The 71018-nt window shown below is 31.9% G+C and overlaps 2 protein-coding genes across 2 annotated transcripts; both read left to right on the top strand.

Moving 5' to 3' along the window:
- The first annotated feature begins 2900 nt into the window (after nt 1-2900).
- LOC145324569 (uncharacterized) lies at nt 2901-7360 on the top strand. The gene is made up of 6 exons (XM_080167151.1): nt 2901-2916; nt 3508-3590; nt 4201-4304; nt 4762-4876; nt 5554-5616; nt 6611-7360. The coding sequence occupies exons 1-6, from the start codon at nt 2901-2903 to the stop codon at nt 6725-6727; spliced, it is 498 nt and encodes a 165-aa protein (XP_080023277.1). The 3' UTR covers nt 6728-7360.
- Nucleotides 7361-26113: 18753 nt separating this feature from the next.
- LOC145323834 (uncharacterized) lies at nt 26114-28913 on the top strand. Its single transcript, XM_080166393.1, has 2 exons — nt 26114-26939; nt 28205-28913. The coding sequence occupies exons 1-2, from the start codon at nt 26295-26297 to the stop codon at nt 28439-28441; spliced, it is 882 nt and encodes a 293-aa protein (XP_080022519.1). The 5' UTR covers nt 26114-26294; the 3' UTR covers nt 28442-28913.
- The last annotated feature ends 42105 nt before the right edge of the window (nt 28914-71018 follow it).

The raw sequence follows: 71018 nt of genomic DNA, 5'->3' as shown, positions 1-71018 counted from the left end.
CCAGACTGGACAATTTCAAATCGTTCCATCGAATTGATTACTAATAAAATACATTAATATGATATTTAAGAAGTTTTAGACATATTTTCTTTACTCTGTATGGATATGTTAGTGTATGAATTTTAAGTTAGATTTTTCTAACATTTAAGACAAAGCGTATGTGTCGTTTTATATCTTAATTTTATTGAAATTTGAAATTGCCTTAATAGCATGCTGCTAACTGATGTATTACATGTTTGTTTAAATATTTTATACCAGTAAATGTTGGTTTCCTCAGTTTTCCACCAGGATTTTAGAAAAACAGAAGGTAACCCGAATTTTTTGAGAGATTCCGACTTGCTGCAGTCTTTTTTTTTTTTTTTTGGTGCTGAAGACGTACATAATCATGAGATAATTCGACTTTTCAGAAACTATGTCAGCTTCTCAAAAAGAAGAATCTAACCCTAGTATTGGGAGAGATTTGAAGCCTGTTGGGAATAAAATGTTCCTTAATAAAGAAGCAGGGGTGTATATTTTGCCAAGATTTTTATCCCCTGCTGCAAAATACCTACTTTATTTCTTTTCACCCCTCTAGTTTTTTCCCAAAAAAAATGGAAAAATGTTTTCCGTACTCCTCATATAATTCAATTTTTTAATCCCTTTCACATATTTTTCTAGTTTTATTGCCAAAAGGGGGGAAAATATGGAAAACATTTTTTCATTTCTCAATATTTTTTCCCCTCCCAACACATTTTTTATTCTCCCCCCCCCCTTCCCTTTAGCAGGGAATCCCAAGCAGAATATATAACCCTGTCAAGAAGTTAAGAATAATAAGGGTGCGACTCCCAACGGTGATGATGCTAACAAAATTCATTTTGCTGATTCAACAACAGATGAACAAACAACATCAGGCTAGAGTCAAAAGTATATTTCTTGGATGTTACACAATATTTTCATGTTCTCTAATAAAGTGAATCTCGCAGCTGACTAAAATAACAATACCTACCATTAACACCATTCAATCCCCTTCTTCTGAATGACCAATAAATGCTAAAGGAAAACTTTTAAATCTGCAAAAAGATTTCGCTAAACTTCAATTCATGTGTGTCGATATAAACCTGAAATTTATCAAACAAAACTGGGGCCATCTCAATTATAACATATGAAGGTGTAGCAAGTAATCTTCCCAAGTCAAAATTGTCAAATTGCATACATAAATAATAGGGTTTGGCCGGATACGGATATCTGGCTGATTTATAATGCCGGACATCTGGTTATTCAGCCGGATGTCCATATGTTAAAATTGAGATGGTCCCCATAATGTTTGGTAAGTTTCATGTTTATATCGACACACTAGAAATGAAATTTTGTAATAGTTATTTCTCGCATTATTATAAACGGCTTTCCGCGGATATAGAATGTACAATTATGAGATTAAAGCTAGGTAGTTTTTTTTAGCCCCGAGGTGCCAAAGGCACGGGCTAAAAAAACTGGTTTTAATCTTATGATTGTACATTTTTATATTCGTAGAAAGCTGGTTATAATACGATGCTAGACATAGTTTTTTCGTATGGATGAGAACCGGTTCCTATCCACCGGATTCGAATGAATACGAGAAAAATGGTTAAAATTGAGATGGTACAAAAGCTTTCAAAACAGGTTTTCTTGCTGATTTTAAAAACCTTGCAGTGCTTGCACCATTACCAATTTTTGCATTACAGAACAAAATATTTTGCATGGCTCATTTTTTGCATTAATCAACCATAATTTGTCTGGTGCCAAATTTAAAAAAAAATTTCTGAGACTGGACACTCTTTTATTCATCCATTTTTATCACCTGAATATCCTCCTCAAGAATATCCTGATGACTCTTTAGGAGCGCATCAACGCGAGTTGATAATCATTGAAGCAGAAGATTATAACATCTGCATAGACAAGGTACAAATTGGGGGCTGTGATTCAGCAATTTAATTCCATTCGAAATTGTTGAAAATTTGATAGTGTGTGGTTCGCCACTTGGCACAAGACATGTTTTGTTCTGTAACTAAAGGGAAGTGACTAATGCCTTTTTGATAGGGGCATATAGTTTTCACTTTTTCTACCAATCCAAATGAATTCTAGTGCTTGCTCATCATTCGTATGTTCCTTTTTATTAATTATATGGTCATTTTAGAGAGAAAGGTTGCTGTACATTAATACTAGCGGCTTCGCCCCTAGCCTCTAGGGGCTTTGCCCCAAGAGGTTTAATCAACCTATTTTTGTGTTATTTAGATTTAAAAAGAAAAAAAAAATTTGGGGGGGGGGTTTCATTTTATGGGAGGTTTGGGGGTGTCCCACCCCCCAAGAAAATAGCTTAAAACCATCCCAGGACCAGTAGGTATATTCCCTGAAGAGTAGAGCCCAACATACATTTTACACGATGGTACAGTAACATTTTTAAAAGGCATCAGTTTTTATGAAAAACTATTTTTGTTTTTATTTCAAAAAGGTATCAGTTTTCATGGAAAATAGTCTTGTTTATATTAGGCGCTGCTGATGCGTAAGTCTCCGGCCATTTGCAAGATTCTGTCAGATGTAGATACGAATTACAAGACTATAGGAATAGATTTAGAGAAAAACTTGTACAAGTTTATGAGGATTATTGTCTTTTTGTTCAATAAAATCAACTAGTTTAATTTATAGGAATCTGTTTACCTATAGTGCCTAGAAAAAAATTGCGTCAATCTCAATCCAAAGCTGCGTCAAAACTGAAAGATCATAGTTTTTAGTTTCTTTGTGTCCCCTATGTGAGTAGAAATAAATGCCAGGGCCCAAAAAAGACGAAAATTTCCTATATCAGTTTCGTGTCAGTAGTTATCTGATGAGGCATATGGTTACCTTTTTCTAGTCAAGGACGTCAAAGCTTTTTTGAGTTTGCAATAATGAGTGATTTTAAAGGTTGGAGGATGGGGAAATCTAATATATTTTTTTTAAAATTTTAATGTGGGTGAAATGAGAGGTTTCTAAATGCGAGGAAGTACATGTCTATCTATGGATCTAGTTCTTCCTTAAAAAGAAATTTAAATGGTTCTCCTAATCTGTGGTTCACAGTCAGAGGTTACAGGCCAAGTTCTTCAGCTTTCAATTCACAGGAAAAGTAATGTGGATTGGTTTTATCAAGCAAAGAATGTCCCGTAGATGTTAATTATTAATACTTTTGTATGCTTCATTATTTGTTTGTGTAAAAGTGTATGTCATATATTTTGAATTGTTGTTTAAAACTCGTGTCCAAGTTTCCTGTCTTTACTATTAGTGTCCACAAACGGCGGTTTAAATGTGAAATCTAATATCAACCTTATAAATAAAAATTGATGAAATCAATTAAATGGCTTTTGTTACTTGAACTAACCAATCAAAATTCATTAAAAGTCTCTGAGGTTGTGGAGCCAACGAATAAGAAAAGGTTTTTATGATACTTTGGGGACAAGTGTCATTAAAACAGCCCATTGTCCTCTCCATCTCCTTAATTTTTCACAATTATTTTGAAAGGACAGGTCTCCAGCAGCAGATGTACTCCCGGTCAGCTTGTATCTGTACAACAAGTTCTCAAACTACCTATCCATGGATTTAAGGTTTCATATATAATATTATCTCTAAATATGGCTATATTTTGAAGAAAAAATATCTGTATTGCAAGAGAGGAAAAGGGGTTTAATAACTGTATGTCCCTGTGCCGACTTTCAGTTGGTGTTTTAATAGTGAGGGAATATTAACACAGCCTAGTCGCTACAAAAATAAATCCGAGCAATCTGCCAGCAGACGAAAAGGCCCCCAACACTGGATCAAGGTAGTTCTGTGGGTTACACCTCTATTTTCAAAGATTTTTTTCTACTGCAATGCAAATGTCTGGACGATATTTGGAATTTCTTGAATTTTTAACAGGCGGTAGATCTTTAACAAAAAAAAAAACAATATATCTATTATACTACTGAAATCAAACTCGTTTAAAATACCATTTTCTCTGAAAACGACATTTGTCAAATTCGGTAGAGTGATATATTTTTGCCTGAAATTGTCGTGTATATTACAAAGTACTTATTTGAAAAATTGAAATATTTCTTCACATTCTGGGATAAGACAATTGGCGATACATTGATGTACACACCGAATGATGTTGAACAAAACTATTACTACTATTAACTGTTAAAGAGAAAAAAAACTAAACATCTTCCTCAATTGCAGGGATTAGCTGTTAAGAAGGTATTTGAGAAGCTGGAAAATGCACAACTGCAAACCATCTCTACTGATCCCGTGGTTATACTGGATACTTTTTTATTGAACCACAGGTGAGTGTCTCATTTTTTATTATCAAAGCCACTATATAACTAAGATTGTTCGTTTGTCTGATACGGATCTTAAAGATAATGAATTGTTGTAGAAATTTTCTGCGTTCTCCCCCCCCCCCCCTTAACTTCTATACGTATCACCTAAATGCCAGGGATGCAGCCGCTTATTGGATATTGTTTGTCTATAAGCTAGTTGTAAGTTCTAATTTATGATTTAACATATTATTTAAGAAATTAATATAAAATATAGGTACGAGGTTATTATGACAGGAAAAATTTTTCGTCAATTTAGGTTGCTAACATGGGAGTCAATTATTCGTCAGTTCGTTCATCCAGAAGGAGGAGAGAGGGTGGGGTACAAGGGTTTTATTATTTTAGCCCGCTGCGAGTTACTCTTTATTAGAGAGTATGAAAATCTGGTGAAAGATCCCATTTATTAATGTAATCATTCTTCCAGATATTTTCCATCTGAGATAGAGGCAGACAAGAAATTAATAGAAAACCTGGGTTCATTTTTTGTGAATGTTCTGGCCAGCAACAGTTTTAAGTTTGAATCTGCCAGCTTATTTGAGGTTAATTGTTTTCAAATTTTGCATGATGATTCCTATTACAGTTAGGTACGACTTAGGATTTTTATCGTTACCAGAAATTCCATATGTCCATTTAAAACATGTTGTTTTTTAACAACAATTTTTTGATAAAATTATTCTATTCATTGATTTTTGGAATTCTGATTCCTATTACAACCAGGTACAATGTTAAAAGTGAAGCATCTCTGTAATTAAGTCCTATTCTGTTTTTTCAGTTCTGAACTTCTGACACTCTACAAGTTTAAGTCGTTTGTCCTACTGTTTTAGAGCTTCGCTTTTATGGATGTTGTCCTCCTTGTTCCATATTAAACTGGAAGCTTTCATGAAGACATAACATTGGTTATGATAAAACCTTTTACAAGAAATAATTTGCTATATGTATAGAAAAGTCGATATTTTATCAAACCAAAATTTATATTTAAGACTCAAATCTTTTGATTACCTAGGTACTTTGATGTCATACAAGACATCAAATATTTTTGTAATTGAGTTCTTTATCATTTTTTCCTCAAATATATGATGTTCCATCGTTACGATTAAAATGCAGTATTAACAATCAAGTCCAGCGAGGGAATAGACAATGGCCGAAAAATTAATGAACATTCCCAATGATGATATGCAAAATACTTATTCTCAAAAACATTATTTATTTTTTCAAGATCTTGGAAAGATGCGAGAAGCTTGAGAAAATCTATCCGCAGTACAGTAAAGTTTGGAAAAAGGTAGAATAAGATATAATATAATAAATGATAATAATAAGGTTCTTAGGTTAGGTTAAGTCTATTGTTAGGTGGTCTACCTCATTTAAGACCAACGCATTTATTTCTTAATGTTTTTCAGATCGAAGTTTTTTTCTCTGTGTTTTTCTTAACGTTGAAAAACATGGGAATCGCTAAAAATTTCCAGTGCTTATTAAAATGTCAATGTTTCCACATAAAACATTAAAGTATTGATAATACAGTGTGTTTTTTTTATGAGCACTTTTTTGAAAGCAATTTTACCCCACTTATAGTTATCAGAATTTAATGATTAATGGCTTATTTTCTTCGTTTTTTAAGGGAAATTATGAAACAACAAAAAAAATTACAGTTTTTGTTGAAAAAAAGTACAGTAAAGTTGAAAATTAAAAACTTAGGTGTCAACATCTAAAAATGGTTTTAGCGCATTTTTCTTATGCTCAAATAATCAACCTTTTGCAAGAATGGCTGCTAAACACTTCAAAGTTGAGATATAGAGCTATAAATGTATACAGATACTATAAAGGACATGTACTAGAACATATCAAAGTTTGAAGGTCATATCTCAACCAGGGAGGGAGTACTGGCCCCCCAAAGTTGACTACAGAAAATCCATTTTTTAAGAAAAATGCGCTAAAACCATTTTTATATGTTGACACCTAAGTTTTTAATTTTCAACTTTACTGTACTTTTTCAACAAAAACTGTAATTTTTTTTGTTGTTTTATAATTTCCCTTAAAAAACGAAGAAAATAAGCCATTAATCATTAAATTCTGATAACTATAAGTGGGGTAAAATTGCTTTCAAAAAAGTGCTCATAAAAAAAAACACACTGTATTAAACACAGCTACGTAGCCATTATCTAAATCGGCCACGGCTACTTATGTTGCTGCGATATTTTTAACCTTGTGTTAAACATTATCAATGCTTTTTGTTAGCAGTGGAAACATTACCTGGCCTCATTCGTAAAATTATTTAGGTGAGAAAGAATGCAGTGGGCAGTGTGTCAGACAAGGAGAACTTGAGACAAGCTATCATGGCTAATAAACATGATTTCGACATTATCATCAAACACCTTTGTCATATCAAGTTTTAATTGATTAATCTCATTCCAAATGGAATTTCCTAAAACGTGATAAAAAGTTCGCCGTGTTAAAATGCTTCTCTTTAAGTATTTTCTATTTTTTTTTATTTATTTCAAACTTCTGCCAAGTGTGAAAAATCTTCTAAAACTATTTCGAAGAAGACTCTAGTATGTTTATCGACATTCAATGTAGGATGAATTGGGTAACAAGAACATTTTGTTAAAGTAATCATAAGTTTTGACCGGTATTTATTTGTATTTCTTGACTTCAACAAAACATTTGACTATGTAACGATGTAAATTCTTTAACCAATTTTAAAATTTAATGTAAATACGTTGCATTTGTCAACTTCAAGTATTGAGACTGAAATAATTTGCTGATTAAGTATCTGTTTATCTGCCTTACCTCTTGTTGGTTAAAACTCGTCATAACAAAGTTACTTTTTACACGGAGTCTTTCAAAAAAAAATTCTGACGTCATAAAAATGAGGGAGGAGGAGTGGGAAAGAAAACCCCTAAAAAAGAGATGGATAATCCCTCATTTTTATGACGTCACATTGAGCGACTTTCAGCGTCTTCATCTATTTTAATGGCCTTATTATTGTTTGACAATTATATAATATGCGTTTGTCTGTTATTTATACCTAAAAAGTAGGTATCTAATTCTTGATTGGAAAAATATCTAGAATTTAGAGAGATAAAGATAAACTTTATAAAGGAATTAAAATATTACGAATCATTTCAACAGCTTGTTTAAAGTGTTATATTCAGACTTTATTTTTATATCGTTATTTAGCTTTATTTTGATAAAGTTCGTTTTGTTTATGTAATATAAGGATTAAACCTTTGTATAAAAAGAAATATATATTATATAGTTAAGTATGAATTTATATTTAAGTTATTTGCAGCAAAGCTTCTCTTACAATATATGTGATTGTGCAGTAACAGGATGTTTGTCTGTATGTGTATGGCGTAAGATCTACCTAACCGCTTAACTGATATGGTTCTCATTTACAGTTAAGCTTCTCATAGTTTCAGGGAAGGGTTATAACTATTGTTGTGAAGGATACTACACCATTCCAAGAGAAATCTTCCCTAGAAAAATTTAGAATATCCCCCACTCAATAAAAAAAATTTGCAACTTCTTTACCTACCAAATTTTGCATAGCTATTTATTTTATTTTATTTTAATTTGTAGAGATTTCTACTGTTAGTAAAGGAACTTATTTAGGGCTTGTTTAATTTACGAAAAGAAATTTTTTTTACATTTGATAAAGGCATCAGTTTGTCAAAGTAAAGATCATATGTTCAATAGGGTTTATAAGTCGCTTTATATCTGGGTAGTATGACTTTTAGAAGCAAAGCTACTCAATAATTCCCCAAACGTCTGTTATACACGAAGTGGTGGAAACGTGATTTTCTCGAAAGAGGGCTGAAACGTATTATCAACATTCCCACGTACCCCAGTTTTGAGCTTATTAAATATAAAGCATCCTTAGCGGTCAGACTGCTTTTTAGCAGGTTATTGGCTATTTTTATATTTCCCTCCATAATTTGGTCTTATTTTTAAAAGAAGGTGTATCAACTATTTTTTTTATAGCTAGCCGGTTCTTTTAGTAAGTAGTAGATGTAAAATTTTTCATAGAATTCAGATATGCAATCGGTTTTTTTGTAGACCTCTTATTTTTTAAGTAATTTAAGTTTAAAAAAAAAAAAATTAAGTCGATTTTAAGGTACTAAAATGCAACAAAAAAAAGAAAGAAAATGGTCATTATGAACAAAAATAGTAAGATCTTTAATTTGACACCTTACTTTTTCAATTCTGTCAGGTAATTATTGAAAAAATCGATTTTTTTAAACCCACGAGAATAAAAACTTTGAACTTAATTTTATTATTTCACAAATAAAAAAATATGGGTTCATATATACCATTAGAATCAGAAAAATATTACGAATCCATTGTAAGCAAAATTGAAAAAAAAAGTTTACAATATAGTATATAAACTACAATAAAAGGAATTATATGAAAATATCATATTATGTTGTACAGGCAACGTCTTAATTCTTCAATTGAGTATAAAAATGGGAAGGGGGTAAAGAGGGGGTAAAAAAGGGAAGACAATAGTGTTGTCTGAACAAAAAAAATAATTGGCCATTTCTGTAATTTTTTAATTTTTTAATTTTTTTCAATTTTGCTTACAATGGATTCGTAATATTTTTCTGATTCTAATGGTATATATGAACCCATGTTTTTTATGTCTGTTTGAGAAAATATTTAGGTCTAAAGTTTTTATTATACCGAGGTTAAAAAAATAGATTTTTTCAATAATTACCTGACAGAATTGAAAAAGTAAGGTGTCAAATTAAAGATCTTACTATTTTTGTTCTTACTGACCATTTTCTTCTTTTATTTTGTTGCGTTTTAGTACCTTAAAACCGACTTAATTATTTTTTTTAAAAACTTAAATTACTTAAAAAATAAGAGGTCTACAAAAAAACCGATTGCATATTTGAATTCTATGAAAAATTTTACATCTACTACTTACTAAAAGAACCGGCTAGCTATAAAAAAAAAAGTTGATACAACTTCTTTTGCAGATAATGGTATTAAAATTAAATTTCCCGTTCTGAGCATCCAGTGTGATTTTTATGTACGTCGCTACTTGTGGATGTTGTTTTCACATCAAAAAGAAATCTAATTCACAATCTTCGATTTCGAGATAATAAGATTTAACTCCTTTTATCTGGAAATCTTTTGATTGATTTACAAATTCCCTTTTCCCCTGTCATTAATTTGATCCCTAATTTATATTTGATTTTTGATTCATGGACAATTAGACACCATGGGAAGTTATTTACAACAATGGATATAGAATACATGGACAATGTGAGAGATTCTTGCATACCCTGGTAAAATGTTTTCCCTACTGTCTAATGATACTACCATCCCCTTTAATGAATTTACCACATCCCTTCCCATAGCGGGAAGGAGTGACCAATACCTAAGGACTATACATTAGAAACATAAATTTACGATAAATATTTCTCTTGTCCCAATATCCACGTATTATATATCCATTTGTACAACCAACAGTTAGGCATTTCAACAAGGTTTCAGATTATTTAGTTGTAAAGTTCGTCCAATCTTTTTATTGAGGGGGTTAAATGTTTGAGTGGGGTTATCTAATGTTTTCTTTTAAATTTAGGTTGTAAAATGAAGCGTTTCAAAGTTTGAGGGGGACAATCAACCTCCCCTCGGACGTCTCTTTAATTACATTTATGTAGGTCCGTTTTAGAAATGATTTTATTTATCTGACATTTCGAATTAAAGAGTAGCTGAGCTACTTAAAAAGCAAAGACAATTTGTTAAACAATTTGAACTTGCTGTGAAAAGTACTTAGTATTGAAGTTCTCAACTGATAAAAGTAAAAATACTATATTTAATTGTCTCGTCAAAATTTAAGATTTTCTTCATTATGTTTATATGATTAAGCAAATTTTTCTAGACGAAGATCTTCTAAAAGAGATTAATGAAACAATTTGATTTGTGCAGTTGAAATAGCCTTAAACCTGCCCATTATCTGTAATATCTCCCTTTGAATAAATTGTAAAGAATTTTTATGTGATTGGGGGGGGGGGGGGAGGGCTAAGTTTTATCTAGGAGTCATTTCTCTAAAAGGGTTTTATATACCCTTACCACTTCAATTTCTTAAAATAACCTTAATCCTGCCCTGGACCATTAAAAAGAATACATCATCAAAAAGTTGTTATTAGTTCGACTTTGCCGTTTACTAGATAATATTGAATCCAGCTATTTTGTACATATTTAGGAATGTCAGATTTATTCGAAGTTCTGATGAAAGGGGGAAAGCTTTGATGGGAAATAAAATTTGACTTCATTGATTCTCTTACAAGCTTCAATGCATTTTATTGCAATTAAATCGAAGGAGGTTTTTATATGTGTAGCTGCATTATAAATAGGAATGTCCGTACGTCTTGTAACTCTACGTACCCAATCTTTTGCCATTGTTGGAAATTTCAGCAGTTTATCCACTTTTAATTCTTCTGTTACAAAAATGTTTTGTACTATATTATTACTAGCGTAAGCGCCTCTAGTATCTAGGGACTCCGTATTCAAAGTAAAATAGCCTAAAACCATCCCAAGGCTTAAATTCACAAATAAGATAGACTAAAACAATTTTGTGACCTATGTGAAGAAGATTTAGGTAGTTTTTTTGCAGTTATGTAAAGGAATGATACAGCATAAGGTGTCAGGGATCTAAGGGATAAGACAATGGCCGATAATTTGATGTAAATCCCCAATGATGATACACAAAATTACACCTTCTGTAGATTTCAATTAGTGGTTCGAATGTTTAGACACTTAACTATATGAACCAACCAATCAAAACTCAATAAAAGTGCCCAATACTGACCCCTGGAAATCCTAATAATGAAAACCAAGCTCCTTACATTGGGAAAATATCGTTCTTGTTTGATTAAATTTCTAGGCTTACTTTTATGAAGTGTTTAGTGTACCGTTTCCTATTCTATGTAAAAAAATGTCATCGCCTCTAGTTTCTCGGGCTAAGGTACTGCATTTAATTTTTTTGTCTTATTGAATATTTGGTCCATGTAAGTAATTTTTAAATACTATCTTTGGTAGCTGATATAGAATACAGAGGGATGAAAGGTGGTAGATTAATTTAACTTTAATAGTCCCCTTCCTTTCTGTGTATAATATTGAATGTATTTGAGTAGCAAAAATTACTTTTTGTCAAAATGTGTTTTTTTAACTGTTTTTAAAGGAAAGATGTCATAATTATTTGCTTTATACTTTTTATCAGGTTGAATGGGAGGGGGAGGAATCTTCCCTCCTGGCAAAACAAAAGCGAAGATTAATAAACAAATATGATCTTAAACTGTTTTTAACCTATTTTTTAATTGGGGGTCAAAAATATACTAGGACAACTATAGAATCAGACTGCAGAGCCCAAATTTGAATTAAGTCCCCAATAAACTTTTTTGGGGGGAATTAAAAATTAATCTTTAGTGTTGCTGTAATCATATTGACTGGAGCAAAAGCTCTTTTTTACTTCAGGTAATATTGTGGCTTACAGAACATTTTTATATAATTCACTTTATATTGATACAATAAAAAAAACATTACTCTGTTCATTGGAAATAATTTTTTTTCCAAAACAATTAATTTCATTGAAAAATCTAACATTTACAATAAAACAAATAATTCTGAAATCTAACCAATAAGAAGTCTTGTTTTATTTCAATTCCTAACAATTCAAAAAAAGAGTGTTTTCACAAAGTGACTTATTTCCAATGTAGTTAAATAATTTTTATTTAATTAAAATGAAAAGAATGAAAACCATACACATAAAAGATACATTCTTTTTAAAATTATTTTAAAAAATAAGTTTGAATAATCTTATTTTATAACGCATTTGTATATGTGACAAAAATAAATTTGTTGTATTGCATAAACATTTGTTGTCATTTAACCCTTTACAGCCATTTTTTATGTTTTTAAAATAAGTGAGAGAACACAAACATGTTAATGTTAATTCGTTGATATATTATAAAGAATTAACTTTTTAGTGAATTTTTATAGTAAAATCATAAGGCCCAATTTTACTCTATACCAGAATACAATATTTATGAAGCAAAACACTCTAAAAGCTACGAATTTTACCCAAATAAAAAAAAAAACCTTTTGCTTCGGTCAAAATGATCACGGCAACAGTAAAAATTAATATTTAAATCCCCCCAAAAAAGTTTATTGGGGATTTTATTCAAATTTAGGCTCTGCAGTCTGATTCTACTGGTGTCATAGTATATTTTTTATATACGTTTTAAAAATAGGTTAAAAACAGTTTAAGTCTGTCTTACTTCGTCAAACTTTTTTGTTATCCAATAATTAAGTAGAACAACATTATAAAAGTGAAGCTCTAAAATCACAGTTGGGACGGACGAACGAACATTAACAATTGCAGAGTGTCAGAACTGAATAATCAGAATATAAATGTATAAGATGTAAAGCAAAATTGTAAGTAAATTTGTTGAAAAACAGCTTGATACAGGATAATGTTTATGGACATACTTACATTTTTAGGACTTGATTATAGAGTTGCTTCGCTTATTATATTATACTTTGTTGTCCCAGGAATCAATATACCAAAAATCAGATCAATCGGATGATTAGATCACATAAAAATTTGTTGTTAAAAAAGTAAAAAAAATCAACATGTTTAACGTTGTTAAACCATAGACGTTAATAATAGATATTTATAGAAAAGGTTTGGATAATAGTCATTATAAAAACAGTATGTCAGACATTCATATTGGATTACTTTTATTGATATTTTAAGCATAATATATTATTAAAACATGCAAAGAAATGCCTCTTTATAAATTCTATTTGTGACAAAATAGTTTTATTTGAGGATTAAATTGTTGTTTACCGTAATTTATATCCCTAATTCCTAGATTGGTAAAATTACGTGTTTCTAAGTTGTAGTTATTATCTGAAGTGTTTTTTTATGATATAATAAATGAAGTTTACTTTTTAGATGGTAAGGGGAAGATGCACTGTTAAAAATCATATATCCTATTAAAAGAAATATACTATAGATGTGTATACAGACTACCTACGTCTATTTTCAAGACCTTTTTCGTCGGCTACCATATTGTTTTCTGCTACTTGGCTGTGTTAATACACACCACACCATTTTGGTTGATTTTCATGAGTCGGCACAAGGACAGAGCGATGGGGAGATACAGTTATTTAACCCTTTTTTCCTCAAGTGTTTTACTGTATACCTTTTCTACACTGAAATAACTGAGATCTCCTTTTTAGGGAAGATTCACAGAAGTTGTGAGATGGCTTTCAGCTTATTGATTATTTCACCTAAATCATGGGCTGGTTTTACGCTATCTTCTGGAATTCCCTGTCCTTTTGAATGAATACAAAGCCCCTTTATTATATGTAGGGTATCTTTCAGTTTCTTTGTCCACTAAGATCTCGTGAACGGCTTGATCAATCATGCCATAAATTTAAAAAAAAAGATTTAATTTAACACATGAAAGTCCAAGGGGGGAGGGGTAAAAGGGTAATTACATTAACACATGGACGTCCAAGGGGGGGGAGAGGTAATTACCCCCCCTCCAAAAAAAAAGGTAAAAAAGCTCGGACGCCCTTGTATTTACAAAAGTTCGGTTGTGTTAAATTGGTTTTGTACCAAACCTGCAATTTCAAATATGGCCTCTAGTAAAAACTACACCCCTCCCCTAAAAACAAGGGGAGTGGATAGGGGAAAAAACCTCAACACTCCCTTGGTTATAGAGGAGCTTCAATATCTATTTTCTCGTAAATTCTAAAATACTTTTTACAGTGACCGGGGTTATATGGGAACTTTTTTTACACTTTCTTCATTCTGTTTTATTTTATAGCTTTTTCTTGCTGTTTTTATTGTAAATAATTGTATGTGTTTATTTGTTTGCAGGAAGGGAGTAGACATTGGACTGTTTATTACACTAGTCCCCAAAGTATTATATATTTATTTGTTTGCAGGAAGAGAGTGGACATTGGACTGTTTATTACACTAGTCCCCAAAGTATTATATATTTATTTGTTTGCAGGAAGAGAGTGGACATTGGACTGTTCATTACACTAGTCCCCAAAGTATTATATATTTATTTGTTTGCAGGGAGGGAGACGATAATGCCAAATAAATTCATCTACATCCCTTTCTTCATCCAATATTTACACAAAAACTTAAATGCCGTACAAGAATTTTTAATGGAAGGTTAATTTCATCTTTTTTTGCCCTTTCCTCTAAAATATTTGTTATAATCAAGAATTGCAATCCAAAATCAGTTAAAATTTGGATACTTGGCTCGCGGAATGAATGCGCTTAAGAGATCTGAATCTTAACTTGATTTGCTGATTGCCATCCCTTATGATAACAAATATGTTCTGTGGTCAGGGATATAGGGACATTGAACTAGCTAATATACAGTATACTCAAGGTGTTATAAACTATTATTTCCATACGCTGCACAGTGGGCCAGAATTGGCCAAAACGGTTCAAAATTCAATAACTCAAAAACTATTGGTTTTAGAGAAAAAATTGTAAAACATGAAAAGTATATCTATGCAAAAACTAAAAGTTTGCTTATTTGTGTATACTCAGTTTTGGGGGAATTTTCGCGGATTTTTTTTTCAATTACTACTAAACTTCATTTTACAGTTTCAACACCAAAAGAACAATTTCATATTTTTAAATATTAAGCAACTTTGCTTTTATGTACAATTAACCTCTGACCACTCCTTCATGTGGTTTTGGTGTATTTTTCGCGGATTTTTTTAGAATTACTTCTAAACTTCATTTTACAGTTTCAACAACAAAAAAACAATTTCATATTATTAAATTTTAAGCAACTTTGCTCTTATGTACAATTCACCTCTAACCCCTCCTTCATCTGGTTTTGGTGTATTTTTTGCGGATTTTTTTTAAAAATTACTTCTAAACTTCATTTTAAAGTTTAACACCAAAAGAACAATTTCATATTTTTAAATTTTAAGCAACTTTACTCTTATGTACAATTCACCTCTGACCACTCCTTCATGTGGTTTTGGTGTATTTTTCGCATTTTTTTAGACTGAGGAACATTAATAACAAGGATGACAAAATCCATAAGAATCAATATAAATATCTCCACAACTTATATTATTAATTTTTTATCCAGGGATCATAGGGGATAAGACAATCGACGGTAATTGATAATGATAATAAATTAACAAAGTTCGGGGGGAGGGAATAGGAATGTTAAATACACAAATACCAAAAGTTTTAAACTTATTCTTATTTATTCGCTGGATTAAAACTTTGGGTACCTTTATTAAATTTGAGTTCTATAAAAGCTTTCTAATATTTCAACTAATAGGTAATTTTTATCTACAGAAATATTAATCTTGATTGTCTTATCCATTAAGATCCCTGACAAATTTACCCAGGTTGAATAACATTATTGATAAGGTATTTGGGATCAAGCAACAAAATTCAATGAATGGTTTTGAGCCAACAAATAATATCACGGGGTTATAAAACTTTGGGTACAAGTGTAATTTGTGGTTTAATGGTCCCTTCCTCCCTGTGTTTGCTTAAAAACGTTTAAGTAATGATGCCCAACAAACAGCAACCCATTCCAACTATACCTAGTATGAATGCACCAACTTTGTCTGCAAGTTCCAACTATGCATTGAACTAAGTTGCGCCTATTTATGGACCAAGGCATTCACCCTACTCTCACTATTAGTGTCATGTATCAGACATAGCAGCAGAAGGTAATATTTTTAATGTCATTAGTATAACAAGGTGTAACAAGAATCGAACACACAGGCACGCTATCATATACGACGGGTTTTTAATATAAAGTTTTACAAATGGTAATATTCGTTTGTCCAACCGTTTCAGAGAGCTTCGGTTTATGGATGTTGTTATTCTTGTTAACATAAAATTAGTTATTTCTGCGAGAGAGAGAGAGAGAGAGAGGGAGAGAGAGAGAGAGAGAGAGAGAGAGAGAGAGAGAGAGAGAGAGAGAGAGAGAGAGAGAGAGAGAGAGAGAGGAAGAAAGAGAGAGAGGACGAAAGAGAGAGAGGACGAAAGAGAGAGAGTAAGAAAGAGAGAGAGAGAAAGAGAGAGAGAGAGGAAGAAAGAGAGAGAGAGGGAGAAAGAGAGAGAGAGCGAGAAAAAGAGAGAGAGAGAGAGAGTAAAAAAGAGAGAGAGTATACGAAATTGTCACATTTATACATATAATATTAGGTTTATTCAAAAAAAAATGCGCCATGCAAATAATTAACATACGTAAGAAATTGTAGGTTTCTAAATTCAACCAGCAAATTTTAAAACTTTCTAGAATGCACGGCTGCAAACGGCTGCAGCTAAAATCTTTTCTCCTGGCCTATAAATGAGCTAAATTTTATGAGAGTTAAGATCCCAGACTGTCCAAGTCCGTCCAAAATTTTCTACAAGCTTTGAAAGTTGACCTATGCTTAAAAATAAGCAAGATTTTAGGAATATTTTTTTATATAATTGATTGTTTAAATACCATTTTATTTATTTATTTCTAGTTTTACTTTCATTATCGGATGACAATTGTTATAACGTTTATCTGAAGCTTGATTTTTTGAAAATCGGCCATCATTAGCCTGAGTAATCAATGTTTGAAGATGGGTTGGTAGTGGTCAAAAATTGCCTTAAAAAATGCGACCCTACTCTACTTTGTTAGGCACTGGACGCACTCAGAAATACACCTGGACCTTGAAAATGTCATTTTTAAAAGCCCTAATGTATGTAATTTAGTCATATAAAGAAAAAAATATAAATACCAAGAAACCAAATACCCCCCCAATTTTTGTATTTTGACACCTGCTGGCCCACTGTGCGCTGGATTAAATCTTAGGTTTCTTATAATAAATCGTGATTTGGTTGAACAAAAGATCTATAATGTAGATGTATATATAATAGACAACTACCTCCCTTCCTTTATCAAAGACCTCTTTCGTCGGCTTCTAAATTATTTTCTGCTACTTTGCTGTGTTAATATACGCGACACAATTGGTTGATTTCCAATGACCCAATAGAAAGGTTGCACAAGGCGGTTGCGATTGGGAGACACAATTATTTAACCTTTTCTCCTTTAGTGTTTTACTCTTATGGTTGTACAAACTAGTTGTTTTCAAACTTTTCAACCAATAATGTAATATTTATCGGAGATGTTTATCAACACGACTGACGGACATTACTAAGTTTAACTGTAGTGTAACTGTAGTTATAATCACAAGTTTATTTTTAAACAAACAAATCAATACTGATTTATATTTTTAAAAATTAGGATGGGTCAAACAGGATAACAATAGGTTTCTTCCTTTTGTATATTTTGGCATAGAGTGATCAACACATTTTATCTAAATAAACATGTTCTTGTTATTTGAAAAGTCCAATGCATGGTCAGGGGCGTCCAAGCTTTTTTTTTTTGGGGGGGGGGGTAAATTTTTTTAAGGCGGAGGTAATTTTTTTTTTCTTGGGGGGGGGGGGGTAAAATGGGGCTCGAAGTGCGCCGCAAATTTTTTGTACCCCCCCAAAATTTTTACCCTGGGGGTAAAATTTGCTTGGGGGCGGGGTAATTACCTCCACTGAAAACTGTTGGCAGGGGTAAATTTATTTTACCCCCCCCCCAAAAAAAAAAAAATTACCCCCGGGGTAATATTTTTTTTTTTTTTTTTGGGGGGGGGGGGGGGGTAATTTAAATTTTGTTAAATATTTAGTATTAAAAATTTTTTTTGTTATGGATTTTTTTTTTTGGGGGGGGGGTATTTATTGTTTGGGGGGTTAAATCCCCACTTTACCCACCCCCCTTTGGACGTATTTGTGCACGGTGTTTCATTATATAATTATATACAAAGAATAGAATAGAATAGAATTTATTAACTAATGCAATACATTTAAATTATTAAATATACATATAAAATCATATTTTAAAAATTGCATAGCAAGGAGTAATTAAGCCTTGGAGTAGGCCGTAAATTTACCCCTTTAATTGATTTCATTTATTATTTTATTTATAGCGAAAATTACAAAAATTACTTATTATATAATAGTTATTTCTCGCATCGTATTATAAACGGCTTTCCGCGGATATAGAATGTACAATTATGATTGTACATTTCTGTATTCGTAGAAAGCTGGATATAATACGATGCTAGACATAGTTTTTTCGTATGGATGAGAACCGGTTCCTATCCACCGGATTCGAATGAATACGAGAAAGATATTTACACAAATTTAATATATCAATAATTAAGTGGGTTGACTAAATAACTATTTACAGTTATAGAAATTGGTACAGATTTTATTTCTTACAAAAGCATTTTCTTTTGTTGCAATTAAATGATTTCTAATTTGTAAAATAATCTTTTTAAATCATGAACAATGATTTCTTTACAGAGTCTGAAAGCCTTATTTCATTTCTCAAGTTATTCCAAAGTTTTGGAAATGACACTGCTGGAAAATATTCAAGATGTTTTGTTTTAGGTATACTTATCAGTAACTTTTTTGATATCTGAGAAGAAAGAACTTTAAACATGTTATCAAAGCTTTCTGGGAGTTTCTTATGAAAAAATTTACTTATAAAATTTAAAATGTTTAAATTTACCATATCATCAAATTTTAAGATTTTAGATTGTCCAAACAAAATTTCAGTGTGTGCATTATAATTAGCACCTACAATAATCCTTATTGCCCTTTTTGTTGTTTTCTTATTTGATCAATATCTTTACTTTTAAAGATACCCCGTGTGATATTAGAATAATTTAAGTGAGGCAAAATCATTGAGGAATAAATCGTTTTCAAAGTTTTTGATGGGAGAACATCTTTTATTTGATTTAATGCATATAGAGAACTAGAAACTTTGTTTTTTACCATTTTTGTATGCTCATTCCAATTGAGAAATTCATCAAGATGTACCCCAATAAATGTAAAAGACTTGGTTTCATTTTCATTGCTGATTCTCTCAACTTCCTCCCCATTAATGAAGATTCTAAAGTTATTATTGACAGGTTGCATACTGCTAAGTCTGAAGACCATGTATTTTGTTTTAGATACATTTAAAGAAAGTTTATTTGCCCTAAACCATACTGATGCCTTATCTAATTCTTCATTTAATGATGTTTTTTTTTATGGTTTCTAAATTACTTGAGGTTTTACAAAAGATTGTGTCATCTGCAAAAAGGCTACAAAATAACGTTGTTGAATTTGGAAGGTCGTTTATATACAACAAGAACAAAATTGGTCCAATGACAGAGCCCTGTGGTACTCCATGAGTTAATACTTTTTCTTCGGACTTTACACCATTTATTTCAACATACTGTTTTCTATTAGTTAGATAATTTTCAAACCATTTTGCAGATACACCTTTAAAACCATAGTGTTTTAGTTTGGATAGTAAAATTGTTATATCACACGTGTCTAATCATTTGAAAAGCAACAATTTTCTCAAGTAATTTAGAAAGGGCTGGAAGAATGGAGATAGGACGATAATTGTCAAATCTATCTTTTTCACCAGCTTTGTAGATAGGTATAATTTTTGCACATTTATAGTTATCAGGAATGTAGCCAGTGTTTACAGAGAGGTTAAACAGGTGAATGATAGGCTTTACAATTATTGGCATTATTTCTTTTAAAAGTTTCATAGAGATATTATCATTACATACACTTGATTTTGATTTTGATTTGGACAAAGTTATATTGATAATAAAAGAGTTTACTTCCTGAAAGTTAAATTCTTCATCATATTGATCCCCCAAGAAATCCCTGAAAGATTTAGAAGATTGAGGTATTGATTCAGAAAGTCTTGGCCCAACATCAACAAAAAAGTCATTAAAGCCATTGGCTATCTCAGAGAAAGTATTTTAGGATTTTTGTGCATCTGTAAAAACACAAGGCACGTCATTTTTACAATTTTTTTTGACTATTAAGTTAATTAGCGACCAAGTCTTTCTGATATCAGTAACACAATCTTCAAATCTTTCATGGTAATATTTTTTCTTCTCTTTTCTAGCAAGCTTTCTGAATTTATTATTTAGGCATTTAAATTTATTTTCAGCAGATTCAGTCCTATGTTTAAGTTTGTTTTTAAAGGCCCTATTTTTGGCTTTTCTGATTTTTAATAACTCCTGTGACATCCACGGGTTAATAGGAACTTTTCCTTTGTTTACACATTTTTCTTTTAAAGGGAAACTCTCTTCGAAGTACTTTTCTAATATGTTACCAATACCTTCAAAGGTAGTTTTCGGAATATTTTTATTATTTACACCTTCCCAATTTTGTGAAGAGAGTTTCTCTTTAAAGTTTTCTTCATTATTTGGACTCATATCATAATAATATTGTTTTTGGTTTGAAGTATTTTTTTCACAAGTTACATTTAAGTAAAAAATTGGGAGATGATCAGAAATAGAAGACATAATTAGGCTGCTTTCATAAAATTCTTGCTTTTTATTGCTAAAAATCTTTGTCTTATCACTTAGGATCCCTGACTGTGTTATTTAGCAAAGCTTTTATGAAAGTAGACCATGTATTGTTCGAACAATCAAGTTTATTCAAGGCAAAATTATTTCTGTGAAAAATCTTCCAAAATCACATAAAAAATCTACAAAAAATAAATAAAATCATAAAAGGGTTATTAACATAAGATTTGCCTTACTAAGCGACCCTATTTTAAAAAAAGAATCCACCTATACGGTTGATAAAACTTTGGGTACTATCATAGAATAAGGAGGAATAAAAATGAAAACCTCAAATATTTTAGGGAATATTGAAGAAAAGTTGCGCTTGCGCAATAAAAACATAATATGAAACTTGAATAGTACACATGTCAAGTTGGGACAAAACTGAAATAATCTTTTTAATGAAAATATATTGAAAAATATTAGATTTTTCCTCTAACCTTATGTCTCTACTGCATAGAAATTAAATTTATGTTGATCTAATATTGTTTACATTTCACCACTGTCAATGTACTTTATGATGCAACTTGCGTAATCACTCAATTACGAAATGTAAACGTAACTTGCGTATAACTCAACAATTAATAAAATAATTTATGATAATAATTGAAATTAAAATACTTAAAAATATATAATTGGATAAAAACATCTTTTTCTCTCAGACCTTGAAAGAATTAAAAATCAGCTGCTAAGGGTTTTTTGTAAACAAATTCACACGCAACCCTAATACAAATGCCGTGATCATTATTTCTTAACCAAATATTTTTAAAGTAATTTTTTTATTAAATTCATGTTGAAATGAATTTTTGTTTAAAGTTTTGCTCATACTATAAGGTTTTAATCCATTGTGAATAGGACAAATGTGGCTGGACGATTGGCTGTATGGCTTTTAGTATACTATTAAAAAAGGCATTTATTTTTTATATCATTTCTCGATAATATCTGAAATCATGTGATTTTACTACAAGCCTTGTAGCCATTTAGGGCTTTCAAAAGTTCCAATTTTATTTCAGGCTAGCCAGGCAGAATCTTCTACCTGGATTCTATTCTATACTTTATCTTCTTTGGGTACTATTTACAATTAAGTTAATGTCCCCTAGGGACAAGGGAAGGTTTCTCTGACCAAAAAGTCTATTAAAATCACGCAATCTAATCACGAAACCTTTATGAGTGTGTAATATTATCGATGATTCAACTATTATTAAAAGGGGCTTGTAGTAATTATGTCTGAGTATAAATTCGCTAATCTAAATTCACTAAATTTCATCAAAAGTTTGTAGATTATTAACAGGGATCGGCAGCCGCACGTAAGCCGCGTGTAAGCCTCAGTGATATCGTCAGTTTATTACTATAATATTCAGCTGGATGTATAAAACTGCTCTTTAGCAGACAATCCTTCTTTCTGAAATTTCTTTTCCTGCTCACAAGCAGGTTTAAAAGTGAGGCTGAGGCGCGGCTGCCGAACCCTGATTATTTATGTTATTAGCAGACTGATTTAAAAGAAATAACACAGTAGGGAGATTAAAAAACATTTTTAAATACTTCCTAAAAATAAAATCTTTAAATATTTTTCCTACCCATAAAATTTGCAACTGTTTAAAGACGAAAAACAAAATATTTTGACAAATTTTTACTTCGGCTCATTTTCAAACACTTCCTAATTAACCCTTTAGAGCAAGTTAAAGTAAAAGTTTCAAATTGATTCAATAACTTAAAAGCATCTGACTTTAAAAGTTAAAGTAAAAGTTTCAAATTGATTCAATAACTTAAAAGCATCTGACTTTAAAGCTCAAAAATAAAATCCTTTGCTCATTACTTATTAAAACAAGGATGACAACATCTATAAAAGCGAAGCTCTGAATTGGAAGGAAATCGAACATTAACACTCATAGAGTGACAGAACTGAATAAACTGAACATATGTCTATGCAAAATTGTAAGTAAATTTGTTGCAAAACTTATTAAATACATGTTACTGTTTAAGGACATACTAACGTTTTTAAGACTAGTTATAGAGAAGCATCGCTTATAACACTATACCTTGTTGTAATAGGAATCAGTATTAAAAAAATCAGATGACTAGGATAATTTGAATATATAAAAATTTGTTGTAAAAAAAGTAAAAAATCAGCTTGTTTTAAATAGACGTACAGACTTTCTAGTAATAATTATAGAGTTGCTGTGCTTATCATTTTGTACCTAACTGCTATAGGAATTAGCATGTGAAGTTTGAAATCGAAAGGACAATCCTAACCTTTTTATATTAACGAAAAAAGCTAACTGTAACAGATGGACGTACGGACGGACTTACGGACCAACCCTAATTATAGAAAAGCTTCTTTTAAATAGACGTACGGACTTTCTAGTAATGATTATAGAGTTGCTGCGCTTTCGAATTTGTACCTAACTGCTATAGGAATTAGCATATAAAGTTTGAAATCGAAAGGACAATCCTAACCTTTTTAGATTAACGAGAAAAGCTAACTGTAACGGATGGACGTACGGACGGACCATAGAATAAGGAGGAATAGAAATGAAAACCCTAAATATTTCTGGGAAATTTGAAGGAATCTTTGACTTGCGCAGTAAAGACAATAATGATAAAGTACAAATCACAATGACTAGTTGGACAAAACTAGAAAAGTTTAATTTGTATCAACATCTAATATAAGAATATAAGAGCGCAACTTAGTTTTATAATATAAATACTGAGACCAATATTTTTTTGTTAATTTTCTTACATAATTATTTTTCTAAGGCTTTATATGCACATTAAATTCATTTTTAATCCATTGTGAATAGGGAAGAGGAAGCTGGATTCTTGGCTACATGGCTTTTAGTAAATCATTGGAAGAGAAATTTATTTTGAATATTTTTTCTGAATAATTACTGAAATCATGTTATTTACTAACAGCCTTGTAGCCGTTTTGGTCTTTCAAAAGTTCCAATTTTACTTCAGGCTAGCCAGGCAGAATCTTCTACCTGGATTCTATTCTATACTTTATCTTCTTTGGGACGGACTTACGGACCGACCCTAATTATAGAAAAGCTTCGTTTTTTAAAAAATAAATGACCTAGAAACATAAAGAACTAAATTCTATTTGACGATCAACTTAATTTAAAAGAATCATAAAAAAAAACATATATTGGTGCCTTACCACAAAGTTGCCTATCAAGCACTGATCCCCCTCCTTATTTGAATTATATCTTTTGGTTTCTTTAATGCTATACCAAGACTCCCTCCCCTTTGGTCGTTTACAATTTGTTTTAAATTAATGGTCGGGAAAGTGGGGATTCTGTGCTCTACAAGGCACAATGGGGGAAATTCCCCATATTTTAAATTCTGTGAAAAGTTTGTAAATGTTAATGTTCGAAGAAGATTAGTTGTTTTTAGTATTGCAGTACATAATAAATCATGATTTCAGGGAAGCTTCTAATTTACATTACCCATTTCGCCACTTCCCTCCAACTTGTTTCACAATTAGAGGCAAGAAGTTGTCAAGAAATACCAAATTAAACCACAACATATATTATAAAATTTAGGATTTGGAAAAGAATAGTTATGTAGTTCAGAATTTTATTGATAGGTGTCGTAAAAACTTTTTTTTTGTAAAATTTTTAGATGAGATAAATATCTAAACAATCTTAAATATTTTTGAAAATATTACAGCTATCCACTCTTTGGGATTTTCAATAAATTTTATTCACTATTAAACATATAATTTACGAGTAGTAATAAAATAATGCTTGAGATTATTATCAAATTCTGCCAAAAGTTGCATAATCTCATCATCTAGTTTTAACTGAAAATCTATGAAATCAGCTCTAAAGCATTGTATGCCAGAATAGCCTTCCCTTGTCCCTGAATGTCCCCTCCCACATTGCAAATAATGAAATGAACTTTAAAATCACGAAACCTATTCAAGAAATCGTAATATTTTGCTATATTTATAATATGAAGGTATTTTGCTTTACTTTTTTTTAATCTATCTTAAAATTTAAATGCCTGTTTGCCCCAAAATTACAATAAATATAATAAATTGATTGTTTAATAAAATGGACCACACGAAGCTCCCAAAAAAAGCACAAAACTGTTATATTTAAAAAAATCTATTTTTCATATTTATCTCTAAAAATCACAAAACCTTAGTGGCACTTTAAATGTTTTTTTTTGTTGCGTTCAAGTTACGTAGGAGTCTCTAAACATAAATTGTACAAAAAAAATATGATTTCTCTTAAGAGGGTGGTGGTACCCTCCCCTAAAATAGATATAAACCTTCCCTGGACCTATGAGAAGATACCCTGTAAAGGAGAATCATATCGGTTCAGCGGTTAGCAAGATCCTTCGGTACAAACAGACAAACATCCTGTTACTTTAGTATAAGGACTAGCGGCTACGCTCCTAGAGGCCTCTAGGGGCACTTGAGGAGGGGGGAGTCGAATTTGATAATGTGGGGAGTGTAATTTTTTTTCGATGGGGAAGTGTTCCACATGACCAAAAGATATATTCCCTGAAAATACAACATTATCGATTCAACGGTTAGTAAGATTTTAAGCTTACCAGGACCAAAACGAGGTATACTTAAATAAATTAAAATGTTTGTCAAGTTTGCTAGGTTTAGAATCATGGAACAAACACCCTATATTTTTTTTGGAAATTCAGTTTTAATTATCCCTGGTTTTAATGATATAAAATTTTAAAAAGTATTCAGTGGAATGGTTATGATATTTTTACATGTTGAATATTAGAAAAAATTTTATAATAATAATAAAAAGCTTAAATTTGTAATTATTTTACCTATTAATTGCGTTTTAAAGTATATTGAACTCAAAACCATTTCAACAGTCTTAAAAATTTCTCTATATCTCTCTTTTTTTCCTTTTACGATTTATATTTCTTTTTTTCATTTGAGTGCATTAGAGGTATGGTGATTCTAACCCCCACCCCCCACTCCCGTGTAAATTAAGTGATAAACCATTGCAGGATTTCAAGTGGGGGGGGGGGGGGAGTTATTTATTGGCTACTGTGCGAGGTAACCTGCTACTTAATAAAGTTACTGACCGAAGGAACGCGACGCGAGACGGTGCGTGCGGCGCATTTTAGCCCCCCCCCACCCCCAACTCTTCCTTAATAAATGTGCACTCACCTTTCCCAGACACTTGTCCGTCCATTGGTCTGCCGTGCTTCCGTGCGCCCACTATAGTGGTAAGGTGCACAATTTACGTGCGTCCAGTAAATCAACCCCCACCCCCCTTTTAATCTTCGTCCCAATTTTAATGATGTAAGATTATAATATTTCCCCCTGGTCAAATCAGTTTCTTATACAATTTTCAAGTGCTAACACATTCCATAAATGTGTAAAAAAAACTTCTTGATCTAATTCCATAAAAAAAGTGTTAAAAATCTCATGAATAAATCTTAAAGTGACAGAAAAAAAACATTACCAATACTAGTAGCGCAGCTACTCTATATAAGACTTGTGTACTTTAAAATATAAAAATGGAGGACCAATGTATACAAATGGTTGGAGTGCCAACAAGCAATTCCACCATGGATTTCAACTTTAACATGATCAACTTTGAGCTGCACAAGGAGGACGAACTGACGGGCAAACAGTTTATAGAGGTGCTGCGTTGTTCAGACGATGTTAACCCCGCCGATTTTGACCACAACGGTATGGACGGAAACGGTCAAACGGCGACAAATTATGATATTGTCATGCATCGGTATCCCAACACATATTATGATAGCTCGGGTGGCGGGGGTTATGGACACAATGACTTGTCTCCCACTTCTGGCTCAGATATTTCATACTTTTCCTCACATTCACCGTTTTCCCCCGCCAATAATTCCACGGAGAACGGCGGTGTTTTATCTGCGTCCACCCCGCTTTCCGTTGACCACAACTCCTTCACATCTCTCAGCAACTGTGGTACACCGTTAAGCGTGAACGGTGGGAATAACGGCGGCTTGGGCCTGAAAAATAGTTCATCACAGCATGGAGTTGCGCGGAAAAAGGGCGGCCGCAAGAAAAATTTGCGGCCACCGTCGCCGACCGTTTTAAAACAACGGCGAGAAGCGGCTAATGCCCGTGAACGAAAGCGGATGAACGGCTTGAATGATGCCTTTGAAAGGTTAAGAGAGGTAAGTTTTATTTTTACAAAATTTAAATTATAATAATGATTTTGAATGTGCATTAAATTTTGTAAAATTCATTGTTTTTTGCTCTAATTTACAAAGCAAACTTGGTTTATGCTATTCAATGTACATTTATTTACATGTTCTTGTTTAAAAATGCATTAAAATTGCCCTAAATAGTGGATAATTGCTGTTTTTACCTCTTTAATTATAAATTTCTGTAACTACAAAATAGTTGTCATTATATTATTACATAATTTATCATAAACACAAGGATATTTAGTTTTTTTAAAGCACAGCTTTTTATCAAAAATAATATTTTTGATAATTAAAATATTCAATTTAAAGAACTCTTGTCTTATAACATTTTCTTTTTCGTTGGATCATCAGCTTTGGGACCTTTATTGAATTTAGATTGGTTGGTTCAGGGGGATGAGTGTACAAACGTTTCAACCACTAATTGTTAATTTGAGAAAGGGTAATTTTTTGTATCATCATTAGGGTTGTATTTATTTATCGGCCATTGTTTTATCCCTTTGGATCTCTTTAAAAATTCAGTCAAAGTGTTAAGATTAAATTAATATATCAATGTCAGAATGTAATAAAAAAAAGTGTAATTGTTTCTATATTTTAAAGAATCAGACTATTTTGATCTTTCTTCTTAGATAGGAATACCTAATTTTTAGTGATTCCTTCTAATATCTTTGAGTCAACTATATTGTTGCTGTGCTTCTTATATATATTATTAATATATTTTTTATTACTTTTTAATAATGATTCATATAACTTTAAATCATGTCAATAAGTTTTTTTTTGACAATTTAAGTAATTGAAGGATTTTTAAATAAGGAAAATATCGAAATATTATAGATATACGATTATAAAGTATTTTTTAATTTAGAATCATTAAAACATGCTAAATAAACCAAATATACACTATTATCCAGTCAAAGTGAAAAGTTCAATAGATTTGCTTTGAGAATAATATTTAATGCAACGAATTTTAGACAGCTTTCCGTGAATATCTAATTGAAAAATTATAAGATTTAAACCAGTTTTGTTATCTCCGAAGGGCCGAAGTCCCGGACTACCAAACTGGTATTAATTTTATGATCTTTATTGGAAGATTGTCTGTAATACTATGCTATATATACATGGCTGAGAACTGGTTCTAAACCAGCGGATAATAATCGGTTTCGAAGCCATACTGGGAATTTGGGGGAAAAAATCCTCATATCTTTATGACAATTTGACCCCTAAATATTTTGCAGGTAGTGCCTAACATGACGGCAGAACAGAAGTTATCCAAGATCGAGACCTTGCGAATGGCCCAGGCCTACATCAAGACCCTCGCCTCCCTGGTCCAGTCAGACATGGACCCCAACGACCCCATGGGGGACGCTGGCAACGCCCTGCTCGCTCTCGACACGTCCAGCAGTCACAGGAGCAATAGCTCGAGTCCCGGCATTGATGCTGTCGAGATAGACATGTTTGAGTTGATTAACTAAGTCTACCAAGGTTAGGTATACTTAATCAAAGCCAACTGGGCTGCGCCCCGCAGGGTTTAAGCCCTACAAAGGATCTTAACACAATCTTAGTCAAGCTCTTGATATTTCTCTATACCAGTGGAAAATAATTTAAAGAAAATAAAACATTTAATTTCATTCTGATAGACATACAGTTAAATAATATGTAAATAGCTTTAGTAAATTCATAAAAATACCTTTTTAAGAAATCATATTGTTACCTTATATCTAATTTTTTAATTCCTAAAAACGATGCAGAGAAAAAAATGTTTCAATGTACAAAAAAAAACTTTAATCTCCATTAATTAAAGAATCTCTAAAAATGTTACCCATAGCTTTTTTTGTAGTCACTTTATTCCAGGGGAAGTGTTTTAAAAAGTATTTCTTTATAATATTCCCTAATTTTTAATATTTGATAAAATAACGCTATTTTTATAATATCACTTAGCGTGTGCCATTTCTGTTACGTTCCAGTATTATAAAGTGTGTTACTTTTTTATATGTTTCATCATTATTTTGCCACAACTCAGTCAAAAATGCTTACAAAACATAGCTTTTACGACCTAAAGTACTCAAATAGTTCCTTTACAAGCCCCATCAATCAGTTTTGAGATATCTCCATATTTCAATGAAAATTGACAAAAAAAGGCAAATTTGGGTGTTACCTTTTTATATGCTCAGATACCATAAAATCAATAAAAAAATACTTATTTATACTTTTCTCTCATTTTTAAAGTTTTCTTCTGTTAAAGTAAATATTCTTGAAGGGGTTTATGCATTGATTTATACAGAAACATAATATTGGGTGGAAATAAATTGTATCCAAAAGTATTCTTTTTGGAAAATAAGAAATTTATCCTCCATCGCCCTAGAGGATAGCTGCTGACCTCTAGTGTTCATGGTTTTGTCAAATACATGTTAAAGAAAAAATTTAGCCAAAAAAGTACATAAAAAAGTATTTTAATGTGTTAGAAAATTAAATTGTTTAACTTTAAATTTAGGGATGCTGACCTTAAAGATGCTCTTACTGGTGGTGATGGTGACCAGGAAGGCATTGAAGTACATGAGCATTATGGCAACACCACTATTGATCTATGTTTTGATTTTTATATTCCTACCAGCCTCCAAACAAGAGAAATCCCTAAATGATTTTTTTATTCTCAAATTCATAAGGTAAATACTGTGATTTTGAAAAGTTCTTGTTATATTTTTTCATTAGAGACTGCTAGAAATTTAAAAATCAGAACATAGATCAATAGTTGTGTTGCCATAATGCTCATGTACTTCAATGCCTTCCGGGTCACCATCACCACCAGTAAGAGCATCTTTAAGGTCAGCATCCCCAAATTTGAACTAAAACAATTTAATTTTCTAACACATTAAGATACTTTTTTATGTACTTTTTTGGCTATTTTTATTCTTTAACATGTACTTGACAAAACCATGAACACTAGAGGTCAACAGCTGTCCTCTAGGGCAATGGGGGTTGAATTTATTATTTTCCAAAAAAAAATTCTTTTGAAGATCATTTATTTCCACCAAATATTATGTTTCTGTAAATTCAATGCATAAATCCCTTCAAGAATATTTACTTTAACAGAATCAAACTTTAAAAATGAGAGAAAAGTAAAAATAAGTATTTTTTTATTGATTTTATGGTATCTGAGCATATAAAAAAGTAACACCCAAATTTGCCTTTTTTTGTAAATTTTCCTTGAAATATGGAGATATCTCAAAACTGATTGATGGGGCTTGTAAAGGAAGTATTTGAGCATCTTAGGTCGAAAAAGGTCTATTTTGTAAGCATTTTTGACTGAGTTGTGGCCAAATATTGATGAAACATATAAAAAAGTAACACACTTTATTTAGTAGATAAAATATCTTACGGCTAAAAACTGGTTTTAAACATCAGTTTAAAATCCATTTTTACTTTTTTTTCTGAAAATGTAAATAAATTTTATGTTATAAAGAATTTTATCAAATTTTATTTCCTATTTCATTTTTCAATTCTAATTATGATATATAATATTACATTTTACCACAAAATATAAAAAGTAACCTATTATTATTTTATTTAAAAGTTAATGTGGAAAATTTAGCAAATTCTCGTTTTTTTGCAAGCGGAGCATCAATTACCCCTTGTCCTTAATTTTAGGCTAGAAATAATCCTTGGAGAAATTAGCCCTCTAATATAATCAAATTAAATTTCTATTTGGAGATGTTGTGGGGGGGGGGGGGTAATGATGGCCCACTTGCGAAATTAAAGGGATTTTTTGCAAAAAAAAACCTGTTCAAGTGCGGGGAGATATGTGCAATAATTGAAAATAGACCTCAAATAATATCATTATATGTGGGGATTTTTTTCATGAAAATTATCTTGTAAATCTTATTTTATAATATCCGAAATTATTAAGCTTTACTCTTATTCTGAAATTTTAGTTTTTACGATGTCTTTTCATAAGGAGTTAAAGTCTCTATTTTTTTTAAATCGCCATTTGAAAAAATAATAGTTGTGTATCGCATCGTATTTTAGACAACTTTCCGCAGATAATGAAATAAAAAATATAAAATTAAGACAAGATTTGATAGACCCGAGGGGCCGAAGTCCAGACTAAACAAAACTGGTATTAATTATTCAATTTTATTTTAATATTCTTGGAAAAGTGTCAGTAATACGATGATAAGCATGATTTGTCAGTATGACACAAGAACCGGTTTTTAACTAGCGTATATCAATCGGTTTCGAAGCCTTACTGCGAATATTTATCTTGAAACTTTTAACTATAATATTACATATAACATATAATAATAACAAAGTATTTCTCTTTAAAAGCCAAAATCATCATTTAATCAATAATTGCTATTTACAGCCAACAAAATTAGCCCTTACACCAAAACAGCTGGAAATTATAAAAAGGCAAAACATGGATTAATTTAAAGATTATAAAACTGATCACAACGTAGCTAGTAAAGGCAAATAATAAAAAAGGCAATCACTGACATAATAACATAGTGTTTGTTGATACAAAGCCAGCACTAAAGTTTAACTTGGACTTTATTAGCTTTAATATGGGAACGTTTTGAAGATATTTTTCAAAGCAATAATTTACCATCAACCTTCAAATTGTCAGTGTTAGAGGTATAGGGCAATAAATGATAAATTGTCAACTTTTAATCCGTAGTAGTTAAAATACTAACGGCAGCGCCCCTTTTTATCTATGGTAGAAAAATACCCTAACCATCTCAAGATTTTTATAATAAAAAACAACCTAAAACCATCCCAAGACCTAAATAAAGCTTCCCTAAAATGTAGAACTCAATCGGATCAGTAATTACTGAAATCTTAAGCTACATATGTACATAAAAAACTTACTACTTTATATAATAGAACTATCCGGTAGGATTATTTTGTCATTTATTTCCTCCCAATGTCTTTACAAGCTATCAAAATTTTAAATTAGATTATTATCCAGTTTCCCCTCCCTCCCTGAATATTAGATATATTTATGTTTATCTCTCTTGTAAATATATTGATTGTACTATATGAACTTTTATTATTACACAGATAATTTCATATTTTTATACATCAATACTATATATCGGTTGTGTGCCTAGCATCTTGGTGTTGTACATATATGTAAAGGGATTGGGCGTATGCAGAGTGGTTTTTTATCGCATAGTATTAGAGACAGCTTTCCGCGGATATTAAAATGAAAAAAATATAGGATTAAAACCAGCTTTTTTAGCCTTGGCCTTTGGTCCATTTGGGATAATTTCAAAATGTTTATTTTGATATTCGTGGAAAATTGTCTGTAATATGATGCTATATATGAGTTTAATGCAGTGGATATTAAACGGTTTCGAAGACTTACTGAAAATTATTTATAACCCTACTAGAGGTTTACACCAATCACTCGTAGAGATTGATTACAGAGTTGTACATAAAATTAAAGTTTTAATGTTATTATTTTCTTACTTAATCTTCTCTATCAATACTAAAAGCCTTAATTTTGAAAGGAGAAAATCAAGAATAAACATTTTCTAAGCTAGAAATATGATAAATATCGTAAAAAATTATTTAGCTTTAGAAATTTAGGTTCTTAAACAAAAGAAAAACCTATTCACCAACAGAAAATATCGGAACATTTTCTTCATAAATGGCAATTACAGTATAATACAGTTTTTCTTGAGATAAAAATCCCTCCCTCTTAAAAATCAAAAATTATATGAAAATTTTTACAATTTTTGCATAGAATTTAGTGAAATTAGAATGGGATGTATATTATAATTATGCCAACCAACCGACCAATTTTATAATTTGGTTTCTTCAAAAACATCCATGTTTAATTATCTATTAACTTACTCTATAGTTTACTATGCTAATATAGTAAGTTTTTTTAAGCTTAAAAATTCAATAACTACTTAACTGATTGAGTTTTCCTATTTGGGATGGTTTTAAGCTATAATATTGTCCCCTGTATGCCATTTTAATATAGAGACTTGATTAAAGAAGCTAGGGGTGCAACCGCTAGCACTAAATCAGAGTAGCTGTAAACATTAATATCTCTGAAACAACTAGACTGATCTGTCTACAATTTCATACCATCTTTGTCTTAATTTTTGTTAGGTTTTAGGCTATTATTAGGGTGCCCCCCCCCCTCCCTAAACTTTTAAACTCACTATTTTTGATATGTGATGAGCTATATGTTTTGAGAACAAATCTAAATATTTTGTTTTATTTATTTAAAACTTTAAAATGTTTTTTCTAAAACATGCCATGTCATTAAATAGCTTGAAAATTTCCAGCTTACTTTAACCATATAGCACTAACACACACACACACACACACACACACACCGTGGGAATTTGAGATTTCCACTTTAGCTTAGTTATCTGTAGATGCTATAAAATTGCCTTTCCCATACGGCTTTATGTTAAATAAAACACACTGGATATAAATTATTATCTTTAAATAAGCCAGAAATTTGTCATTTTTCTCTTTTTTTCATCTTCTAATAGCTCAAATTAAAATTGAAAGTTTTTCTATAGAAAAAAATACTTTTTTTTCTCAATTAAAAGTAATTAAAATGAGCCTTAATTATATTGATTGTTTAACATAGAAACCTCTTTTTTGTCCATAATTAATTTATTTTACTTACCACTAAATAAAATATGCTTTGGTTTAGAGTAAACTACTTTTTTTCCATAAAAATATGAAGAAAATATACCGCTTATTGCCAAAAACCGCGTATTTATAAAAAAAATGTAAGGCTTATACATGCTTGGTTTAAAAATTTCCTATACCGCAGTGCCAATATCAAATCCTTGAAAACGAAATAATGGATGTATAGAATATACGTGGATATTATGACAGGGGGAAAATTTTCGCCAATTTAATTTGGTAACATGGAAATCATTTAATGATAAGTTCGTTCTTCCAGTAGAAGGGGAGGGGATGGGATAAAAAGGGGATTATATTAGCCCGCTTCGTGTTTTACTTTATTAGAGAACATAAAAATCTGGTGTAAGATCCAATTAATAAGATATCCATTAATGAAATACTTTGTTGTTATTATGTGCATTCATATGATGGCGATTTTTAAAATTTCAACAAGGTTGACAACGTCCAATTGTAGCGAATAACTAAGCAAATAATATCTAGTTTTTAAATGTTAATTTAGCCAATTTTTAGTCAAAAAGGACAAAGAGACTTTAACGACTTATAGAGTAACTTCGCTTCTGACTAAATTTATTAAAGAATAAGAAATTTGAAATTATGAAATATTTAGTTAATTTAATTTTATTAATTTACCCATCTCATATCTGTGATAAATTTAAAATTATTTTATTACCATATTATGTCGTTTTAATGTAATTATTATTTTATATATGTACAGTGTAGTCCAAATAAATTGTCCCACTTTTCAAATTTTAAAGCTTGCAACAAAAAAAGAAAAAAATCATTTTATTGAGATGTTTAATATTTCATTTAGTTGCGTTCACAGGAATTCTCCTAAATATTTTGATTCATACAATTTTAAAAATCCTAATGTTTGGGACATTTTAATTTGGACACCCTGTACATACACTATTATACATTTAAACTTAATATGTTTTTATGTTTTTGTTTTATGTGCAATTTGAATATGTTACTTATTAATAAATTACCTGATTCTCATCTAAATTGTTCTTTACTGCATTTAATAGTAGTTTTGTTAGTTGTTCAGCTATTTTAAAACTAAGGAATGTCCGTCTGTCTGGTAATAAATTGTCGTTACAAACTTTAAAGGATAACGCTTGAAACTTGATATTGAATGCGCGTAAAGTATCTTTAAAGTAACAGAATCTTATGTATCAGTGTGTTCCGAAGGATCTCGCTGAACCGATATGGTTCTCCTTTACGATATAGCTTCTCATAGGTACCAGGAAGGTTTATAACTATTTGGAAGGAAGTGTTCTGTTGTACTAGGGGTCATTGAAAAAAAATGTAGTTAGTTATCTGAAATATACAGATACTAGCGGCTACGCCCCTAGAGCCCTAGAGGCCTCTAGTGGCACTTTGAATGTTTTTTTTTAATAATACGTTACCTATCTATCTTCAAGGTTCAAGTCTCTTGGGAGAGTGGTGGTAACCTCCCCCAAAATAGTTATAAACCTACCTGGGACCTCTGGAAGGTACCCTGTTAAGGAGAACTCGATTTCAGCGTTTAGTGAGTTTCTTCGTTACAGACAAACAGTAACCAGTCAAACATCTTGTTACTTTATTATAAGGATACTTATAAATTTAATCATAATGTTGCTGAGTGGGCTACTTATGGATTTAACCGTTCTTTGTCTGCAAGCATAAAATGTAGTATAATTATAAGTTTCGGAGTTACTTAAAAGTAAGATATTTAAGCGTCCATAATTCATGCAGGTGGGTGAAGCTTCTTGGTGCAAGAGGCGTGCAGAAAGGAAGGCTACCCCTCTCTTCCATGGCAATTTCTGTAAGGGGGTCGACATCTTGGTGTGTAACAATCCCCTTCAACTAAAATAAAACCCCGTTTGTTTTGTCTGTATTACATCCCCATCATTTTTGGTTTAATGGGGGGAGAGGGGTGTCATGAACCTCAACGGAGATGAACAAATTTTCGGAGGTGCTCTGCGCAACCCCATTGCAAAGCTCTCTGCTCGCCACTGATAATTTGGAAACAACCCTTTGATTTTAAGACTTGTTTTCTGAATGTCTTAGTTATTCTGAAAGTGCCTGTTTAGACATATCTTAGACACTTTGATTTATTTTATTGTTTATTTTCTTTCTGGCTTATTTTTGTTCTCAAAATGTAAAACTTTACTGATGGATTTTAAAGAAGTGATGTAGTTAGCTTGTTATAACTGCGCTGCTTATGGACATAACTCTCTCTTTTTGATTATAAAAAGGATGATAACATCAATAAAAACGAAGCTCTAAGATCAGTAGGAAGGACAAACGAACAAAAACTCTTAATAATCAAAACTTTAATTCGTAAGTTTAAACAAGATTTATGTAAACTTGTTGCAAAATTGAGTAAATACAGAATACAGTAAAGGGGAATTCTTTGATTTTTAGGATTTGATTAAAGACTCGCTTATAATATTGTACCCTGTAGTCCTAGAAACCATTTATCCAAAAAATGAATAGGATAATTATGATACATAAAAATGTTATCAAAAAATAAAAATCAGCATGTTTTAAAAGGCGTACGGACTTTCTAATAACAATTATAGAGTAGCCTGCTTCCTAAATTGTACCTAAGTGATATAGGAATCATCAGCCAAAGTTTGAATCTTTAGGACAATTCTAACATGTACATATAAACGGAGGACCTACCTTAATTTTAGAACGTCTTCGCTACTAAAAAGACCTGTCTCTGCTTTCCCAGTGGTAGAATGACACTTGTGATAAAAAATGAAGTTTTTCAACGGAAATTGATGGAAAAAAGTTGCAGGCGTGGTCATGGGAAATTAAACAAGTACGATTATCTTATCATATAAAGTAGCAATAGTTTTTTATCTGAAGCTTAAGATCTCAATAACTACTAAAACGATTAGGTTCTCTATTTTAAGTAAGCTTTACATAGTTCCTTTGATGGTTTTAGACTATTTCATTTTTAGTTTTATGGTACCTTTCTAGCCCTTTCTGCCATATCGAATACAGAGCCCCTAGATGCCCTGGGCGAAGCCTCTAATTTCCATAAATAGCGAAGAAATTAGCTCAAAACCTGCTTAGAAAGATCTTAATAGTGCCTTTTAAAAAGGGGATAAATGTAAAAACTTTTAACCCAAGTATTCCGAATGACGACATATTAGGATAATAGAAATTACTCTAATATGACGTCATTCGAGACATTTCGGCCAAAAGTTTTAAAGCTTATTCCTTTTGCACTAAAAAGAGTTTCCTTGCTTAGAAAAAAAAATGCTTCTTTAATAACGAAAAGCGGCTTCCTCTAGAGGCCTCTAGTGGCACTTGAGGAGAGGGGAGATGCCCCCCCGAACCCTTTTTTTTGGGTGGAGAAATAATTTTTTTCTAGGGGCGATTTCTTTTGGGATGGTGGTGGTACCTTCTTGGGACCTATGAGAAGCTATCCTGTTAATGAGAACCTGATCGGTTTAGCGGCTTGTTTGGCAGGTTTGTGGCTATTTTTTGGAAGATGGTGGGATTCCCCCGTCAGAAATATTTTAACATAAAAGGATTCCACTAGTCCCATAATATAAAGTAGTGTAAGGTATTTTTGTCTGTAGCGAAGGATAATGCTACCAGCTGAACCGATATGATTCTCCTCTTTAGAGAGGACTCAGAGAGGATGTCATAGTTACGGGAAAGATTTTAACATTTTTTTCTAGAGACTTGTAGGGACGCAGCCGCTTTAATACATATAACAGGAAATAATTTTCAAATAAAGCAATTTTTTGCTTCAATAGATAAAACAAAACTCGATGACATAAAATAAAATAATAGAAAATTTTCCTGTAATCTCCAGTGGGGGGGCCCTTTACTCTTTATTAGTTAAAATATTGATAACCATTTAAAATTTCTTAAGGGATAAGACAATGGTGAAAAATTATGATAAACAAAACTATCCTTTCAGAAGATTTAAATTTAATTTACCCCTAACAATTACGATAAACAAAATTAACCTTTTTCTAGATTAAAAATATTGATGGAAAAGTTTGGACACTGCAGATTTGTACAACCCAATCGATATTTAATAAAAGTCCCCAAAGTTTAAGCCAACGAATTGGATATAGAGTCTATAAAACTATAGAGTATGATTTACAGTCAAATGTCCCCTTCATTTTTATTAATAGAGGTGGGGGGTAAGTTTGCTTTACTTGTCGTTTAGAAGGATTCTTAAAAAAAAAAATGATTTACTTTTATATAATTTTATGTCCATAAATTTTTGCTAATTTTATAATTTATTTAATAAATATAATTTTCATTTCATTACATATTTATAACGGGAAAGGAATACAGTGTTAGGTAAATGGAAATTTATTGTATATTCATTTTTAGTAATTTATATTTTGTATTACTTTGGTACCCAACGTTTTATAACCACATTATCTTATTAGTTGGCTTTAAAACTTTGGGTACTTTTTTATTTTATTCTATATAAGGGATGATTATGTATATCATCATTACTGATGTACATCAACTTATCGTCCATTGTCTTATCCCTTTAGATCCCTGAGTATAGGAATGAGATACAAAAATATAAAATGGATGATTCAACAAAATATGTCTGACCCTTTTTTGGAGCTTAACACATTGCTTCCTAACCCTCGCTTTTTTATGGCAGGTTTCTTACCTTTAACCAGAGCTGAATCTTTAAATCATTTCAATGGTGCGCCAAATCGGGGTGCGCCGAATTTCAGCCAATCACAGCGCGTCATCTCGTAAAATGCTGTGCTCTCATTGGTGGAAAGTTGGCTCATCCCGATTTGGCGCACCATTGAAATGATTTAAAGAACCAGCTCAGTTGTTCAGTAAATTTTTCTTTTTATTTTCAAATTATTTCTGTGAAAGCGTCATATAACTTTACTTCAAAGGACTTTAAGAAAGCTTTCTCCTTCCGGGTGGAAGTGACAAAACTTTTGAGTGTGTGTGTGAGTGGGTGAGTGTGTGTTTGTGTGTTGGTGTGTATATGTGTGTGTGTGTGTGTGTGTGTGTGTGTGTGTGTGTGTGAGTGGTGGGCGTGAGATTATGTGAGTTAGTGTCCATATCATGTAAATAAAATTTAAAATTATTTGAAAATAATTAAGGGGTTGGAACTGTTTAAGTTTAATAAGTTTAGGTTAGGTTATATTTGGTATAGGTACTCCCGCAGGGATTACGCATAGAAAAAACTTATTCAAAAATAATGGAGGGGAGGGGAGGTGGTTATTACTTTGTGTAAATGTAACAATAAACCTTTTAATGCTATCATTAATATATTGGCAGTAAAGTATGCACAATCACATCCCATAATTTTTGAGGAAGTAAGGTGTTATTCTATGAGAAACTATGCCTCATAATTGCTCAAAACTTTTTTTTTACAACACACAGCAGGGGTGGGCAGCTTTAGATAGTGGTTTCCCAAGAGTCGACCTCTCAAATATTGTTCATTCTAAGTTAGGTTTGATTTTGTATGGTTTGATGAGGAATAGAACTCTGCAGGGTTAGGGCTTCAAGCAGTTTTTTTTTATAATTTTAGAGGTTGGTATGGCATATTACGGAACAAATAAAGTAAACTCAAGAAAATCATCTCGTCAAATGTTTTTCTTTTTCAATACTGTATAATAATTAAGCATTTTCTTTTTCTTGAAGTTATGACCTAACTTAAAGGGAGTGTGAACGTAAAATTAATCAAATCTTAACATTTTCTAAGCACATTTCACTACACTGATAAACCTAAAACGTCCTATTAACAAAAATATCCAGGAAAAATGCCTTGATTTTATGGTATTTTGGGGAGAAAAAGGAAAAAACAGGGAAAATCTGAACGGTTTTGTTTCTTATAATGTTTGTAGGGATATTTAACTTGTCATATATAGTTGATACAATTTACTTACTGTTAAGGATTTATTTTATGATATAAAATTGCCAATTTTTTTTATAACGTAGTAATTAGTTAATAAAGACCTATTTTAGATTCGTATTATTGACAAAAAAATACCTCACTGTCTACAAAGGGTTGAATCTCATAGGTTATTTAAAATAATAATATTCTTTTTTATTGTGTTGGACAATAAATAACCCACTTTCAAGAATTAGTTTACACTTTTATCAGACTGTTTATAAAGAAATATTGCGTCATTATTATTTACAAATTTGTAATTAAAGGTGGGCGAGAGATGGGCCATCTAAAGTTAATTGGATACTAATAAAAAAACCTGTTTATAGCTTTGTTATTGTATTTGGTTTTCAATAAAAAATATTGCTTATTTTATCAATTTCTAAGTTACTATACATTGGTTTAAAGCAAGTATTATGTTAAAAGTCAGCTTAACCGTTAGGAAAAATGAAGAACTATGTGAAAAAGTTTAATTTTAGCTATAATGGGAGAAAAAAGCAATTTAATGCACATTTTATATAATACGGAAAATTTCTTCCTTTCCCTGTACCTTATAAAATCGTCGGAAAATGCTGTTTTTTAAGCAAACAAAAGCGCGTTTTGCTCTATCTGTGAGATATTATGAATGAGATAATGTTAAGGTTTGATATTAAGATGAGAAAAATTTACGTTCACAGTCCCTTTAACCTTTACTATGTACTGAAGCACTAATTATACTAACATTTTAGCAAAATAAATTTTCTAATCACTACTTTAAGACCATAAGTGCCTTCTCCTTGACTTCTGAAAAAAGGAAAAAAAAGTGTTCTCTCGTGTCGATATAATTAGATAGTCACGTAAAAACTTTTAGTTTAGGATAAAAAGTATAATTATTACAGTTTAAAACAGAGTTTCGGATCCGGATCCGCAAGGTTTGGAGTCCAAGGATCCGGATCCGCATTTTTTTGCGGATCAGGATCCTTGGACTCAAAAAAAATGCGGAAAAAATGGAAAAATCTACCTAAATTTATATAAAATCTCAGACATTCTCTTGATGAGAGGTTTAGGTTCAGACTTGAAAATTAAAAGTATTTTTGACTTCGAATTAAAGAATAAATATTTTTAAAAAAAATTTGGTGATTTTATTTTTATTGTCAAGGATCCGGAACCGGATCCGGATCCGAAACACTGGTTTAAAAAGTCTCGTGCACATACATTTTTCTTGGTTTTAAAAGTCACAGAGGGATGACACTTTTCTTTAAAGATTTCAAGCGATAAGACGATATGGACGATAAGTTGATGATAGACAAAATTACCCCTTCGGTGGATTGAAATTATTGGGTGAAATGTTTGGACACTAAACGTCTGGAATTGCGTCTCAGAACTGGAATAAGCAGAATATAAATGTATAAGTTTAAAAAATTGTAAATATGTAGGAAAACTGCTTTTACAGGACATCCTTACATTTTTAGGACTTGTTTATAGAGATGCTTCGCTATTAATATTGTCCTAGGAATCCGTACTCCAAAATCCAGATGAAGAGGATATAATTACGTAAAAAAGTTAGAATCAACGTATATTCAATTTAAATTACGTACATTCTGGTAACGATTATAGAGATGCTAGGCTTTGAAATGAATAGGACAATTTTAACATGTCTAAATTAAAAGTGTAAAAAAGTTCGTTAGATACCACAGGAAAGACCCTAGAGGCATGAAGCGAAGTCACTGGTTACAATTAAAAGTAGAACTAGGAAATGTAGAATATTCATAATTAGTACCTTACTCATAACCATAAGAAATTAACAAGGATTAATACATACATTAGTAGCGAAAATCTTTGTTAATAATGACATAATTTGACTGATATTTACTTCGTTAGAAGGCATTATGTTCAAAATAACTATTTATCCAGGGAGTAAAGGAGGGGACAATGGATCGAATATTCAATTTTTAGGAGTCTCAGACTTTGAGGACTGGCTTAAAGAGAATGTGCAAGAATTTACCAGTTTCTTGCGCATGAAATGCCGCTACTCGTTATGTATGTTTTGAATATTGCAGACGGGGAGAAGGGATAATGGAAGTGGGGGCAAGGGAAATAAACACTCGTTGTGTTAGTTTGGATTATGCAGACGGGGAGAAGGGAGGTGGGGGCAAGGGGCAAGGGAAATAAACAGAATAAAAAGGGGCAGTCATATTCTTGCCTCCCCCCCCCAAAAAAAAAAAATATGTATTTTGACCGTTAGTTAAAAACCTTTGGGGACAAATAAAATCTTGATTGGAATGTAGAATCGTAGATAGTAAGTGTCCCAACTTATTGACCAATATTTAATATTGGAAAAATTTTCTTCATGCTTCTTTGTGTGCTTGTACACAGGGATCTAAAGGGATACGACAATGGTCCATAAATTGATGTTCATCCCCAATGAAGATACACAATACTACCCCTTCTGTAGGTTACATTAGTAATTGAAACATTTGGAAACTCAACTTAATAAACCAACCAATCAAAATTCAATAAAGTCCCTATAGTTGTTAAGCCAGCGAATTAGTAACGTTACCAAAAAACTTTTAAGACTAGTGTAATAGACAGCCCAATGTCCCCTTCCGTCCTGGCTTATACAACTTTGTTTGTTTATAGACCAACAAACCAAAAAGCCTATACTTATAGAGAAGCTTCGCTTATCCTAACAAATTTTTCACATCCTGTTAAAGCCAATTAAAAAGCAAAAGTCACTAGCAAAAAAATCTTCCGTTTTCTGCGCTTATTTTCCCAAAGTATTTAAGTATTTTCATGCATCAAAAATTAAAAAAAAACAAGGATGACAACATCCATAAAATCGAAGCTCTGAAATGGAAGGACAAACGAACATTAACACTTGTAGAATGTCAGAGCTGAATAAACTTGATATTAAGTCTATACACAATGTTAGGTAAATTTGATTAAATACACAATACTGTTTAGGGACATACTGACGTTTTTAGGACTTAGGACTTTTAGGATTATAGAGATGCTTCGCTTATAACATTGTACCTTGTTGTAATAGGAATCAGTATTAAAAAAATCAGATGAAAAGGATAATTTTAACATACAAAAATTTTTGTCAAAAAAGTAAAAAATCAGCTTGTTTTAAATGAACGTACGGACTTTCTGGTAATTTTTATAGAGTTGCTACGCTTTCTAAGTAGTACCTAACTGTTATAGGAATCAGCATGCAAAGTTTGAAATTGGTAGGACAATTCTAACATGTCTAAATTAACAAAAAAAGCTATCCGTGACGGACTGACGTACGGACGGACAAACCCTAATTATAGAAAAGCTTCGCTTTTAAAAATAACTAGGATGTCATTGTGGGCCAATAAGTTTTTTAGTTGCTTCTCTTTTAAAAATTGAGGTTAGTTTAATTGTAACAAGGATGACAACATCCATAAAAGCGAAGCTCTGAAACGGTAGGACAAACGGACATTAACACTTGTATAATGTCAGAACTGAATAATCAGAATGCGAATGTATAAGAGTCAAAGCAAATTTCTAAGTAAATTTGTCAAAAAACTGCTTGATACAGGATAATGATTATGGACATACTTACATTTTTAGGACTTAATTATAGAGTTGCTTCGCTTATAATATTGTACCTTGTTGTCCTAAGAATCAGTATACCAAAAATCAGACCAATCGGATAATTAGGTCACATACAAATTTGTTGTTAAAAATGTAAAAAAATCAACATGTTTAAAATGGACGTACGGACATTCTGGTAATGATTATAGAGTTACTACGCTTTCTAACTCGTACCTAAATATTACAGGAATCACCATGCAAAATTTGAAATCGATAGGACAATTCTAACATGCCTAAATTAACGAAAAAAGCTATTTAAAAAAGTAAAAAAATCAACATGTTTAAAATGGACGTACGGACATTTTGGTAATGATTATAGAGTTGCTACGCTTTCTAACTCGTACCTAACTACTATAGGAATCACCATGCAAAAATTGAAATCGATAGGACAATTCTAACATGTCTAAATTAACGAAAAAAGCTATCCGTGACGGACTGACGTACGTACGGACAAACCCTAATTATAGAAAAGCTTTGCTTTTAAAAATAACTAGGATGTCATTGTGGGCCAATAAGTTTTTTAGTTGTAAGGTATCGATACCAGATGAACTGCATCCTGTTGCAAGGCCACAAACCTTAGAACAAAGTATTTAGATGTGTGTGTATGGATTTGTCTAATAAGATCTCAAAGACAAGTACATAAGTACATACTTACAAGTGTATGAGCATTATATAACAAAAAATTGGATAAGGTTATTCGAAATATTTAGTCTGCAACGAAAAAAATTTCTTTTAAAATTTACACAGTATATAATATGTAAGTTTGCTTAATGCTAATTTAAAATGAAGAGTTAAACTTCTTGGAAATGTTAATTGACTTAATCCTATAAAATTTCTTAGCTTTTAGAGATTTTATACGGTTTGATAATTACAGAAAAGAAAAGAGGGGGCATAGGCTACATGTAACTATAAGCTAGCAGGAGGAAAGAATATCCAACACTTGGGCCAGGTAGGTATCCAGATTGTAACACATACATACTTACACATTTTTTGTTTGGTTTATTGGCGTCATAGTAAATAAAAAGAAATTTTTAAATTGCGTAAAAGGAAAAAAATAGCATATCATGATATTATGAGGAAGATTCAGTTGCATTACAAAAGCATAAGATTAATTGTTTGAAATCTTAATGATTTCTTGATTATGCTTATCAGCCTAAATAAATATGATATGCAATATGTAAAGATAAAAAATGCATTACGAAGATTTTATATTAGTTACATAGTGCTTTCGCACAAAGTGCCTATTGATTACTGATACCCCCTTCCCCCTCACTTATTTTTTATAATTAAAACTAGTACCTGCAATAATACCCAGTACTAAATATAACCTAAAATAGTAATACATCAAGCAAATTAAAAAATACCCCCCAATTCCGATATTTTCTATTTTTTTGGAAGTGAGTGTACAACCAGTGATCAACAAAGTACTTTGTATGAAAGCACCGTACTTACGCTTAAAGATATTTTTCTTTTTCTATAAGATTTTTTTATTGCTTTTTAAGCTTTAAGAGCGACAGTGCATTGGTAATTATGAGAACTTGACTTTTTTTCCTTCGTTAAAATTCCTCCATGTTTGAGCGGGAACCAATTTATGGTAATTTGCACGTATCTTACCAAATATTAGACCTTGTGCGTTTTGATTGGTCTAACTCCTTCAAATTGAAAATGTAATGTAATACAAAAAAATAAGGAATATGTTTATGTGTATGATTGGTCTACTATCTCTACGTTTTTGTATCACGAACTAACTTATTATGTAAAATTCAACTGTAATTTAAAGTACTCTATTATAGCATGTTTATAATTAGTCTAATGCCTCTATTATATCATATACTAACTACTGCTTAGTTAGGTAATATTCAATTTATTATTAATTATCTGATATATCATTTTTAGAATTAGTCTACTGTCTCTGTGCACTCTATTATATCAACTTATCAAGTACTAGTTACTGCTTAGTTATGTAATATTCAAATATAATAATTACATCGATATTTCATGTTTAGGATTAGTCTACTGTAATTGTGTACTCTATTATATCAACTACTGCTTAGTTATGTAATATTCAATTAGATATATAAGTTTTCCGGAATTTTAAAGTTAGGGGGAGATTTGAAATCTGCATCAAATTTTGAGGATTTTTTATAAAATTCGTTTTTTCTATATTTCTTTATATAAAAAGCGGAAATGCAATTTCAGTTAATTAATTTTGGCATCTGTGATTGGTGGATTTAAAAAATCTGCGCTCTGATTGGATGACGTACATCATTCAACCAATTAGAGCGCAGGTAGTTTAAAATCCACCTATCCTATTGGTCAAAATTAATCAACTTAAAATGCATTTCCGCTTTTAGATAAAGAATTATACAAAAAACGAATTTAATAAAAAATTCTTAAAATTTGATGCAGATTTCAAATCTCCCCCTAACATTAAAATTCCGGAAAACTTATATATCTTAATATTCAAATGTAATTAGCAAAACTAAGATTTGCAATACAAAGGCAGTTAGAAAGGACATAAATTTTTGTGTCCGAATAAAGCGGTTCTACAATACATCAAAATTTCTTGGTTTAAAAATTTGGATGTTTAAAAATTTTACCTAAAAATAAACATTAATTGAAAAGAATGCCCATCCAGTACAAAAAAATAGTCGTTTAAGTTTTCAACTAAAAAGAACATAAATACAAAGATTGCCAAATAAAGGGGTTGATAAAGCAAAAAATGACTTTTGCTGTATAGTCGGAAAATATTTATGAAAATACCACACAGCAATTTTTAGACCTCTACCCAGAAGTCGTTATAGTAGGATAAAATAATTAGGAAAAATATTTTAATTAAATTGTATCACCATCATACTTCACCATCTTGTGTCATTATCTCTTATGAGAAAAAAGTTATTAATTAATTAAAATTTCAAATTGTGATTTTTTGATGGATTTCTTTGATGAAATGACAGGCCAGTCAATTTTTAGGCCATTTTTTGCAGTTTTTGGCCCGTCACGTCCAAACGGTTTGAGATAATCTCACGGGACATTTTGCCCAACCTAAGTCTGGTTATTTGTGAGGTCTAGGAAAAAAAATCAGACTTACGCAAAAGATTATAATAATAATCTTTACACAGAAAAATGGTACAAGGTGAGGGTTTGAGGGGGCAAAATGAGCCGACCAGCGATTTTTGACGGCGCGCAGCGACGTCGTGCTTCATCCAATCCGGGATTTTTTTTCTTAGACCTCACAAATAACCAGACTTAGGTTAGGCAAAAGGTCCCGTGAGATTATCTCAAACCGTTTGGGCGTGGCGGGCCGAAAACCGCAAAAAATGGCCTAAAAATTGACCAGCCTGTCATTTCATCAAAGAAATCCATCAAAAAATCACAATTTGAAATTTTAATTAATTAATAACTTTTTTCTCATAAGAGATAATGACACAAGACTTTCACTTGGTGAAAATTAAGCATTGTGGGCCGCCTAGACTTTATATTTGGTGACCCTGGGGTGACGGGTTCAGTGCCCCCCACACCCACGAAGTGGGCATACTTTTGAAAATCACGTTTTTTCAGTTTTTCCCCTTAAAGGAGGGGAAGGAGTCGGTTTAGAGACTTCAAGCATTTTTGTTTGATGTTGAACAACTTTTTGAGGCGAACATTTCTTTACTTATGTTTGATTTGCCTCTGGCTGACCGTTTAGCCGTTATTCGCCACCGAAGGCGTGATTTTTGGCGATTTTTGCCGTTTCCGAGGTTTTATTGGACATTTAGGAGGGGAAAGAGTTGTCCAATCAAGTTGATGATGAAGTACATTTTTGTAGGCAATTGCATTGACTAAATTTCATGTGAAGTAAATTTTTTTGTATCTATAACCGGTTTTGCTCCAGCTGAATCGATTTACAGATACCCCCTAAAAACCGGAAAAAATTTTTGCATGGAGTCATCCTTTGATATTCCCCACAGTTGATACTTGATCTGGCAAGATCCCAGAAAAGTGTGGTATATCTAGGGGGGGGGGGGAGTTTGGTTAATTTTCCATTGTCTTACACTTGCAAATCTGAGCCACATTAAATACCTTCAATGATTAGTGTTATAAGTTCTATGTTGAACTGAGATTTTTTATATAACATTAATCTTAACAGTCATTCTATATGCATTTTTAATTAAATGCTTTCTGTAAGCAAAAAAACATGTCTAAATTAACGAAAAAAGCTATCCGTTACGGACGGACGTACGGACGGACCGACCCTAATTATAGAAAAGCTTTGCTTTTAATAACATTGGTTAGATAAAGATATTTTGTACTTTTAAAATAATTTTGAATTTAAAGTACTTTTCCTTCAGGTTTTTAGTGCTTAGAGAGATCTTATGGGACACACCGAAAGACATCAAAACATCAATATTTTTATGCATTGCTAAGATATATAATACGAGGCTATACATGATTTTTCAGTATGGCTGAAAACCAGTTCTAATCTAACGGATATTAATCGGTTTCAAAGACATACTGGCCTTTTTAAAAATATAAATAAAGCAGCATATAAAGATTAATTTATAATTATTTCAACAAGAGCAAGAACATTAATATCCATAAACAACGCATATTAGACAAGGATGACAACATCCATAAAAGCGAAGCTCTGAAACGATATGACAGACGAACATTAACTTTTGTGGAGTGTCAGAACCGAATATACAAAATATGAAAACAAAAGGTTTGACAAAATTATACGTAAATTTGTTGCAAAACTTCTTAAATACAGAATTCTGTTTAAGGACATACTGACATTTTTAATACTTGATTATAGAGATGCTTCGCTCATAATATTGTACCTTATTGTAATAGGAATCAGTAATCAAAAAATCAGATCGATCGGATGATTTTATCACATAAAAAATTGTTATTAAAAAAGTACAAAAATCAACATGTTTAAAATGGACGTACGGACATTCTTGTAACGATTATAGAGTTGCTACGCTTTCTAAGTCGTACCTAACTGCTATAGGAATCACCATGCAAAGTTTGAAATCGATTGGACAATTTTAACATGACTAAATTAACTAATAAAAGCTAACTATCTCGGACGGACGTACGGACGTCCGGACGGACGTACGGACGGACGGACCGACCCTAATTATAGAAAAGCTTCGCTTTTAAAAAATAACTATGACGCAGCCATCTTTAAAATCAAAGTAACTAAAGATGCATTTTTATTAACTGACTTTATAAGTTACTAGCGGCCACACCCCTAGCATCTAGGCACTCTGTATTCCTAGAAGTGAGAAATTATTCGGTCAAGAAGTTCTGACAAAAAAACCTTACTACATTATATGATAGAATAGACAAAACTGACACCAGTTAAATGACAGCCATACAGACAATGTTTTATAGCAGTTTCGCTACTAATAATACAAAATTATAAACAATAGGTAAAACAAAATAGAATTCCCCCTGAGAAATTTAGAAAATTGCAAATTTTAAAACTTAATTTATATTTTGCATATTTATATCTCATTTAAAACAGCTAAAATATATTTTGATAAGGAGCAAAGTACACTTTAGTCTTTTATTAGAAATGTCGCAAATTAAGTTGCTAATATGGAACTTGCTTGGATGTTGCACTAGTTTTGCATGTACTCCAATAAAGTTATGCTTCCAACTGGCTAAAAAAGCGATACTCCCCGACCATCCCCTTTACTCCATCCCCTCTCCTTCTACTGGATGAGCGAACTGACCAATAAGTGAGGTCCATAATTGTAATCTATATTGTCGAAAATTTTCGCCTGTTTATACTGTAATCAGAAAACACTATATGCATTATGTAGTAAAATTGTAACTGAAATATAAAAATATAGCTGCAGTTTATATTGTTTAAGCGCTACAATTTTTTATGCAGCAAAACTATTCTTTAAAAAAAAGAGCATGTCTGTTATAGGGCGGGTCGATTTGCAAACTTTTTTGGATTTTCACATTAGTAGACATTGGCAGGGGTAACTGGGCCAATATAAAACCCTGTAAAACTTAAAAGTTTTCATTAATCCAAAAACAACGGGCGCGCGGGGGGTATAAAAAGTGCCCACCCCCTTATAAAACCAAAAATTGAATTTTCTTGAAACACAGGCATGTTGCATATCAAAATGACTGCATTGAAATGCTGATTACGAATCTGAAGACCGTTTTGAAAAGTATTGCTCCTAGTTTGAATAGCATCTCATTAAGTACTTAAAAACAGCTGTTTTTGTCAAAATTGTTTATTTTGGTAGGTTATTTGAAAATCATTTCAGACTGAATCAATATTTTTCAAAACGGTTTTCAGATCTGTAATCAGCATTTCAATGCGGTCATTTTGATATGTAAAATGCCTGTGTTTGAAAAAATTTCAAATTTTGATTTTATAGGGGGGGCGGGCACATTTTATACCCCCCGCGCGCCCGTTGTTTTTGGAAAAAAAATTCTTTTCCTTTTTAATTCAATATTCATTTATAACTGCATTATCTTTCTTTTTTGTGTATTTTTGTTATTTTATCTGTGAAGGATAATTGAATCATATACACATAATCGACGAGTGTTTATAAACAAAAATGGCTAAAAAAGTCTAAAGATTTCCCCCGTATCGCTTCGAAACTGATTTATATCCAGTGGATTAGAACTTGTTCTCAACCATACTTAAAAGTTATGTCTATTATATTCAGTTTTAATATCATAATTGTACATTTTAACATCCGCGGAAGCTGTCTATACTACGTTGCGAAAAATATGTATTCTTGCATTAACTTGATTTGCAACATTTAATCATTAAAGTATTCGACTTATTTGATCAACAATCTTCTATGTAATCTTGGGTCATTTGAGTAATAAGTATCCCACTGGAAAATAAGAATTTTTTTTTTATGAATTGTCCCTTTCGTGGCAACGTCCCTTAAGGACCGATTCGTCGTATTTTTAGAACGGCTTTTGATAGGTTATTTTAGGTTAGGTTAGGTTATATTGGGTTAGGTGATTGCCCCACAGGGTTAGAGCCCCTCGCAGGGGCTAGAAATAGGATAAAAGCTACTTTAAAAACGAAGAATCGCCCTTCAAGGAGCGTTGCCACGAAAAGGACTATTCCGAAAATTTTGAGTTTAACCTTTGTCTATGGCCCGGGCAGCTTTTATAACTTAAACCCTTCTTTTGCTCTGTAATAGGATGCATAATATGGTTTAAAATGTACAAAATGCACTTAAAAGCAGGAATAAGAAATTTATTCCAGTCCACATTCTAATATTTGAAATTCTGCCTAGATAACTTCCATCCCTGTTAAGAATGAGTATCTATTTATAACTTCATTAAACTTTTTACATAAAAAAAATAATTTTTTTTTTTTGGAGGGGAATGGAGTACTCTCCCTAAAAACAGTTATAAACCTTCCAAGAACCTTTGAGAAGCTACATTGTAAAGGAAAACCAGCGGTTAGCGAGATCCTTTGGTGCAGATAGACAAACAGACATCCTGTTACTTTTATACGATGATTGTTTTAAGTTTTGCCACATTGTACATAATCGTCCTGGTGTTTTTCTTTAGATTAAATATTCCCATCATCCAACATAAGTGTGCAGCAATAAAAATATTTTAATCTTGGGTTTACAGCTCTATTTTCTTTTTGTAGCAACGCAGCTACTCTATAACTCTATTGTAATTGGGTATTCTTAAAGAGATTCTAGTAATAGTGTCTAACTTTTTATCTTTGTGACATAACAAAAATTGAAGGATGAGAGGGGAGATGGGAAAGGAAACCCCTAAAAAAGAGATAGATTTTTGTTACGTCACAAAGATAAAAAGTTAGACACTATTACTAGGTTCGATAAATTACCAGTAGAGCCATTTGACGTATTAATATTTTAGAGTAGCTACATGTATTTTTCAAAGTCATTGTTCTAACATAAAGATAGCAGGCCTTAAAATGGACCAATAAACTTATTTTAAAAAGTAGCTTGTCTTTTATAAATGACGACAAAAGATATATTAAAAGAGTTACAACGCTGTTGAACAAATTAAAAAAAATAAATGAATTAAATCTTATATTTATCTATAATACAAAGTAGCTTGATCCGTCCGTCCGTCACTTAGGATCTGGGAACATCCCAAACCCCCCACCCAAAAAAAAATCCCTCTAAATTTTTTTTGGTAGGCTGTAGCAGTACCTATTTTTTTAGGTAGTTAATTTAAAATGTAGTGGTTGCAGCACCAGAGGTAATTATTTTTTTAATCACCTATTGGGCCAAGGCCCCTAGAGGCTAGGGGCGAAGCTGCTAGTGGTTCATAATGAAATAGGACAAAAATTTCAGCTAGAAGCATTTTAATTTTTTTATGAAATAACGGGATTTCAAAACTGCCCTTTGAAAAGGCCTAAAAAATATCTTTTTTTGTCACTGTTTTCACTGCTTATAGTTACAACTTATTAAGATATTATGCTCAGTCAAAAAAAAACGGCGCCACCAGCACCAAAACCGGCAAAACTGGCAGTTAAACTTCTGTGCCCCTACTTGCCCCCCTCTTCGGCCAACAGTAGTTATCTCAAGAAGTAAAAGAGATATTAACACACAGAAAGAAAACTTTTTAAATAAAACTGAACTAAGTAACAATTACACATTTCACATGGATATCTTTAGATATAAGCTCAGAACTTATATTGTAAGTGTTTTTGGGGGGTCTTTTGCTCCACAAGCCCCTAGAAGGAAAGTCGAAAAATGAAATGTGTAATGGTTACTTAGTTCAGTTTTATTAAAAAAGTTTTCTTGAAAAAATCAGGTTGATATCTTTAAAAATAAGCTCAGAACTCATATTTTTTGTGTTTTGGGAAGTTTTTTGCTCCACTAGCCCCTAGAAGGAAATTCTCAAAATGAAATATGTAGAGGTTTACCGAGTTTGGTTATGTTAAAAAAGTTTTTTTTAAAAATCAGGTTGATATCTTTAAAAATAAGCCCAGAACTCATATTTTTAGTTTTTGGAGTTCTATTGCCAAACAAGCCCCTAGAAGGAAAGTCCCAAAATAAAATCTGTAAATGTTACTGAGTTCGCTTATATTAACAAAGTTTTCAAAAAAAATCAGGTTGATATCTTTAAAAAAAAAATAAGCTGAGAATTCATATTTTTAGTGTTTTGGGGGGGTCTTTTGCTCCACAAGCCCCTAGAAGGAAAGTCCCTAAATGAAATGTGTAATAGTTACTTAGTTCAGTTTTATTTAAAAAGTTTTCTTTCTGTGTGTTAATCTCTCTTTTACTTCTTGAGATAACTACTGTTGGCTGAAGAGGGGGGCAAGTAGGGGCACAGAAGTTTAACTGCCAGTTTTGCCGGTTTTGGTGCTGGTGGCGCCGATTTTTTTAAACTGAGAATAATATCTTAATAAGTTGTAATTATAAACAGTGAAAAAAGTGACAAAAAAGATATTTTTAGGCCTTTTCAAAGGGCAGTTTTGAAATCCCGTTATTTCATAAAAAATTTAAAATGCTTAGAGAATGGCTTGGAAGATGAATTTAGGTGTTTTGCATATTTCAACTTAAACACATAAGGCCAAAGATATAATATTATATCTTTGGCCTTATGTGTTTAAATTGAAATATGCAGAAGAGCTTAAATTTAAAACCTGCACATTGCTGAGATATTGTTAAAACCGCCGTGCTACCGTTATCTGTTGATATTTTACATGCCTGGCGCTAGATAGCCAGTAGAGATAGAGCGCTGAAATTTTGTACATGTATTTCTAGGCACCTAAAGTAACTTTTTAGGTTAGCAGAAGAATGAAATTCGAAAAAGGGTATTTTGAAGAATATATTGTTTTTTTTTCTGATACGCTATTTAGAGACAATATGCCCTTGTTTTTATTTCATTTTAAATATTTTACTTCCGTCAAATTAAAAATTGTAAGTCTTTTAAATTGCTGGAGTTAAAATATTATGGAAAATCCTTGCAATAATAGTAGTAGTTTGGTTGTTTGTGTGTTAAATAAGACCTCTAAAACGGCAAAATTTTTTATTTAAAAAAGATTCTTATAGTTCTAATTATTGGTTAATACGTTTGGACACTCTTCTAAATGAACCAACCAAAAAAAATTCAATTAAAGTCCCCAAGGTTGTTAAGGAATCGAATAAGAAATCTTTATTATAAGACTTTTGGGACTAGTGTAATAAACAGCCCACTGTCACCTCCCTCCCTAGGTGTTGTGTCATCATATCAATAGCAATGCAAATCTTCAAAAAACTGCGGTATTGAAAAAACACGTCTACTGGACAGGACATGTAAAAAACCTTTAAAAATTTGATAAATTATCATTTTATGAAATATGGAAAATAAATTGGCAAAAATATTCCTAAGTAACTTAAAATTGGTGGAAAATAAAAAGCATAATTTTGGGAGAATTATTCTTATTTCTGCTACAAGGACGTTTGTGTACAATAATAGCCAACCTATCATGTAAAATTTTTAAGTGAAAAGAAAAGGATCCTGAAAAAGTAAACGAAGTAGAGGGTTTCGCCATATTTTCACAGTAGCTTATCTCCTATTTTTAGAACTTCCTAACACTGCGGGCAGTCATTAACATTTACCTAACCTTTCTAGAGCTACTGTGAAAATACGACGAAACCCGATACTTCGTTTTCTTTTCATGATCTAAATAAAAATGTTAAAGCATTATTTTTAAAAAACAAAGAATATATTTTTTAGCACTTGTAAATGCCAGTAGTAGATACCATTTTAACGTCTCTAATATTACACAGTGTGGCCCAGACTCGAACCTATCATCTCCCGGATAGCAGTTAAAATGAAAAAGAGAAGTATACATAACAGATGTAAGATATGATCTTGTTAACCGACATGGCTCTCCTTTACAGTGAAGGTCCCCATTACAACCTTCCCAGGACCCATGAGAAGCTACATTGTAAAGAAGAACCATATCGGTTCAATGGTCAGTAAGATCCTCAGGTACTAACAAACAGATTGACACAAAGACATCCTGTTACTTACCAAACGTACAGGCAGATAGATCATCAAACCAACCAACGAACATAATTTATAGATCAACCTCACTTCAAGTAAAAAGCAAATTTTAGGCAAATTATTATAGAGTAGATTGTAATTATTAAGAACTTAGCAAAAATTAAGTTGTCAATAGGGAATAATTTGTAAAATAGATTTAGTTTTAATTTTGTAAAAAATTTTTAAAGATCTTTTATATGATTTAAGTAAATTTATGATTATTAAACAAATTATTGAATACTAGTGCCTACGCCCCTTAAGGCCTCTGTGAAAAGGGAAGTGGGGGGGAAGGGGGGTTGGTAGGAAGTCTACACTTAATTATACATAATAGATTAAAAAAGAAAAAATACAAAAAAAGATTTGTTGGTAGGGGGGGGGGGGGGGGCGGTTCTTTTTTCTTGGTTGGTTTGGTGGTGCCCTCCTAAAATAATTACAAATCCTTTCCAAGACCTTAAGCTTCACTGCAAAGAAGAACCAAACCGGTCCAACAATACATAGTCTCTGTCCTATGCTTACAGAAATAATTTAGATATTAACTTTTTAACAAGATAAACATAAAAAGTGTAATCCCCAATCCAATAGATTTATTATTATTTGTATCTAACACCAGATTATTTTGTACTTTAATAAACTGAAACTTCTAGTTTTCTAAAATAACGATCTCCTCATTCCACATCCCAGAAAATTCAAATCTAGCTTAAGAATTCAACGTCTTTGTTCTATTGTACATCCTTATATCCATGAAAATCTGTAGTTTTACATGATAATTTCACTTTTTTGTTTCATTGAACACCCATATATCCCTGAAAATCTATTTTGCATGAGAATTCTAACTTTTTTTTGAATAAATGTCCTAATATCCCTGAAAACTAGTTTTACATAGGGAACGTCATGTGTGACGTCATAAAAATTTATCACTTTCTTAGGGTTTTCCTTTCCCACTTCTCCTCTCATCCTTCCTCATTAGACGTATTTTTATGACGTCACACATGGCACTTTCCGCATATCAAAGGGGAAACAATACTTTTTGCTCCATAGTACATCCTTGTATCCCTGGAAAACTCTAGTTTTGCATGAGAATTCTACCTTTTATATTTCATTGTACATCCTTGTATCCCTGGAAAACTCTAGTTTTGCATGAGAATTCCACCTTTTTGCCAGGTTCTCACTGATCGTCCTTCCTTAGTTTTTTGACAGCCAACGTTTTAGCAAAAATGATAAAAAAATAAGAAAAATACGTGTTGACGTTTTTAACCCAAAGAAAAACTAATTTGTTTAATCTTTTGTTTACTATCCCCAACTAGTGTAAGAATAGTTATTTATCTTATAGTATTATAAACAGCTTTCCGCGGATATTAAAATTAAATATTATTAGATTAATTTTATGATTCTTATTTTGATATTTGTGGAAAATTGGCTGGAATACGATGTAATACATGATTTTGCAGTATAACAGAACCGGTTCTAATCCAGCGGATGTCAATCGGTTTCGAAGCCATACAGTAAAAAAAAATTTACTAATAAAAATCATTATTTGTTTTTGTATGACCACCCCCTAAACCTAAGTAATAAGAGGTAAGAAAATAACATTATTACTACTTTTAACAAACATAAAGTACAAGATTAATTATTCTGTGTGTGAATGTGTGTGTATGAGTGTGTAAGGGTGTTTGGTTAAGGGGAAAATCGCGGCTCTGTATTCTATGTTTTCAAAGGGCGCAATTGGATTTCTAAAATAGAAGGGTTTTCAAAAAGGATTACAATATCCATAATTTGCAACAGATTGAGATACAATTTTTTTCAATGAATAAAGTAAGGAGATCTTCAAAAATATATTTCAGAAGCCTTTCTTTAACAGCAGTTTCCAATTTTCCAATAGCATTACAGATGGACACACAGACGGTTACACAGACAGACACAGTCTGTCATATAATAGCTTCAGCCCTGGCCTCTATCTATTTTTTTGTATTTAATGAATATATTTAAGAAAATAGCCTAAAACCATCCCATGGAATATACAAACCTGAGGAGGGCAATATGATAAATTTGAAAAAAATGGTGGGGGGGGGGGAAACCACACTTACCCCCCCCCTTGGACGTCAATGCCCCCTTACTACGCCTATAGTAGTACTACTCTGTGGTAGCTTTTCTTAATGGTCATTTTTGATGGTTATACGCGGCTTTTTTAAAAACTAATTTTTATATTCCAGGGAATTAAGGGATAAGACAATGGCCGATAAATTGTATGTACATCCCCAATGATTATAAAAAATCTGTTGATCAATATTAATTGTGGAAAAGTTTGGACATTGCTAGTTTAAACCATCCAATTGCATAGGCAAAGTTAGAACCTATAGACAAAGGTTGTGGAAGGGCATTTAAATTCTCTATAATATTAATTATGAAAAAAAATATATCTGTATTTACGTGTTTTTAGTGTTATTATTTTGAAATAATTTAAGAAGCGAAGCTTTTCTTTTATCTATTCAAGTTAGGAAAATAAATCAGCTCTCAGCTACTCTACAAGTAAGGCATACAAGTTTTTTAACCGAAAACTGTCCAGGACGATCGGTTAATGGACGTAGTTTTTTTTGTGCAAAATATCTAAGTATTCTTGAGCTTCGCTTCTATGGATGTTGTTGGAGCTTCTCTCTAACTAGAATAAGTTTGACTTGTAATCAACTGTTTTAATTTTAGGTTAGTTTTTAACAAAACATATTGTTAAACTTATAAAACATAGTATTTTTGTATAATTAAGAAACAATACATAATTTATAATGTCAGAAATTTAAAAATAACAAGACCTAACTTAAATGATAATACAAATATACATATCTAATTAGATAACAAGGATAATGTCCATATAGCATGGCTTCAGTAATACGTTAAAAAAAACAAAAAACTTGTAATAATGCATATAAATGACAAAAAAAGCCATAACATATGTGTATTTAATTGAACTGAACTATTAAATGTGTGTGTTTTAGTGTAAACGTGTATAATGAGCAAAGCGCTGTACTTTATAAACAACTAGCGATTACGCTCCTAGAAGCTCTTAAATTGGGAAGAATTTGGAGTGGTTGTAAGTCGATTTCACCCTATTCTTGATATAAGTTTTAAAAAGAGAAAGTAAAGAGCGGAGGCACCCTACCACAAAATAATTATAAATCTTCCCTAGACATTTAAGAAGCTTCACTGTAAAGATCCTACGCCATAGACAAAAAAGCTTACTACCTTGTATAATAGGATTGAATACACATAGACATGCTATACTATTGACAAACAGAGTTATCTTAAACTTTATGTAATTTGAGCCTAAATATATCTAGTGGCAACAATTTCAATTTTGGGTATTAACAATTGGTCAATTTCCTATATAGGTTGTATTTCCCCCCTACCTCTAAAAAAAGCAAAGCGTTGCTTTCCCTTAAAGTGTCTAGCGAGCACTCTAAATCCTCAGATTTAAAAAAAATAATTGGAGGTAAGGGAGGGGGGGGGATGTCTTGTTTTCAACTATTTTGAATCTTGATTGGTTGGTTCATTTCAAGTTCCAGTGTGCCTTAACTTTGCAACCAATAATTTAAATTCACACAAGAATTGATTTTTTTATCATTTCGAATTTGCAAAAATATACTACTTAAACGAATCCGCGCTATAAAAAAGAGGGTTGGCACAGATCTAATTACAACCCTAAAAGAAATTATCCCCCAAAAATTTGACCAATAATGAAACCAATTGGTGTAGTGCAAATTTTATGGACTAATTATTGCAGACTTAAAGACTTTTATTGCTCAGTTGCATGCAAGTTTCTATTATAGAGTTATCAAGTAAAGAGTGCCTATCGTTGGAACATTTTGGAAGACATGTGAAAAGTTTTTTTTCTTCTATAATTAATCTTTTTTTTAAAATTACGATGTCTCTCTTCTGTTCATTAAATCTAAAATAACAAAATTTGTTTGATGGCTGGTTGTCTCCAGGGAGTAAGGGAGGGGACAATGGATCGAATATTCAATTTTTAGGAGTCTCAGACTTTGGGTACTGGCTTAAAGGGAATGTGTAAGAATTTAGAAGTTTCTGACTGACTTTGGGTACTAGCGCACAGATTGCTGCTAACTTGTTTGTTAGTTATAAATATTGCAGACAAGTATCAATAAACTGAATTTGTTATGATGTGGCTGGTTTAAAAAAAAAATTTTCTCTCCAGAAAATATTATTTCATAGATAAAAACTTTATTGTGATATTTGTTATTGTTATGGGTTGAATGGGTTCCAGGGAGATTTTTCGGTACTTGCTTACATGTGGTAGACTGGAGCACCGAAACCCCCCCCCCCCCCCGCTTAGTTTTGACAAAAATCAAAAATAAGGGGGGGTAGTTTTTTAATGTCTGTAAAACGGCAAGGAGGAAAAAAGCAAGGCAAGGCAAAGACTTAACCCCCCCCCCTTAATTTTGAAGAAAATCAAAAATAAGGGGGGGGGGGGTAGTTTTTTCACTGTACAACACGCCAGAAAGTTGAGTGAGGTAAATCAAGTAAATCCAGTATGCCAGAGGGGAAACCTTAGTACAGGGATATTCATGTTTTGGGGCATAATTTCCTTATTTATTGACTGATTTTAGTAATTGATGTATCCCTGAACAGGTAGTCTTAAGGAGAATATATCAGAAGTGTTTTCATGGGGACTGTCAATAAATAAGGAAATTATGCCCCAAAACATGAATATCCCTGTACTAAGGTTTCCCCTCTGGCATACTGGATTTACTTGATTTACCTCACTCAACTTTCTGGCATGTTGTACAGTGAAAAAACTACCCCCCCCCTTATTTTTGATTTTCTTCAAAATTAAGGGGGGGGGGGGTTAAGTCTTTGCCTTGCCTTGCTTTTTTCCTCCTTGCCGTTTTCCAGACATTGAAAAACTACCCCCCCCTTATTTTTGATTTTTGTCAAAACTAAGCGGGGGGGAGGGGGGTTTTCGGTGCTCCGGTCTTCACATGTAAGCAAGCACCGATTTTTCTAGTTATTAATTACATAATGGATAGGTTAGTCTGATGTGCTGGTAATATAATTTTCAAAAGAAATGTTTTTTTCTTGAAACTTTCTTCTTATTTTATTGTTTTATGTATTGTATTAACTCTCCCTTTAAAATTTCCTCCATATTTTCTGGATTAATCTAGATTTCAAGGTCTTTCAGCAAATACACTTAAATTGAATTAATTGCCCATTGTCCCCTCCCTTACTCCCTGGTTGTCTCTAAGATTAGGTACCTGCGACAACTCTCATAAGGGGTAAATTGTTGTTCATGATTAGAAATAATTAACTTATTATACCATCCCTTATAATCTCTATATAACCTACTCTAAAAATTACTCTATTTATATTTATTATTGAACCGAAATAAAGAAATACGAATGGTAAAAAAGCATGTCTAGTCTCCAAAGGGTTAAAGGAAAAAGTAAATTTAAATTATATAATGGTTACCCAGTAAACAATATAACCTAACATAACCTGACATACGTAAGTAATAAACAAAGGGTTCGATGGCCAACAAGGCTTTTAAGCGAAAACAAAAATTATCCTCCCTAAATTGACAGTTATTTCTATCCAGGGAGGGTGAGGACACTGGACTATAAATTACCCCAAAGTGTCATACTGCTTTATCTTATTTGTTGGCTAAAAAACTCTGGTTACTATTATTAGTTGGATCTCATCTTGTCGTGTCCAATAATTTTAAACTACAGAAGGGGTAATCTTAATTTTCATCATTGGGGATGTATAGCAATTTATCGTCCATTGTCTTATCCCTAAAAGTCCCTGATTTCTCTATCCCTTTCTCCCAGCTATTCAACAGTCAATTTTAAGAATAGTTATTTCTTTCATCGTATTATAAACGGCTTTTCGCGGATATAGAATGTACAATTATAAGATTAAAACCGGTTTTTTAGCCCCGAGATGCCGAAGGCACGGGCTAAAAAAACTGGTTTTAATCTTATGATTGTGCATTTCTATATTCGTAGAAAACTGGATATAATACGATGCTAGACATAGTTTTTTCGTATGGATGAGAACCGGTTCCTATCCACCGGATTCGAATAAATACGAGAAAATAGTTTCTTTTAATTTAAGCGAGTGTAGCGCTACTACTTAACAATTAGTAATAATGGTATACTTACACTTTTAAAAATTATCTAATAATTATATTATACAGATTATTTACACTTGTAAACCAGGGCAATTATGTCCAAAAGAAGCGCAGTAATAACATAATATAATTTAATAGGGATCTTAAGGGATAAGACTATGGGTGATAAAATGATATGCATCCCCAATGATCCTGTAATTTTTCATTGTCTATACACGGAAAACTGTGTATAATATGATGCCAAATGTCTTTTTATTAAAGTAACATGATGTCTATATGACTGTCTGTGTGTAGTGAAGTATCTCACTAACCCCTAGACCGATATGGTTCTCCTTTACAATGAAGCTTCTCAAAGTTTATATCTTTTTGTGGGAAGATAACCGCACCCTCCCAAGATATATTACCACTACAAAAAATGCCAAATGTCTAATTTTTTTCCACTTTTTTTAGACCAAAGTGAACATTGGAGTGTCGTAACCTCCCCGTACACTCCCCTCCTCTAGGGGCGTAGCCGCTAGAATCTTAGAATATAAAGTAGTCAGCTTTTTTAGGAAAGCTTGACATAGGTTCCAGGACAGTTTTAAACTACCTTTAAATCTAAGAATAGTTTTAGACTATTTTTCTGTCATTCCCTATCCCTAGAATACAGAGCCCCTGGATTCTAGAGCTACAGCCACTAGTATATAATATTAGGGTGGGTTCATATCAGAATTAGACAAAGCGGGGATATGCAACAGATAAAATTAACCTTAAAAACATTTCTGACCGAAAAAGAATTTTAAAAAATTAAGTTTTAGAACACGACCACTTAAAGATATAATTTATCACTTATTAGTATGCAAAGACGACATTCAAAAATTTTTTTTAATCAGAACTATGGCTTCATGGTGCTCCCTGGAAAGGCCTTGAGGAGCTGAATCAGGAACTTTTGTCTGTTTCAAAATATCTCGTTCCTAGCCTTAGAAATCACTAAAAAAACCAAAATTTTTAAAGGTTTATTGAGATTTGTCCAATTTGTAGAGGTTTTTTAGATTTTCTCAGGCTAGGAACGAGATTTTTTGAAACGGACAAAAGTTCCTGACTCAGCTCCTCAAGGCATTTCCAGGGAGCACCATGAAGCCATAGTTCTGATTCAATAAATTTTTAACTCCCATTTACAAATAGCTATACAATTGAATGTCTGGTCGTCAGCGGTTTTAAGACTTAGGATAAATTTTAAATCACCCAGAGGTGTATTATATCTATATAAATTGAGTGCAGATCCCCGCTTTGGCATCAGAAATTTTTTTTCCAAAATCGACCCACCCTAGTATATATACATATCAACAACAGCTTCGCTATCATTGTGCCTAACCAGGCTTGTTTTTAAACGACAATGTCAATGAAGCATACTATGACATGTAGAAATGGAAAAAAATATTACATTTTTATTCAATTGAAAAAAGTACTCAATATTCTTTTTTTAATATTGATAATTTATCATTTTTGTTATACATTTCAATTTCTTATGACAAGAACATAAATCTCCATAGCATTCAAGAAAAAAATATTGCTGTGCCCAAGCCTTTCGGGTCTATTCAGTCAGGGAGGGAGGGGACATTGGGCTGTTTATTATACCAGTCCCCAAAGTTTCATAATAACGTTTCCTAATTTGTTAAATTAACATTTTTGGGTACATCAATTAATTGGCTATTGTCTTATCCCTTTAGATCCCTGCTAACCTAGCTAAAAAGGGTGTGTGTGTGGGGGGGGATTGTGCTCAAAAAGGCACTTTGAGAAAACGGTAATAGTTATTTCTCGCATCGTATTATAAACGGCTTTCCGCGGATATAGAAAGTACAATTATGAGAATAAAACTAATTTTTTAGCCCCGAGGTGCCGAAGGCACCGGCTAAAAAAACTGGTTTTAATCTTATGATTGTACATTTTTTATATTCGTAGAAAGCTGGATATAATACGATGCTAGACATAGTTTTTTCGTATGGATAAGAACCGGTTCCTATCCACCGGATTCGAATGAATACAAGAAAATTTTCTTTTACTGTTTTAGAATCAAGCCTTCTTTTTAAAAAAACTTCTAGAGAAGTTTTGCTGAATAAAAATAAGTAAATTGAAATGAAATGTCCATATTGCTGTGTCATATTATGTTAATACTTCAATATCAAACATTTTAATACCATTCCTATACTCAGGGATCTAAAGGGATAAGACAATGGCCGATAAATTGATGTACTTCCTCAATGATGATACACTAAATTACCAATGAATTAAAATGCGTGGTTGAAACGTTTTAACACTCAACTTAATGAATCAACCAATCAAAATTTATTAAGAGTCCCCAAAGTCAATTAATAAGAAAACGCTATCATAAAACTTTGGGGACTAGTGCAATAAACAGACCATTGTGCCCTCTCTCCCTGGTTAATACTTCAATATCAAACATTTTAATACTATTCAGAATTTTTGATGAACTGAAATTTAATTTCCGAATGTGTACTCAGTTTCCTCGGTGTTTCCTCATCATATTTCAATATTTACTACTAGCTAAAAAAGCTTCAAATTTCCCCCCCAAAAAATCAAAGTTTAAAAATTAAATTTTGAATGTATAACGTATAAATTGTTTATACATTCAAATTTTGATTTTTTTTGGAAGTTTTTAGTTTTTAGCTAGTAGTAAATATTGAGCTAGGATGAGGAAACACCAAGGAAACTGTGTACACATTTGGAAATTAAATTTCAGTTCATCGAATTTTTAATAATAGTCCAATCCTTAAATGATGTTAAATTGAATGAGAACTCTTATAAAATTAAATCTAGAGATCCTCTAGGGGTAGATAGGGACATGAAAATAGCCTAAAATTAAAAGGATTTATCTCTCGTAGATATTAAAATGAAAAATTATAAGTTTAAAACTGGTATTAATTTCATGATTTTAATCCAGTAAATATTAATCGTTAAGCAATACTAATAAAAACATTACTAATTTTAAGGATCGGACGAACTCTAAAAAAAGGGGGAAACTAAAAAAGGCTGCATAAATAATGATATGATGACTTTTAGGATTTCCAAAGTTTCAATTATTGTGTCAAAAATGTCGTGTTTTCCTATGTTATTGATAGATATATTCATTTTTCCGGGGGCCATTGGGTGTTTTTTTTATATATTTTTTTATTTGAGAGAGAATATTGTGAGTGAAATCGGGTAGGATGTTGTTTTTAGAATAGTTATTTATTGCATCGTTTTTTAACAAAAGCTTTCCGTGGATGTAAAAATATACAATTATTAGATTGAAACTAGTTTTGTTAGCCCCGTACATTTGTTAGCCTATTATACATTTTTATATTAAAAAAAGACTGGATATAACACGAAACGATACATGATTTTTCAGTATGGCTTATAACCGGTTTTAATCCAGCGGATATTAATCGGTTTCTTCGAAGCCATACTGGAAAAAATATTAATTTGTAAAAACGCTAAATAATTTATCAAGGGAGAGAGGTGACATTGGCTGTAGACAAAAATGGTCCCCAAAGTTTTAGAAACACATTGTAGGCTTAAAATCTATGGGACCATTTATTAAATCTCAATAGGTCGGTGTTACCTGTATTCAAACATCTTAACCAATTATATTTTAATCTACAGTAGGGGTAGTTTTGTTTATTATAATCGTCCTTGTCTTATCCTTTAAGACCCTTGTACTTATAGCATAATGATATAAATCTTTCTGGGACCTATAAGAAGCTTCACTGTAAAGGAAAACCATATTAGCATTAAACATCTTCCATTGAATAATATGTTTTTAGATATTATTTTAATTTGTGTTAAAAAGCGAAGCTTTCTATAACTATGGTCGTTTCGTCCGTACGTCCGTCTGTAACGAATTACTTATCTTAAAGTATTCCTATCGATTTCAAACTTTGCATGATGATTTCTGCAGCAACTAATTGGAAAGTTTAGCGTTACAACTTTTTGTTTGCTTTGATCATCGTATTCATTTAATTTTTGGAATGATGATTTCTAGGACAACAAGGCCCAATATTATCATGTATTTGGAACACATTCATGTGCAATTTTGTTTAGACTTACACATTAATGTAGTTTAGGTTCTGACTCTCTACAAGAATAATTGTTCGTTTGTCTTTCTTCTGATTGTAGAGCTTCACTTTTATGGAAGTTGTTATTAAATATTATTTTACCATGTTTTTTTTTACTATAATTGGTCAAATATCACTAAGGATAATATTGAAAACATGAGAAGTTTTTTTTTCGTTTGAGAACTAGAAAAATAAGTAATTTAGGGAAAGTTCAAATAGTATAACAACAAGGACAAAAAGTGGTAATGAGACCGTGGCTTAATACTTCGTCGTCGTCGTCGGGCAGGTAATCGGTCGAATGTAGTTCTGACACTGCGTCAAAACTAAGACGTTGAAAGTGGTTCCTACTGCTGCTATGTCGGATGCTCGACATAAACAGTTAGAGTAGGGAGAATGCCTTGGCCCGAGACAGGCGCAACTCATTACTATGCAAAGTTAGGACTTTTCAGACAAAGGTCGTGCAATCAAATGGTTGGTTGTCTGATGGGTGTTGATTACATTGCAACTCAAAATGCAGAGTATGTTCAAAGGTGAAGTGGAGAGGACTTGTACCCGAAGCGTCACCACGCCCCCGGCCTGTTATCATCAAAGGTGTTTTTTTTTAAAATGTGCTGAAATTAGTCTTTCTAATCTATATGAATAATTTGCATTTTCTGTCAATGAAAAAATCAATACATTCCTCCTTCTATTTATGTGTTTTTGACAAGTTTTTCTAATAACGGAACAAGTGCATTCCAATTTTTTTTTCACGACCTAAAAACGGTAGAGTTGCTAAGCTACTAAATAAATAAAAAGGACCGATTGATACATAAATATAGGGGATGTTAAAAAAGATGTTTTAATATATAGAGTTTTAGTAATAGAAAATCTAATTGAGAAAAACTATATTTTTGGTTATTACAATACAAAGTATTAAATAAAATGAATATTAATTAAACATATATTGAATTTGTTATGTTAGGTTAAGTATGGTAAAGAAAAGCCCGGCAAAAGTGTGTGTGTGTGTGTGAGATTTCAGTTATGGATTTCAATTTTATGAGGTTGATTGCCCCTCCTTTCTATGCTTCTGTAAATTATTAAGCTTTCCTGGAAGTTAAAACCTTACATGACACATGTACACAAACAACTATTCAGTCTCTATTCATTATTACCTCTATGTATAGTAACACAAATTTTTTCCAAACACAATTTTATTTTACCCATGAAATATAAATATTTATGTATATGGATAACTCCTATAAAAATACAGTAGCTCAAAACATGTAGTTTTAGCTGGGAGTTAATGGAAAAAGGAATAGGTAGATAGACCAAAATATTTGTTATTTATTGATGCATTTAGCGCATCCGCTCGTCGACGGAGAGGCGATTGGTTCGAATCTAGGCTCATAATTATAATTAAAATAATATCTCCTACTGATGCTATAGCTGGATCTTTAAATCATTTTAGTGTTGAGCCAGATCGGGATGCGCCGAATTTCAGCCAATCACAGCGCGGCATTTCATAAAAAGGCTGTGCTCTCATTGGTGGAAAGTTGGCTCACCCCGATCTGGCTCACCACTAAAATGATTTAAAGATCCAGCTTATGTCAGATCTGCGACAGTATCGTTACAGTATAGGGTATACTTTGGTCCAAAACAGTCGCAACTCATTACTACAGTTAGGTCGTGTAATCAAAGAGTTGGTTGTGTTTTGGGTGTTACCTAACCTAATATCCTACGTGTTTGGATGAAAAATAGATATTTGCTCCCCCTAGTGTTCTTCGTTGTTGGACCTAACGTTAGTGTCATGAACAGTAGCATCACCCGTATCAGGTAACTGATCTTGTTAAATTGCCCTATCCCCATATCCCTGCAGATAGCTTGCCCCTAAGCCAAGGGTCCAAGCTATTATTGACGTGTCAAAGAATTATATATATTTCAATTTAACTTTAAATTTGTTTGATTTTCATGATGGTTTTTATTTTATTAGCGTAGCTACTCTGTAACTTACCTGTCTGTCTGTATTTCTATTTAGTCCCATTTAGTAATGTTTTCTCACAATGTGTCCGTGGAGCAATGCACACCCTATACATAAAAACTAAATTTTCAGTGTCTAGCTCCTGAGGGGGGCTTTAACCCTGAGAGGCTACCAAATACCTAATATAACCTAACCTAACCATACCTAAAGAACTAAAAAAACAAATAGAAAATTGCCCCACCCCTTATTTTCAATTTATTTGATGAATAAGGAATCTATATCCCCCCCCCGCACCAATATCATAATAATCAGAATGATTTGGAGGAGAAAAATTAATGTATATTTCATTGTCATTTCCTTTCATACATCACTAATAAAATACAAAATTAAATGTATTACCAAACTTAATTTTTCATAAATACAATAGTTTTTTTTTTCTACTTTTGTCGTACTATTCTTTCGCTTTTGTATGTACTTACTCTTGTATTTATTGAATTTCATGCGCTGTAAATTGCCATGTCATTTTTCCCCTTATAACAACCGGTAAGTTATAGGTAGGTATTCTGGAATAAAATGGTGGATTTTTTTTTCAAGAAGGGATGGGACATTGGTCTGTTTATTAAACTTGTCCCCAAAGTTTTATAATGACGCTTTCTTCATCGTTGGCTCAACAACTTTGGGGACTCCTATTCAATTTTGATTGGTTTGTTGATTAAGTTTAGTGTCCAGACGTTTCAACTGATAATTGTAATCTACAGAATTGGTAATTTTGATACCATCATCAGAGAGGTACATTAATTTGTCGGCTATTGTCTTATCCCTTTATATCCATTGGATTTTTTCCATCATTCTGTTTGGTCTCTTGGTCTTTTATTTTAAAAAGATCAATGTTTTGTAATAATTATGGATCTTTAGGGATAAGATAATGGACGGTAAATTTATATACAACTCCATTGAGGATATACCAAATAACCATTTTTTATAAAATAAGATTACTGGTTTAAACGTCTGGACACTGCTTGATAAAGAACCAACCAATCAAATTTTAATACAAGTACCCGCCAACGAATAAGAAACGTATATAAAACTTTGGGTACTAGTGTAATTACTATTCAAATGTACCCTCCAACCGAAAAAAAGCTAAAATTGTAAAAACCAGTACTTTTGGGAGTGAAGTTACACTATAGGATCCTATGTATTTCCGTCCGTCAGAAAATCATTCACGCTATGGGGGAAGGAAGAGTTTCTAGGCTGCTATCTAAGATTGTTTTTGTGAAGAAACCCCTTTCCAATAATGCTAAATATCAAAAAATTGTTCTACTAAATTATAGTACTAATAGTTGAAAAGGTAGAAAATCGAAAATGACATATTTTGAAATTCATGTCATAAAAGTACGTTGAATATAAGGAAAACAAGGATGACAACTTCCACAAATTGTAATGCATGCAATTAACACAAATATTACAAGCAGCTAAAATAAATTTGATGGTGGATGCAAACAGTTCATGGAAATTTTAAAAAAATCATAAAGCAGGAGAATACTTCAAAACTTCTACAGTCAGAAGGACAGATAGAGCTATAGAGCAATCGCTCATTTATCATGAGAATTGTCAAAAAAAATCAGCTTTCTATCATAAATAACAGCCGAATAAATCTTTTTCCCCTGATGCACAGAAATTATTTACAGAATAGCTTTGCAACAAAAAGAAATTTGCATTAATTTTACTAACAAATTTGTGCCAAAAAGTACAATGAATAAGAATTTAAGTATTTATACAATAATTCACATTTGCTAAAAATAAATCAAAGGTTCTTATTCTTGATATAGTTTTATGTAGGGAGGGAGAGGACTGTGAATTTTAGTGATACATAAAGATTTTTCAACACCTTCTCTCATTAGTTGGATTTAAATTTTTGAGCACTTATGTTAAATCTTGATTGGTTATGTTCAAACTACCAGTGTCCAAACTTTTCAACCAATAATTTTGATCTACAAAAGCAGTAATTTTGTTATAATAATTGAGAATGCATATCTGTTTATCCTCTATTATATTAGTAAGCTTAAGATACTTGATTTGTATGTGTATTTTGTCCAGTGCTGGATCTTTAAATCATTTTAGTGGTAAGCCAGATCGGGGTGAGCCGAATTTCAGCCAATCACAGCGCGGCATTTCATAAAATGCTGTTCTCTCATTGGTGGAAAGTTGGCTCACCCCGATCTGGCTCACCACTAAAATGATTTAAAGATCCAGCTCAGAAAACCACTGGACCGATTGGTCTTCATTTTTCAAGAAAGGCTGGCTATAGAATATAAATATATTACAGCATTACATAAACACTTTTAGAATCGTGTTATATACTAAAAAATGAGTTTGAAAAAATACTTTTGCTTCATTCTATAGTCATTATTGACTATTAATAACAATTGATTTCACCAAATAACTTTTTGAAAATATAATGTGATAAAGGTATCTAAATGTCCTTAGAATCTAACTATTATAGTTAGGGCAATAACAGGATTATATGTATTAAAAATGTTTATATTTTAGATTGGTAAAATATTAGATGTATACCTGGGTTCATACCTCTAGGGATATTTGATAATAACTTAGGACGAAACCTTTATTTTTTAATCCAAACGAACATTTTCTGAAAGTCTGTGCATGGCAATGAGTTGCGTTTGTTTCGGTCAAGGCATTCACCCTAAAGTTGCACAATTGAATATTGCGTGTTTTTAGAAAAAAGTGTTATCTTTAGTACAAATATATGAGGAATTAAAAAAATAATCTTGTCGAAAATGGTTTAAAAATGTCAAATACGGCGGAAGTAGCAAAAAAATATCGGCGATTTTGGCGGTAGCAGCTGTTCCGTCGCCGTCTCTACACAGTTCCTCATTGTACCTTATTAAAGCAACAGTTTCTAATTTTAGCGTTCCAAACCTTTTTTTAACTTTACGGAATCTTGGCAATTGGCCAGTATCCCTTTATTATTCACTAGCGGCTACGCCCCTAGAGGCCTCTAGGGGCACTTGAGGAGAAGAGAGTCGAATTTAATAATTCAATTTCTTATTTTAAGTTAAAAAAATTTACGTTTGATGTTTGTTTTTCGTTGAACTCTCTTTCTAAAATTGAGAAATTTTTAAAAAATTTAATTTCTCTAGGGAGGGTGGTGGTACCCTCCCCCAAAATAGTTATAAACCTTCCCGGAACATATGAGAATCTACCCTGTTAAGGAGAACCCGATCGGTTCAGCGGTTAGCGAGATCCTTCGGTACAAACACACAAACACACAGACACAAAGACACACAAACATCCTGTTACTTTATTATAAGGATTGTCCTATCCCTATTTTTGCTCTTGTTTATCCACCACCCTGTCATTGTCCTCACTGTTATATTTGTTTGATTAGTGAATTTCATGTTTCATTTCATGGGAACAAATAGTCGCAGACAGAGATTTGGCAAAGGAAGAAAAACTTTTTTTTCTCTAACTTTTCTACCAGGAAAATAGCATTCATTTTAAACATGACATTTATAACCGCAAGTAGTCTTTCTATTTACCCGCGTTTACCCTGGTACTTGTTAAAATCAATTGCTTAAAGTCATTTCATTTTTACTTTTTAAATTTATACTTCTGTTAAACATAAATAACCCTTTCTTAGCGTAGTCACATCCTAATACGAGCTGTCGTCTGTCTTTATGTCCTTCTTTCATTTTTTTCAGTATGGTTTCGAAAACGATTAATATCCGCTGAGTTAGAACCGGTTCACATCCATAAAAAAAAATCACGTTTTATCATCGCATTACAAGCAATTTTTAAGATTATTAAAATAAATTCGGCCCTTTGGGCTAACAAAACTGGTTTTAATCCATTTTTAAAATCTGAAAGTATATTTTTTTCTACTGTTTATGTTTTCTTCATAGCTTAATTTTTGTTAACTCAGAACATTAATTTTAAAGCCATCTAGCTGTTTATTTCATTTAGCTACACTTTTATTTTTTTTTCGTATTTTTTTTAACTTGAGAATAACACACCCTACCTCAAATGAGTATATTAAAGTATATAATATGAATTATAAGTAAATAAAAGAAAAACCAACATTTCATGATATAGAGCAAAAAATTTCTGTGGTGTTTTATCAAACTTACAAATCAATTTGTAAGTAGCTAAGCTTTTAATAAGTTTTTTTATTGGTCAATCTGTTTAGCTGTTTGTAACACATGCTTTTAAACTCGTTGTGATGTTTTAGGGATCTTAAGGGATAAGACAAAGGCCACTAAATTGATGTACAATCATTGCTCAATGATAATAAACAATTCTTTTTAGGTATTCTTTTATGACTTTTTGTTTATTTGTCGTTATAGGCAATGTGCGATTTTGTACTGTATATTTGTATAGTACTAGCCAAGGGGTTTTTATTCTAAAATGTGCTTTTTATCTGGGGGAGGGGGTTCTAATGGAAGATTACGAAGTGGTTTCCCAAAATAAAATAGCCTAAAGCCATGATATATAATGAGTTGAGCATTTCGTTCAGGTATTATTGAGAACGATTTCTAAATCTAAGCAATCCTTCTCCCCAGAAAAAAAATAGCTTAAAACCCATCCAAGACCACAAAACATAGACATTTCATTTCTTAAGCAATTAACAGACAACCAAGCAAAACTTCTCAAATATGAAATTTTCAAAATTGCATTAATTTCT

Source organism: Acartia tonsa, chromosome 7 (assembly GCF_053477335.1).
Source record: "Acartia tonsa isolate MP-2025a chromosome 7, ASM5347733v1, whole genome shotgun sequence".
Lineage (NCBI taxonomy): Eukaryota > Metazoa > Arthropoda > Copepoda > Calanoida > Acartiidae > Acartia > Acartia tonsa.
This window is presented reverse-complemented; position numbering and strand designations above follow the sequence as displayed.

What these genes read in the sequence shown, in the direction of transcription:
- LOC145324569 (XM_080167151.1), top strand. An exon ending in ACTTTTTTATTGAACCACAG is followed by an intron (nt 4,305 to 4,761) that starts GTGAGTGTCTCA and finishes TCATTCTTCCAG; the next exon opens with ATATTTTCCATCTGAGATAG. An exon ending in ACAGTAAAGTTTGGAAAAAG is followed by an intron (nt 5,617 to 6,610) that starts GTAGAATAAGAT and finishes AAAATTATTTAG; the next exon opens with GTGAGAAAGAATGCAGTGGG.
- LOC145323834 (XM_080166393.1), top strand. Translation starts at nt 26,295, where the DNA reads ATGGAGGACCAATGTATACAAATGGTTGGAGTGCCAACAAGCAATTCC. An exon ending in CCTTTGAAAGGTTAAGAGAG is followed by an intron (nt 26,940 to 28,204) that starts GTAAGTTTTATT and finishes AATATTTTGCAG; the next exon opens with GTAGTGCCTAACATGACGGC.